Raw genomic sequence first — 52,284 nt, 5'->3', positions numbered from 1 at the left:
ATACCTCAAAGACTAGAATCACCATGGAGGGGCGTTAGCAATTCTGTGTCCGGGCCACAACTTTGTTACTCGTCCGTTAGCAATTCCGTGTCCGGGCCATAACTTGGTAACTAATAAAGCGATTTTCAAATAACTTTATACAAATCATCACTACATTAAAAGGACCTCGAGCCGAATCTTCTTCGGGCGTATAATGCTCCGTTTCGCGGTGCTCTTGTTTTGTTTTACTTGTAAATATAGTTTTAAGTTTGTATTTTAGGCAAAGCCTTTTATTCTGCTCAATACAAACTTAAATATTGTAAGAGTTATGGCCCTTTGTAATTTTTAAACAAATACATTTTATTTCATGTTTTTGTAAGCCCATTATTTAGGGACTTTTAATATTTTCACCAGCAGCATTATAAAGTCAGACCAAAAGTGTCCAGTTAGTGTCCAAACAATAACTAAGTTAGAATCCTTTCTCAAATCAGGTGAGCGATATAGGGCCATCTCTGTGTTTGTCTGACAAAAAAACAATAATCAATCTTTGAGTTAAATTGACAAAATATTGTTGTAGAATGTTTTGTGAAGACATACTATTGGATTACTTTTGTGTCAATAGGATTAAGGTTTCTGCACATAAAAATTATTTAGAATAGCATTTGGGTCAGTCGGTTCACGTTCAATATTACTGATAGTATAAGTGGAAGCAGTGACTTAAAATTAATTACCAAACAGTTTCTGCTCAATTGCTTTGATTTAACATACGAGTTATGAAACTTGGAATACTAGTTCTTGGTGGCATAAATGAAAGACCTTTTTTGTCACATTGACTTGTAATCAAGCACTAACTTCCTCTAAAAAAAAATTCAGGTGATGGTTGGGCACACACAAGAAGACATAGATCACATGTGTCCAGGCATATGAGTAGACAGGAGTTTCACACTCTGCCAAACTTACTTAATCAGAGGAGCAGAAAGCTTCTCAAGATCCCGCACTGCACACTCAGATATAGTCTTTGACTACAACAAGGGGATGAAAGTACAGAGAGGTCCAATTGAAATCAATTCTGTGCTGCGTCATTTCTTCATTCTGGAAGTCGATGGACATGATTTATCATGGCATCAGGTGTGCAGTTTGTCGACTATCAGCAGTCTTGTTCATTAGTTGTGCAACTTGAGCTGGTAGCTTTATTGCTTGAAGCCACAGCATAAGAGGGGGAAGGTGCAGGCTCATCAAAAAGTCTCAAAAGTTGAAACTAGGAAAAGAAGTTTGTCAAGAGTGTGAATATTTGCTTTGAAAACCATCGTTACGATGATTTGGTTTCCTTTGAAACTTGATACATACTATGTGTATGTTGAATGAATTGAGATGCTTAAATAAAGAACCGCTATTCAAATATCAGGAAACTGCATTTTTCATACTAAAGGGTAAATGATGTCGCCATTTCCTGTATGTATTTAAATGAGATATGTTTCCACAATTAATATTTTTAGGGAATTTTTCTCATCCTAATGAATGAGATTAAATTGTACAGCGTTATATGAGCTTAATATGTGTTTTCTGTTTCTTTAAAATTGGTGAAAAATTGTCAGAAGATAATTAGACCAGTATCCATTACTGCAATCATACAATCAAATATACAGGGCATATAATATAATTAAACCCTGTTTAGGGGCACGAGGCAAACAGAGTAACTTTCAAACGTTAAAGCTGCACTCTCACATTTTGGACGTTTTGACAACTTTTCTCATTTTATGTCTTGGATTGGAACCATCCAATTTTTGCGAAAAATTAAATGGCAGATTTTTCTATTTAAGTTAAAACATTGATGTTTTATGCACTTTTCTTAAACCGTTAGTAACATTAATTTTTGAACGGAAATATGAAATCTGTGATCTGATCTTTTGTCAGCAATCTTTTATCATTGGTTTGCAGATAATTACGCAAAAAATTGCTCATTCAAAAACAAAAAAAGTTGTGAAAACGGTATATCTGTGGGAGTGCAATGTTTAATTTCTTGATTTTACTACTGTATTAGAAATTACAGGGGTTGGGGCATATTTTTAGTGTTTTTATTGCTTTTTATTTTCATACAGTCATACTTTATTTCTCAGGGCATAACTTACAAATAGACAAAACTGGAAAATGGTCGTTTCAAAAGGCCAAAGATAATGCAAGTTGAACAATCATATTGTTCATGGCTTGTATTTTTGGTATATTTTGTTGCATATGCTATAGAAAAGTTGAAAGTAAAAAATAAATTCATAGTTGAAATGATGGCTTTCAGTGGTATTGTCAGATGAGAAACGGCACTTTTAAGAAATAGGTATAATGGTACTTTATTTATTTTGATCAATTTTAGATATTGTATGAAAATTATTATCTTATTTAGTACATGATACCTTTTAAACAGTTATTGACAATATAACAATGTGTATATGAAGCTTTAGATCAACACTTAAAGCTGCACTCTTACAGATTGTCAGTTAAGACACAAAATTGTCTCAAAATCTGCTGATTTGGTTATCATTCCTTTAATTCAGTCATATTAGATAATTCACAATAGAACCCATCAGAAATGTAAAAGTGCCGAAAATTTCATTTACATTAAATTGTTCGTAATGCTTTTAGCCATAAAACATCATTTTTTTTTAACATAAATATGATAAACTGCTATCTAATCTTTTTTCAGCAGTCTTATATCACTTAAAATTGGGTCTAGACTTTTATGCAAAAAAATTGTCCATTTATAGACAAACAATAAAAGAGTACCGGTAGTCAAAACGATCAATCGGTGAGATTGCAGCTTTAAATACACCATTTAAGACCGCTGTAAAATTCCAATGGTTTGCCTAAATCTTTAAAGCTAGCATACTGTTTAATTAACAACCATACTTATTGTTTAAAAGTGTCATGATATCTTTGTACAATGTTTTTATATAATTCATTAAAGAAGTCAAAACAAATTTGTTTATCTTGTAAATTGTTTTCTATTATTTAAATGACCCAGACAAAAATGGGAACGTCAGTGCTAGTTCTTTTACTATTAACATCCCATGAAGTTTCTATTGGTGTAGCAGCAAGGAGGTGTTATATTAAGGATGCATCATTTAAACCAAATTATACATTCATATGCACAACATACAGGCGTGTAGCCGCCTATACGTGAATACGCGGCTGAATCCACATGATTCTGACAAAAAAATCAACCAAAGTTGCAGTATGCGAACTTGACTACATGAATCTAAAACTGGTTATTTTCCAGTACTAAATAATGCACATCGGAACGCCCAGAATGCACTAGATTGCACCATGGTTTTCAAAATTTTCAAGTTTGCCCCGAACCCCCAGCAAATTTATGAATCCTCATGAATAGAGGGGTAGCTACGCCCCTGACATAATTGAAAACACAGTGTGGCTAAACAACTTTTGTATGTTTATCCTACGCAGTGATCTCCCATGGAAATGCAATCGTCAAAGAATCTGAAGGGGATGTTTATATGGACTACATTTGAAATGCACCAAGTGTTTAAAAAAGTTGATTTCAGTCACGAAGAGAATCAACCATACCCCACACTTGTTGGAGTAAGATGAAATGTCCACTTTCCGCGAGAAAGAAAGTACATTGAAAATGTTCATTTGATTCAAGTGACTATTTTTTATAAATATGTTACAATACATAAAATACGTTATTTTTTTTATAATTGTTTACCCATGTTGAATTTTATTTGGCAAATTTATAAGAGACTTATATACAAGGGCATAGCCAGAAGTTCGTGGAAAAGCTTGATAAAATGAAAACAATATGCAGCATATCTTTTAAACTTTCATACAATAATAATCAGGTAATTTGAAATTAAGAATGCGAGATTCATCGTAAAGCATGTTATAACGACAACGTAGTGATCACTATGGAAACAGGTGGTCGCGCATTCCTCCGCAGTTGCTAAAATAACCCATGACAATATCTTGTTTTGTTGACCACTCACATTGAAACCAATAAAACGGCGCGAAGGTTTGCACATTGGACGTGACGTTAATAACGTGTGATGAAGTGAAGTTTTAAGTCAGTGCGTTTGTTTGTTTATTTCAAAGGAAACATTTTAGCTTGAACGGAATAGTTAAATTTTGTTTAAAATGACGCCAGAAGACAGATTGATAAAACGGGCAGTGATACAGTTCTGTGTAAACCTAGGGAAAACTCCATCGCAAACACTTAAACTGATGAATGAAGCATCGAGTGAAACTCAAGTGAAGCGAATGCTCGTTTACAAGTGGCACAAGCGGTTCAGTGAGGGGCGGGAAAGCATTTGTGACGACGTGAGGTCTGGGCGACCGGTTTCACAAACTACAGTGTGTGACGTCGAGGCCGTGAAAAACATCGTTGACGCTGATCGTCGAGTCACTGTTTATGAAATATGCAAGATGTTGGACATGAGTTATGGGTCGGTACGGAGGATAATGAAAGACAGTTTGAAAATGAGTCGAGTGAGTGCGCGTTGGGTTCCACGGCTGCTGACAGAAGATGAGATGAGCAAAAGAGTACGGGAATCACGCCGATCCTTAGCTCGGTACTAAAAGGAAGGAAACCGTTTTCTTGAGAAGATAGTCACTTGCGATGAAACCTGACTGTTTTATTTCGACCCTGAGACAAAACAGCAAAGCAGTCAATGGAAGACTACCAGTTCCCCGCCTCCGAAGAAGGCACGACCATCCTGCTCGATAGGAAAGTATATGTTCATTTTCTTCTTTGATGTGCACGGTGTTATCCTACTCCATGCAGTTCCGCAGAGCCAATCTGTGACGGGTGCTTCCTACTAAAAGGTAAAGTGATATATAACAAAATTCATTTTTATCAATATTTAGGACTTGATAAAATCTGCATAAAACAATGTTTTAAAAAGTTTATGATTAAAAATATGGGATTGAATAAGTGTTAGTTTTAATTATATTTGATGAAGTACGCAAAACGCGACAAATGTTATAAGCCTCAGTTATGTTCTCCATTTAAGGTTTTGAGGCGTGACTTGTAGAGGGCGATGGCATTTAAGAGACCACTGGCGTTGCATGATGGGTGGATTCTTCACCAGGAAAATGCATCAGCGCATAGATCGGAGGAGGCACAGACTACCGCGACAATCCAGCTTGAAGCGGAGATCCTTCCCCACCCCCCTTATTCGCCAGACCTACCACCATGCGATTTTGCCTTATTTCCGAAACTGAAATGTGAACTAAAGGTAAACGCTTCAATGACTTTCAGGCATTACAGAGTGAAGCTCAGGACACGCCTGTATTTTTACAAGTCAGAGTGGTTCAGTGACATTTAGCGGCAGTGGCTAGCGAGACTTCGACGTTGTATTGCGGCGAACGGCTCTTACTTTGATAAGTTATGACGTTGACGTCAGATTCTGACGTTTGAACTGCGCGGGCTATACTGATCTCATGTTAATGAAAAAGCTGTAGTTTCCTTTATATTTTATGTATCAGTTTGAAGTTTACTATGTCATTTACAGCTGAAATAGATTTTATAGCGAAATGACGTTCGTTGAAAAATATTGAAATGTGTTGATTGTATTAAGGAATTCCACGAACTTCTGGCTATACCCTCGTATTAAGAAACTCGGAAAGTATGTGAATGGTTTGGACCGGCTTCCTCAGCCGCTAAAGAGGATATGATTATGACATACTTTTTTAATCTTTCGAACATGAGTTTTTGAGTGAATATAAGCGAAGCGTTAAGGGTTTTAAAAATGCATCTTTTACTTGGATTTTATAGATTGTTATTACGAAATAAAGTATGGCGTATCAAACGAAGTGTTAAAGCTAAGCTATTGATGGCTGAAACCCTTCAATAAATGTTGATATGTGCTAACATATAGTCTTTGAAGTCCAATATTTGGAAATGCGTTACTAACCCGATTCAACAAAAGGTTGTTGCACAATCAGTTGATTGACATAATCACGTGATAAACCAAAAACTTCCATTAAGGTTAAAATATTCATCACCTTAGTATGAGTCCCTGTGGGCGAGTGGATAAGCGATCCGTTTTTTATTCTATGTGTTATCTGCACCCCTATGTGCTTGCTCCCAACTTGAACAAGATTAATTTTTAATACTTCAATCGTTTTTTAAAAATGCAAATGAAGTAAGAAAATCAACCTGGTTACTATTATTTCTGCAATTTCAGTACCAATGAGTAAAATAAATATACATGTAAGTGTTTTCAGATGCATTACGAGAAAAAATATGTTTGGTGCCAAAACATGAGAGAGTCTCTTTAACGGAAAAGTTTTGGCAGTTACTCAGTCAGTCAGATGGTGATAAATATAATGCATAGCATCATCGCTCTGGAGTACGAGAACGTTGTATACAGAGTATTTTTTTACTGAACATACGTTTGTTTATGTTGATGACATAAAAGGTTTAAACTGTTTAAAGGAACAATAACATTATGAAACAACAAATCTGATTACAGATATCAGTGGCAGATCCTGGAATTGACTTAAGAAGGGGTACGTGAAACTCATGGGCTTAATCTTTCCACATCCGTCCCTCCCTCAGAACAGAAATTGAATGGCTTAAAATGTTGGACCGGGGTGGGGGTTAGACTCCCCCAATTTATAGTCCGAAATAGTGCATTTTTATCTTAATATTGTATTTTTCCCGATATTGACTGAGAACATATTATAAACGGACGATTCAAAGGGGTGGGGGACGGCGCGCCCGCTGGGACCGAATCCCCCCACCCCCAACCCGCCCCCTGAATCTGCAATTGAGTACATGCATTAAAACCGTCTCCGTAGCCTATTGGTTAAGGCGTTCTATACCCTTCATTAAATTGACTTAATACTTCACACAATTGTTCAGGACCATAAGCCAATGAGGTTACATAACTCCATATCCTTAATACAAGTTATGGCCCCTGATTGACTTAGGTTAAACTTTTAGGCAAGTAAAATTTAAGGGGAAGTTGGAATTTAATAAAAAAAAACTTCCATGGGTCACAATGAACCCAATGAACAATGTTCTTTAATCATGAGCTATATAACTGTTCAAGCGTTAACAGACACATTCGTGTGCAGACGAAACTTTTATTGTTTTTACAAGCACAGAACTTGTATTTAGCATTTACAGTTTCTATATAATTCAACTGAAAGTTCTATTTAACCATAAGATATCAAATATTAAGTCACCATTCACTAGCGGATTGAGAAGGGGTGCAGTTGGCGTGCGCTCCCTCTAAAATCGTCCAAGTTTACTTTTTGTGTCAATATATGAGAAGAAAATAATAAAATATACACATAATGCATCATTTCCGACTACAAATTGTTAAAAATTACTTGATTGAGTAACCCTCAATCCTCCTGCAAACGCCCCTAAGTAACGCCCCCTTCTAATGAGAATTCCTGGATCCGCCCCTGGTCATTATATATTTTGTTTATCAAACGGTACAGAGACCAAGTGACTGAATCTGACTTGCATTTAATGAATGAGATGGTCTGTAAAAGATTTCCGATGAATATCCTATGAAATTTGCAGTCCTCCCGTTTCGACTGGTCATTGTTTGTGGATTTATTATACACAATTATAAAAAATACTATTACCAAGTTGTCTCTTAAGGTTACGGGAATCTATACTGTCAAAAGTTAAATATATATAATTTGTCCCCCAATGCCATAAAATATGGATGGTCCCCTTAATGCCTCAAAAATAATATTATATATACACTGGTCTCCATAAACCCTTCTACATATATACCTGTCCCCTTAAAACCTGCAACATACTTACAAATTATTAAGGAGACCGCAAATTACGTATATTTTTTGTTAATTAATTTAAGAAGCCTAAATTTTGTACTCGTAATAAATGATCATTTCAATACTAAATTATCAACAAAAAAGCAAAATAAAGTATAAAACAAAAAATATACAAATTGTCTCCTTAATGCCGTAAAAAATATACGGTCACCTTAATGCCCTAAGTAGATATATATATCTATACGTGCTTTGTTCTATTTTCGAATTCAAATAATTAAATAAAGGGGTTTTTAAACCTGATGTTGGAATTGCTTCCATGTTATTTATGTACGAGTTCAGTGTGTTGTCTATTCAGAATGAGAAAAAAAATCATTATTTTTGCGTATCATTTTCAGATTTATGATTAATCAATTTCGACTTGAAACGAGTGTATGTCAAACTATGTTTGAAACCATTAATTAAGTATTAAGATTGCATGAGAACATAGCGTTTGGTCTGTATCTGACCTACAATCTGCTTGTTATCTTGCTTCCATCCATAGATAACAGTAGTTTTGTCGGATATGTGTTTCTCTACCCCCCCCCCCCCAACCCGATATTTATTTTCAAACGGGCCAGATTCCTGAATATAACCAAACCAAAATTGATTAAGACCAGGATCAATCAAGCAAATATTATGTTTCGGTCTACAGTGATTTTTATTTCACCGGTAGCGGTTTCGAATCCATCTAACGTTTAGGATTGTGTCGAAACCAAATTTTGTAACGTTAGTTAATATAAATAAATGAGCAAACACGTTGGCGTTACTTTAGATAATTGATATAAATACATGATCAAACAAGTTTGTTTGTTTTTATTGGATCTACGTCGTATGTTAATAATATTTAAAAAAAAAAAGAGCGTTTAAGTCGATAATGATAACTGTACCATGTTTGAGATTATTGTCATTGTTTTTTTTACAACACATTAACTCCCATATCGGAACGGTAGCAAGTGGAATGGCAAAACCGTTCTATAACTTCTGTGCTGATGAATTACAACGCTCGCTATTTATTGAACGTTGTCCTTGACAATATGGAACAAATCAGTTACGTCACCCGCAACTATCGGGTTTGAAACTAAACTCGCTCTAAATTTCTATCTTTCGTCAATCCATAGCACAAGATCGCACAAACCAATTGAATACTTTAACCACCTCTGATAAGCAACCTCTCTCATGTGACGTGGGATATATCGTTTCCGTTTGCGTCATGTTAGTTGTATTACAACCTCATGCAACATTTGAGAGACAAATATTTCATAAATCTTCATTGAAAGTGTGGAAGTGGTTGTAATCGCTAAAATAAGACCAAATGTGTTGCTCATTTTATGTGAAGAAGTTGGTCAGTGTTGGAGTATTTAATTAAGGAAGAGTTGGTTAAATATAATTGTGCTGAACATTGGTCGTTTTTTATTTCGAATTTAGAAATGTTTCAAGTGTCACTTAAAGTTCAATTAGCTACTGTTGTTCAGGAATCTTATGTTCCATTTGTAAAAATTATCAAACTAAATGATTTCTATAAATGTCAAGAGATAGAAAAAAACGAAACACTTATATCTTAGTGTATCCAAAAAGCATCGTCATTTTTAAAATTAAGTCTTATCTTATTAAAATATTGAGTCATGGACAGTGATAAAACGTTTCATCTGACAGTATATAACAGTCCGTCTAGCGTAAATATCTTCTGATCATAACCATGCCATTTTAACGCACACACACAATAACGCACACACACTTTAACGCACACACACGATAACGCACATGCACGGTAAGGCACACACACGGTAACGCACACACGCGCTAACGCAAACACACGCTAACAAACAGACACGTTAACGCACACACACGATAACGCACACATACGGTAAAACACACACGCATGGTAAGGCACACACACGGTAAAGCACACACACGCTAACGCACGCACAAGCTAACAAACACACACGGTAAAGCACACACACGGTAAGGCACACACACGGTAAGGCGCACACACGGTAAGGCACACACACGGTAAAGTACACACACGTTAACGCACACACACGTTAACGCACACACACGATAACGCACACACACGGTAAAACACACACACGGTAAGGCACACACACGGTAAAACACACACACGGTAAGGCGCACACACGGTAAGGCACACACACGGTAAAGTACACACACGGTAAAGCACACACACGGTAAAGCACACACACGGTAAAGCACACACACGGTAAGGCACACACACGGTAAGGCACACACACGGTAAGGCACACATACGCTAACGCACGCACACGCTAACGCACACACACGGTAAAGCACACACACGGTAAGGCGCACACACGGTAAGGCACACACACGGTAAAGTACACACACGGTAAAGCACACACACGGTAAGGCGCACACACGGTAAGGCACACACACGGTAAAGTACACACACGGTAAAGCACACACACGGTAAAGCACACACACGGTGAAGCACACACACGGTAAGGCACACACACGGTAAGGCACACACACGGTAAGGCACACACACGGTAACGCACACATACGGTAAGACATACACGCTAACGAACACACGCTAACGCACACACACGCGAACAAACACACCCGGTAAAGCACACACACGATAAGGCACACACACGTTAAAGCACACACACGCTAACGCACACATACGGTAAGGCACACACACGGTAAGGCACACATACGGTAAGGCACAGACACGCTAAGGCGCACACACGTTAAGGAACACAAACGCTAACGCAGACACACGCTAACGCACACACACGGTAAGGCACACATACGGTAACGCACACACACGGTAAGGCACACACACGGTAAGGCACACATACGGTAAGGCACACACACGGTAAGGCACACATACGGTAAGGCACACACACGCTAACGCACACACACGGTAAGGCACACATACGGTAAGGCACACACACGGTAAGGCACACACACGGTAAGGCACACACACGGTAAGGCACACACACGGTAAGGCACACACACGGTAAGGCACACACACGGTAAGGCACACACACGGTAAGGCACACACACGGTAAGGCACACATACGGTAAGGCACACACACGCTAAGGCACACGCACGTTAAGGAACACACACGCTAACGCACACACACGGTAACACACACACGGTAAGGCACACACACGGTATAACACACACGGTAAGGCACACACACGGTAACACACACACGGTAAGGCACACACACGGTAAGGCACACACACGGTAAGGCACACACACGGTAAGGCACAGACACGCTAAGGCGCACACACGTTAAGGAACACAAACGCTAACGCACACACACGGTAAAGCACACACACGGTAAGGCACAGACACGCTAAGGCGCACACACGTTAAGGAACACAAACGCTAACGCACACACACGGTAAGGCACACACACGCTATCGCACACACACGGTAAGGCACACACACACGGTAACGCACACACACACGCTAACGCACACACACGGTAAGGCACACACACGGTAACGCACACACACGGTAAGGCACACACACACGGTAACGCACACACACGGTAAGGCACACACACGCTATCGCACACACACGGTAAGGCACACACACACGGTAACGCACACACACGGTAAGGCACACACACACGCTATCGCACACACACGGTAAGGCACACACACGGTAAGGCACACACACGGTAAAGCACACACACACGCTAACGCACACACACGGTAAGGCACACACACACGCTATCGCACACACACGGTAAGGCACACACACGGTAAGGCACACACACGGTAAGGCACACACACGGTAAGGCACACACACGGTAAAGCACACACACGCTAACGCACACACACGGTAAGGCACACACACGCTAACGCGCACACACGGTAAGGCACACACACGGTAAGGCACACATACGGTAAGGCATACATACGGTAAGACACCCACACGCTAACGCAAACACACGGTAAAGCACGCACACGGTAAGGCACACCCACGGTAAAGCACACACACGGTAAGGCACACACACGGTAAAGCACACTCACGGTAAGGCACACACACGGTAAGGCACACACACGCTAACGCGCACACACGGTAAGGCACACACACGCTAACGCGCACACACGGTAAGGCACACACACGGTAAGGCACACACACGGTAAGGCACACACACGCTAACGCGCACACACGGTAAGGCACACACACGCTAACGCACACACACGGTAAGGCACACACACGCTAACGCACACAAACGGTAAGGCACACACACGGTAAGGCACACACACGCTAACGCACACACACGGTAAAGCACACACACGGTAAGGCACACACACGGTAAGGCACACACACGCTAACGCACACACACGGTAAGGCACACACACGGTAAGGCACACACACGGTAAGGCACACACACGCTAACGCACACACACGGTAAGGCACACACACGCTAACACGCACACACGGTAAGGCACACACACGGTAAGGCACACACACGGTAAAGCACACACACGGTAAGGCACACACACGGTAAAGCACACACACGGTAGCGCACACAAACGGTAAAGCACACTCACGGTAAAGCACACACACGGTAAGACACCCACACGCTAACGCGCACACACGCTAACGCACACACACGGTAAGGCACACACACGGTAAGGCACACACACGGTAAGGCACACACACGGTAAGGCACACACACGCTAACGCGCACACACGGTAAGGCACACACACGGTAAGGCACACACACGGTAAAGCTCACACACGCTAACGCACACACACGGTAAGGCACACACACGCTAACGCGCACACACGGTAAGACACCCACACGCTAACGCAAGCACACGGTAAAGCACACACACGGTAAGGCACACACACGGTAAAGCACACACACGGTAGCGCACACAAACGGTAAAGCACACTCACGGTAAAGCGCACACACGGTAAAGCACACACACGGTAAAGCATACACAAGGAAAAGCACACACACAGAAAGGCACACACACAGTAAGGCACACACACATGATCAAGTACACACACGGTAAGACACACACACGGTAAGGCACACACACGGTAAAGCACACACACGGTAAGGCACACACACGGTAAAGCACACGCACGCTAACGCACATACACGGTAAGGCACACACACGGTTAAGCACACACAGGCTAACGCAAACACACGCTAAAACACACACGTTAAGGCACACAAAGGTTAAAGCACTTACACACTAACTCACACATACGGTAAGGCACACACACGGTAAGGCACACTTACGGTAAGGCACACATACGCTAAGGCGCACACACGTTAAGGAACACACACGGTAACGCACACACACGGTTAAGCACACACACGCTAACGCACACACACGGTAAGGCACACACACGGTAAGGCACACATACGGTAAGGCACATACACGCTAACGCGCACACACGGTAAGGCACACACACGGTAAGGCACACGCACTTATATCCTAGTGTATCAAAAAAGCATCGTCATTTTTAAAATTAAGTCTTATCTTATTAAAATATTGAGTCATGGACAGTGATAAAACGTTTCATCTGACAGTATATAACAGTCCGTCTAGCGTGAATATCTTCTGATCATAACCATGACATTGGCTACATCAGGACTGCATACACGCTAACGTACACATACGCTAACGCACACACACGCTAACGCACAAACACGTTAACGCACATGCACGGTAAGGCACACACACGGTAAAGCACAAACGCGCTAACGCAAACACACGCTAACAAACTCACGTTAACGCACACACACTTTAACGCACACACACGAAAACACATACGCACGGTAAGGCACACACACGGTAAAGCACACACACGCTAACGCAAACACGTGCTAACAAACAGACACGTTAACGCACACACACGATAACGCACACATACGGTAAAACACACACACGGTAAGATACACACACGGTAAAGCACACACACGCTAACGCACGCACAAGCTAACGCACATACACGGTAAAGCACACACACGGTAAGGCACACACACGGTAAGGCGCACACACACGGTAAAGTACACACACGTTAACGCACACATACGCGTTTATATATACTTGTGAGTTATATAGAGCTACACCGACGTACCGAGGTCTGCCCTTTCTGTTGAAGATAGAGCAACCATCTTTCAAATTAATATCGTAAATGGGGCATATATTGTAAATTGCTGTCGAGAATTCAAATAACATCAATAGTTTGTTCTTCAACTTTTCAACATCATTTAGAGGCATCTCCATATATGGTATGACATGTGTCTGTCATCTCCTCGTTTGCATATTACACACAACTGCCTCATAATGTTGATGATTAGTGAATACTTGTTTTAACTCATAACGTTGATGATCAGTGAATACGTGTTTACTCACCGAGGTAAAATATCGTTGTGTTAAATCATACATTAATTCTCGAGTTTACTAGCACTCATCATGAAGTTTTAACCCCTAGGAGGATTTTACCTCAAGTGTTCTTCCTCCAGAGCAAACCCCAATCTATCCCACTTGGGCCTTTTGTTTCCTTCTTCTTCTTATTATTATTATTTATTTAGCATTCGTAAGCTCCGCCCATTCCTTATCATACAGATTTTACTTCATGTCATCTAACCATAACATTTTGCGTTCGTATACTTTGTGTGTGACATTAACGACTTTGAACAAGTATTATGCTGCATTTGACACATTATTGTACACGGCTTTTTTCTTCCCGCTTCATTATTTTCAGAATTGTTTGATGACTCTAAAAATATTTGCACCTATCCGTGTTTTGCCCCGGAGGGTGGGTAGAGCGCACACCATGAAATTTAAACAGACTGCGTTGTTTTGTTTCCTGTCACGGAAACTTGTCAAAATTCAATCATGGTGTATGATTTGTTCCAGTTACTGTCGTATGAGGCGGTGTAACCGCGCCAGTCAGAATCCGCTTTCTTTAGCTCTTAAAGGCCTAGTTTAAGGAATCTTTGGCATGATAATCCCATGCTGTGCATCTCCTGCTTATCACACTGGTTCCACAGTAGGGGCCAATATCATGTGCATTGGTTTATTGGCTCAGGGCCATTTAGGGTCAATTTCTATAATAAAACAATGAAAACTGCGCAACAGGATACTCAGATTGGAGATCTGATAAGCCAATTAGGGATTAAGATTAAGATGAATTAACAGAAGTTGGGTACTTGGGGGGGGGCACTTATAGAAGGCTTAAACTAGGCCTTTAAGGTTGTTCGGTTAACGCACTCTCGGGTTTGGTTCCCAGCCTGGGCGCATGTTGGTTTAGTTTGTGGTCACCAAGCTGGACTAGTGGTATTTCTCTTGGCACTCAGGTTTCCCGCACAACACAACACCACACTATCGCGTAACAACTTGAGTGATTAATCGTAACAACTTTGTTTCACAATCGTTGCAAAAAAAATAAGTAAATAAACTAAACTAATACTTCAAACCTGGGAACAATGCCGTGATATCGTTGATTATTGCTCTTATATCAAACGCATTTTGAGACTTAAAAGGTGCATAGCAAACATTTCTACATTAATGTATCTTAATACTGACTTGAAAGTACAGATACAAGTTCAGTAGTCGAAAGTTAAAACATAATGACATAGGGTTAAAGCCAGAAACACAGAAAAACAACACAAACATGCACAAACGACACACCAACATATATAATGTATAATACTAGGGAACTGTTTATCAAGGATTGTTGGGTTAAAACTTTGGAACGTCAGCAAAATGTAATTTTACTGGGGTTTAATTAGTTTGCGTACGCACAACCTCGTAACCAAATTGTAAAAACAAGCGGCACCATTAATGTCATTTGGAATAGTACATGATAGACGCCAGGAGTCTAAAATCGTTTTCTCTTTTGTATCGGCGGACTATCAGACTACTTTGACATCGAGACTTCGATTTAACCAACTGTTCACCTGTCCGGAGACCGGATAGACATGTAACACGTGTTCCAGTGGTGTTTCTTTCATCAACTTAATCACAATTAACAAAAAAGACGAGCTTTGTACTTAACCCTTGATCGGCCTTTGCCTTATTCTAACCAAACCCAGCCGACGGAAATAAAATTAAAACTAAAAATGATACCTGCATAGTTTTGCCTAAGTTTATGTTTCTTCCTTTATTTATACCTATGTGTAACCATGGAGCTTATTTTCATCTTATTATTCACATTGCGTATAATTTGTTGGCTGTCAAATCTAAAAGCGATGATGCAAAAGAAATATGATATAATTGTCAAGGGAAATAACTGAGTAAGAGAATTTGACATATTTGTCATTCGGAAACTCGGACTTGTAGGTTGGCTGCTAATAAGCGGTGCTAGAGTAAATATATATACTTCATAAAAACGTCTAAATTTATTTTGGTTTTGAAATGTGTCCTCTTGTTAATGTAAATCTTCATTATTTCACACGTAACGTTTCAAACTGACCACAATATTAAACGGTTACCCGAACTGTGTTGGCCACTGGCTTATAGTATAACTTTTTGGCTACCATTTAGAGCACAAAGAGCCAATTCCCAGCAGCGGGTTCCCTGTCCCCCTTAAAGCCACTTCAGGGTTTCATCAAGATAATGACGTAGTATTTTGTTCCTCAAGTCCATTATATAGATCGCTCAATACATTGTATACATTCCATTCTGTAGGTGGAACTCCGTGAAGGAACTTTTTGTTCACCATCAGTGTAAAACAAAGCATCCTTTTAAGGCAAATTTATTTCACGTTTAAGTACATGTATTTTATACATTTCATTAAAAAATATAAGCAAAAGAATTGGGGGTCATCATTTTGCTTCAGAGCAAAAATAATCTAAAAACAAACAAACAAGAAGCGCCGTGGAGCGAGCCCTCACCTTTTTTCGAAGATTAAAACGAGTAAAATTAAATATTTTAATAATTAATAATGCCAGGGGATTGCCCCTTGATCTACACTTGAATATTGCAGAGACTGAGTCGAGTTGCCATGATTATGGAATTTTAAATAAATCATTGACATTTTATATACAAGTCATTTTTGGTTACATGCAGAGGGAAATAAAATAGTGAACGAGGTTAACAAGCACATATGTGAATACATTGTGCAATGAACAATGTTAATCTCTCACATTCATCACATACATTTGCCATCTTTACATGTCAAGAATATGTCACAAAATACAAGTGAGAAACTACAAAGTAACATGAACTGCAAACAAATGACTGACACCATGAAATTACACATTAACTGTGAATGTGTATAATTAAAATACACTTCTCCATAAAATTCAAATGAGAAATTACTGTTTGAATAAAACAATCGGCAACTCTAAAAATCTATTTGTGACAAAAATTATTATGACATAATGTCACCACTACTGAGAACATTGTATCAGTGTTGTACATGACATACCCATTTTGTTATATTGTTGTTCGAGCGTATGTCAACACATATCTTCTATTTTTCATTTACAATGCAGTAGACCTTGGTACCAGTTTTAGTTGTGACAAAATATAAATTCATTGTGGTCATTGTGTCAAAACTGTTTGAAAATAAAGTTAATTTATTGAAATTATTACCGTATTGTATAGAAACAATCGACAAATTCTTATCCTGGTAAACTTTCTGCAAATCAACTGAAATTATATTTATTAACCTAGATGATAAACAGTGCAAGCGAAAATAAAGTGCTTGGACAAGCCTTTTCAGCCATTTTGAAGTTTCCAAGGCCTTTTACTCTGACACGCAAAAATGAACTCTGAGCAACTTTTGATAAAAAGGCTGGGTCATGTAACACTCGAAATGTGCTTATGATCCCATTGGCTGTTAAAAATATGCTCTTCAAAACCTCCGGAAATCTAAAAATGATTGAATCTAATTTTTAACAATGTAGAATAGTAACGATGACTTCATCATGATGAAATAATAGATACATACTAAGAATAAAGCCTTAAGCCAGAGAAAAAATATTTTAGATTCTCATCCCAGCCCGCCCGTCAAATAAAAAAATAAACATGCCATTCAGCCCCATTTTTCTTCTTCAAAATACGGATGAGTATCAAAACATATTTTCCTCTGGCCTTTTGCTGCAATCCACTGTAAGATATAAATTAACCTCATATGCAGTGAACCATTGGCTTACAGAGACATGCTTGGACACCTTGACACTATGTACAAGATGTACTAGCACTTTGAACACTTATTATTGTTTCAGTGTGCAATCTGTCGTTATCCAACTGTGTAATGTGTTTTTTATTTAATTCCACTTCAGAGAATTCAAACACTTGTGGCTTTTGATTGAATTAATACAGTCTATCATCTTCAGTTCCCGTCTCATAGTAATGTTGAACACTTCGACATTTTCTTAGGAGTTGGCCTTGCTCCTCTGTTAAACGCTGAAAGTTCCTGGCTGAAATGCAAGAGAGGATTTAAGCTGGACAAAAGATAAAGGTTAAATAACATGAATAAATCACCAAGCCAGGAATATCGTTACACTTTAAATCATATATATAACTACCAATGTTATGAGCAACAGAAGAGTTCGAAGATATGTGCAAACTGGTTTGAGGAAATTGGAACTAGAGCTTGAAACTCTAAATGATCATGTGAATGTTGGTCTCACCATTCCACAAGTGGATTAAAAAATCACAAAATCGGCAAAAATGTATAACATTTCATGATTGCAACATCATTTGTGAGATATAAAATATTTGCCTCATGTACACAACTTTAAGTTGTATACAAGCATTCAGAGGTAGAATTTTAACAAACAGCAACACACCAATTTTAGAAAGCTTTTTGCATACTTTAGGAGGTAAAAAAACTCATAGAGACTTGTCTTTAGAAAGCCTTTAAAACAAATATGATTGCATTTGAGCTGTGTTGTCTAAACAATGGTCAATCTCAGGATTAATACAATTATGGAAAACAAGTATCAAATTTGTCCAAGATTTTGTCAAGGAAAACATTATGACCAGATTTATCAAGACAGTGCCAAAATGGTCTATTGAGTATAACAGGGCTTTTTTAAGTGACCTAACAAGTTAGTTTTTCGACAAAAGATGATCCAGTGCACACTGAGGTGCTTCATTTCAACACCCACATTTCATCAGTAACTGGAAGCATACTTTGTCTATATAACAGACAGCAACATTGCTGCAAATCTATTGGATCATAAATAAAACTCTTATTTTTAAGCGAACACTTTTAATGAGAAACAAGATAAGTCTACATCTGCAAGCAACATACAAACATGAATTTACCTTCAGGCAGCCCTTCAGCATGTTCAGAGATGACAGTGGATGGGGCAACTGTACCATTGTTCCCTGTAGCATCTGAAACACACAGTTAAGTTGAATGTTAACTGCTACAATATTATGAAAGCTTACTGGTATTCAGGTACAAAATTAACACATGCAATTATTAACTTACTGGATACATAAATTATAAATGTTACAAAAATTATTAGATCTAAATGTATTAATCAAGAAGTGTTGTCATTTTGGGCAACAATAAATCAAGGTGAACAAACATCTGCGGTTAAACTTCAACACACACAATTCATTACTCACTTTTAGCATACATCATGAGGTACTATAGTCAATGCATGTCTAGGTGCAACAGGAAAAAGTATGTACCTATTTACAGATAAAATGCTCAATTAAGCCTGCAGTTTACCAAGATAAGCATGGTCCACTTCTGATCTTCTGTTGATGCACCAAGAGCATCTTGAGATGTTTCTGAGATCTCTGTTGTTTCTGCAACTGTATAATCGTCTTAACAGCATCTGAAATGCATTGAAAGTGTTTCAAACTGCAACATTCTCGGTTCAGTCTATATTATATACCTGTGTTATAGAGGGTTGGGTTGAAGTCATGGGCAAACAGAACTGTAATAGCATTAAATAGTCATTCTAAAAAACTGGCGCCAGTTTTCTAGTAATTTTGGAAATCTCTCTCTATATATAAATATTGTTGAATAATGAAAACCATATTTCCAAACAACATTATGATGCAGAATACCATAAAAAGTTAAATTACAAGTGCAGAGCTCCTGATAATTCTGTAGGGTTAATGGTACTGTTTGCTGACCATTTTGGACCAAGCATATTGTTCACTTGTGGTTGAAATTAGCACAAGCCTACAAGCGCCGCACTCGTAAAATACGTTCCGGGCTGGCTTAGATCCTGGGTTTTATACAGCAGGGCTTGTTTAAAATTGTATTGCCAAGCAGAAGTATAAGAATTCTGGTTTCCTCATTCAAAAGACAAGGTTTTAATGCAAAAAGTTATTTTACTCTACTGGTGTTTGGGTGTAAAAGATATTAAAATACAAGGAATAATAATGTGCATACTTTGTGTTGTTTGTTCTTTATTTCTTTATTTTAACTTGTATTTAGGAGGGAAAATTCAAGAATGTATTTATGGCATTATACAATTAAAAAAAATCAACTTTGTCAACTCCTGGTTGTGAAAGAAATGGGAAATATGAATTTTGTTGCTCCCGCTCCTTGCTTCAACTTTTCTTGGTCACAATCGAACAAATAAACAAATATTTGGTGTGGCCTAAAGTTCATACATTACCCATAAAAGTACAGTGCATTTATTCCTGAAATTGTTTGAGCTCATAAATGCCTTACTTTTGCTTCTTCCTTCCTGCTTGAATGCAATATGTCTCTCGCAGAGAATATATCCTCCAAATATTTTCCGCAGATGCCTCTCACTCTGATCAACCATAATACTGTAGCTGCTCCTGGGTCAAATCTTGAACATTGCTGCAAAAAAACATGTACAAAAATAGAAAAACATGTCCTGCAAACAATTGCTTAAGATTACTAAGTATGCTTACGGTACATAACATTGTTTTATATACCGGATAGGTAAAGTTTAGCACAAGTCACCTATAGCTGATGTAGAAGTGTTTCACAACTCAATGGAAAGGTGTCTGTTGTAGCCCTTTCCATTGGCGAAGCAGTCACCAATGTTTTTATTGTTTATAGTAGTACATGAAAGAAACTAACATTATTCATAATATGTGCACTGAACACATCCTTAATCAATAAAATGAAATGACAAAACAAGATTCCTTGAGAGCAAGGTTAATTATCTAGTCTATGTGCAGGTATCTCACACAAACAGTTGTGGGTTCATTCTGTAACAGGGATACATGTAATGATGTATGTCTTTCTGACAAGCTTTTAAAACAGACACATTCAGGTTTGACCGGTGAAGGAAACAAGACCTTTCCGGTTACCTTATACATTTAATCTCGATCTTGAATTCCATTATTTTTTCTCCATGGTCATTTCACTTTTACAGAATCAACTTCATCATTCTCTTCAGATATTGCCTGGTTTTCATTCCCTTTGTTCATTATGAAATGATTATCAATGTTTCAACCAAGAAAATATGCTAATATTTTAACAAGAGGGCCATGATTGCCCAAAGAGTTGTGACTTTATTTGAAGATTTTTCACTCCCCCGCTGACCAGGCACCATGGTGATATTTTCTTTGAAAAACAGACATGCTAAAACTGATAGGATTGTATGTACACCAACATATGTCAGATGTCCTAAAATCAATTTTAAGTTACATACAAACATTCTGAGGTACAAGTTGAACACACAACAAGTGAGCAATACACAAATCTTGAGAAGCTTTTAGCATACTTTGTGAGGTAATCAAACCGCAGTATAACTGATGGTATTTTAAAATTTATAACATTTTGTAAGGAACACACACACACACACAAACAAACACACACATTCCGAGGTATATCTTAATAAGCATTGTGTCTACTTTATGAGGTACCTTTTGACAGAAAAAGTCTTTAAGTTATGAATGATGTTCGAATTTAACTTCTCGGAGCAACTCGCAAAATGACAAATCAACTTGCAATTTTATTATTTGCTTTATTCCTTATAATATTGTCTAATTAAAGTAGAAATTAACACCTAAGACATATTATGAATATTAAAAAGTATCAATCTTGAGTGATTCGACTACTAGAACTTGTTGATGGCTTATTCTATTTGGGGGGTATGGAAAGACTCGTCTGATGCTGGCAGCTTTTTGATAACAAAGCTGTCCAATAATTTGACATTGGTCACTTTGTATATTTACTCTCGCATTGTTCACTTTGTATATTTACTCTCGCCATCGGGTAATTTAATACCCATTCGACAAGCACGCTACAGATTTCATTAAGTCTATAAGTATTAAAAACAATAAAATAATAAATTTAAAATAAAAAAGCAACAGTAAATGGAGCTTGGATACATGGACCATGAAATATATCGATCAACGAAGTCTATTCATTTTGACAGTTGGGCGGAAATGTATTCAAAGGATGATGGGGTTTACATATAGTGCGCAAAATCGCTAAATTTAGCCAATGATTGAGCTAGGTGGTTACGTCATTCGTATTTACTTTGTATTATGCACGCCTCGGAGCATCCCGGAAAGATTCGAGATAAAACTCGGCCTTTTCCGTATTTGTTCTATTTTTGAAAACTTACTAGAGCGTGACTCAGTACTGTCTTCTTTATACCGGTAGTGTAAACATGTCACTTATAGGCTGTTTACACTCGACTTCATAGCGGAATTAAGTTCATGTTTATTCTACTTGCCTTTTAACATTTTGTGGTCTAGAAAAAGCCACTCGCAGAATTTTGCGAGCTTGAATAAAAGTCACTCGCAATTTCCAAATGTCGCTCGCATTTTGCGAGTATGCGAGTCTAAATTCGAACCCTGCATCAACAGACTGTGATCACCAGCGACAAATAATTACTCAAAGAAAGTTGGTTTCGTATTCAATTTACCTTGAGGTGGCCCTTCAGCATGTTCAGAGACAACTGTGGATGGTAAACTATCCCTCTGATTTCTACAGCATCTGAAACACAAATTTAAATTGAATGTAAACTGTTACAAACTCATTAAAGCTTAAAACTTCACAAAAATATACTGGTATTCAGGTATAAACAAGAGCTGTCACAGTATGTGACGAATGCCCCCGAATGTGACATTGACCTACGAACAAGGTCAGTACATGAAAAGTTGATCTTGCCTTTACGTGTCAAATACATATGGCAAGTTATTTTAAATTGCCTCTGAACATAAAAAAATACCACCCATACTTGACAACCTACACTGTTATGTCCTTATATTCAGAATTCCCTTGTGAATAAACACTTGTGTATCTTTCACCTTAGAGGTAGGGACACGGGTCTTGCACACGACACGTCGTCTTCGTATGTGGAACACATGTAGCAAGTGATTTTAAAATCTGTCCATACAAGGGAAAGTAACAGCCCTGACACGACAACCTATACTCTATGTCCTTATATGCAGCACTCCATTGTGAATAAACACTAAGTGTGACCTTGACCTTTAAGGTAGGGACACGGGTCTTGCACGCGACACGTCGTCTTGGTATGTGGAACACATGTGGCAAGTGATTTTAAAATCTGTCCATACAAGAGAAAGTTACAGCCCGAACACGACAACCTATACTCTATGTCCTTATATGCAGCACTCCATCGTGAATAAACACTAAGTGTGACCTTGACCTTTGAGGTAGGGACACGAGTCTTGCACGCCACACGTCGTCTTGGTATGTGGAACACATGTGGCAAGTTATTTTAAAATCTGTCCATACAAGGGAAAGTTACGGAGACGGACGGACAGACAGACTGACGGTGCAATTTAATATGCCTACCTGGGGGGGGGGGGATGAAAATAACACATGCAATTATAAACTAACTAGATGCTTACATCAGTGTATGATCACTAAATAACAAACATACAATATCTGGATGTATAAATCAACAACTGTTTGTTGTTCTGAGAAATAATGTCCCTGAGGTGACACCAAATAAGTGAAAAAATAACCCAGACTCTATGAATCTAATAATTTAAGAATAAGTTTTACTAAATAAAGCTTAAAAAACATTCTGAGGTTTAACTTCAACACACACATTTCATTACAAACTTTTAGTATACATCATGAGGTACTTTAAAGACTGTGCTGGTCTAGGTGCAACAGAAAAAAGAATGTACCTGTTTCAGTCATAAGCTCAATTAATGTCAGGATGGCTCAGAGGTAGAGTGTCCTCCTCACAACCAAGAGGTGAGCACTAGGTTTGATTCCCGCTCAGAAAATGTTCTAGTTTCCACTCATATGTACACTGTCTTAGTACTGAATTTGACTAAGAAAACCGACTGGAGTGTGTTTAAAATAAGCTGTTAGCTTTACACAATCAGGCTTAAATAAAGTAGTATAAACTAATGAGCACTCAAGTTTACCATGATAAGCATGTTCCAAGACTTCTGCTGATTCACCGAGGGCATCTTCAGATGTTTCTGTGACCTCTGTAGTATCTGCAGCTGTATGACCATCTTTAACAGCATCTGAAATGTATCAAAATTCTATACCACGCGCACATCTGCCATGTCACAATGCTGTGAGATAGTAAAGTATTTGTCTTATGTTCACAAACATAGGTTTCAGGAGATGTAAGTTTAGTTTTTAAGTTACCATACAAGCACTCAGAGCTACAATTTTGACAAACAGTAACACACCATTAGTTTAAAGCTGTTGGCATATTCTGTGAGGTAATAAAACATAGAAATATGTCTTTTGAAAACTTTCAAATGAAGTATGATTGAATTACATCTGTATGGTTTAAACATCTGCCAATCTGATGATCAATTCAATTATGTTAAACAAGTATAAGAGTTGTCCAAGAATTTGTACAGGGAAGCAATCTCACCATGTTTAAGAAAGGTAAAAAAAATGGTTAAGACGGTATAAATAGGCTATTTCTTATGTGACCTAACAATTAAGTTTTCCGACACAAGATGACCCAATTCACACAGAGGTTCTTCATTTCAACACACACATTTCACCAATATGTTTACGCATACTTTGTCCAAATACATGTTAAAGAGTATAATAAGCCTGATTTTAATAGATGACAAGATATCTAACATTTGTAAGCAACACACACACACACACACACACACACACACACACACACATATTCCATGTTCATCTTTACAAGCATTATGTCTACTTTATGAGGTACCTCATCACAGAAAAATAGTCTTAAGTAATTAACATCAACAGATTGTGGTCACCAGTGAGAAATAACTATGTAAAGAAACTTGGTTTTTGTATTCAATTTACCTTGAGGCGGCCCTTCAGCATGTTCAGAGACAACTGTGGATGGGGCAACTGTCCAACTGTTCCCTACAGCATCTGAAACACACAGTTGAGTTGATTGTATTCTGTTACAAACTCATTAAAGCTAAAAGCTTCACACATATATACTGGTATTCAGGTACAAAAATAACACAAGCAATTATTAACTAACTAGATGCTTACATCGCCAAATTACGAACATACAAGATCTAGATGTATAAATCAACATGTGTTTGTCATTCCGAGAAACAATGTCCCCCAAGGTGACACCCAATTAGTGATTAAATAACCCAGACTGAATAAATCTGTTGATTGAGAACAAGCATAAGTTTTACTGAATTAAGCTTAACAAACTTTCTGAGGTTTGACTCCAACACACACACAATTCATTACAAACTTTAGGCATACATCATGAGGTACTTTAAAGTCGATGCTTGTCTAGATGCAACAGAAACATGTATGTACCTGTTTCAGATCATAAACACAATTAATGTAAGGATGGCTCAGAGTTATAGTGTCCGCCTCGCAGCCAAGAGGTGCTAGGTTTGATCCCCAGTGAGGAAAATGTTCTAGTTTCCTCTCATATTTACACTCAGTACTGGTGAGTTTGACCAAGAAAACCGACTGGAGTGTGTTTAAAATAAGCTGTTAGCTTTTACACAATCAGGCTTAAATCAATTAGTATGAACTAAATAGCACTCAAGTTTACCATGATAAGCATGTTCCAAGACTTCTGCTGATTCACCGAGGGCATCTTCAGATGTTTCTGTGACCTCTGTAGTATCTGCAGCTGTATGACCATCTTTAACAGCATCTGAAATGTATCAAAATTCTATACCATGCGCACATCTGCCATGTCACAATGCCATGAGAAGTATTTGTCTTATGTTCAAAGACAGGGTTTCAGGAGTTGCAAGGTCATTTCAAAATTTTAAAAAGTTATATACAGTCATTTATCACACAGCAACACTCCATTATTTAAAAACTTTTGGCATACTTTGTGAGGTAATAAAACATAGACAAGTGTGACCTGGATCTTTTACAAAGGGAAACAGGTCTTAAAGGCTGTCTTTATGTGGTTTACAGATGTGCAAAGTTATTTTAAAATCTGTCCAAACATCAAAAGGTTACAGCCTGGATATGACCACCTATACTCAATGTATGTATATTGAACAATCTATAATGATCAAACACAAAGTGTGACTTTGACCCTGGAGGTAAGAACACAAACCTTGCACGTAACACATGCCTAAAGTATACTAAACATGTGTGCCAAATAATTTCAAAATTTCCATACATGTGGAAGATACAGTTCGGACATGAACAGATATACTCTATGTCATTAAACGCAGCATTCCATAGAAATCAAACCATAAGTGTGACCTTTGAGGAAGGGACACGGGTCCTGCAAGTGGAATGTCATCTTTGTATGCAAAACAGCAAATTACTTTGAGAACTGTCTATACATGAAGAGGATACAGTCCGGGTTATATAGTGTAATTTTGACCTTGGAGGTAAGGACATTGGCCTTGCACACAACATGACGTCTTTGTATGCATAACACATTTGCAAAAGTATTTTAAAATCAGTCCATAGATGACTTCATAACAGTCCAGACACAACTGGGAGGGACAAAGGACACACGGATGATTTTAATTAGCCCAATTGGGATTTATAATCATTTATGAGATATCATAAAAGTATCTGTCTTCAGCACACAACCATGTATATCAAGCGCCATAAAATCATTTTACAATTTTAAATTATGACAAACCTTCTGAGGTACAATTCTAACACACTTAGGATAAATGAGCTGGAGGTAATTTTACATAATGATGAACTGCAGTATAGATGATTGTGTGGTCTTGACAAAGGCCAATCACATAATGAATTAATTATGGAAAAAACTAGGGATGCAAACGAATATTCGAATATTCGATCAAAAGAATGGTATTCGAATATTAAAATCGGTATTCGAATATTCGTTTATTTTTTACTTTTTTTCTAAATTTTGTTCCATCTTGAACATTTATTTAACATTTATATTTAAAGATTAAAACGCTCTAATTTACCCTCGTTTCGTCAATACACCCACGCATGTCACCAATTATCGAGGCGCGAGCATCTAGACAATACACAATGGCGCGTCAAGTGTCAATTAAGGCCCATCATCATGGCGAAATAAACAAATAATTTTACGTGTGCCGTCCCCTGCCAATTAGCGGCAATGAAATAAATAAAGTTGAAAGGGGATTGGAACCTATTTTAAACGATGCCAATTAAGGGTTCGTCATGTCAGCAATAACACAAAATATTTCTTTTGTATGTCAATTAAACTGAGCAATGTAGCTAAAATCGCACTGAATATAATGCGCATAAAATTTGATGTCCATCATTCCTTGTGAATAAGCTCTCTCGAACTGTTCGGAAATAAATATAACAAATACACGTAAACAAAATAATCGACAAAATGCCTGCTTCATCTGAAGTTTGGAATTATTTCACACGGTCTGTAGACAAGAAAACAGTGTCGTGCAAGTTGTGCAGTGTTAGTCTTACGTACTTGGGAACTACCACAAATCTATGGAATCATGTGAAAGGAAAACATCCTAGTGCAAAAACAAGTAACAAACGAAAGACGGGTACAAAATAATAACAAGTCGACGGAAACCAGACCGTTTGCAACGGTGAAGAGGCCATGACCTTGACTTTTGATATATCGACGTAGTTTTTGTAATGAAACAATATGACATACTAGTATAATTCTAGATAACATATGCAAAGTTATTTTGAAATTGCACAATAAAGCCACTACACGTATTACAGACGACGTCATACAATCCGACATCAATAAAATTATTCGGCAAATGTCATACTGGAAGTCATTATTTGGAACGCAAATGATCGATGCAATATAGAAGTTTTTAGACAATCTTGCCTGTGATCGAATATTCGATCAAAAGAATTACCGAATATTCGAATATCAATTTTGCCATTCGTTTGCATCCCTAGAAAAAACTATTCATTTCAACAGTTTTAAGATTCCCACAAACGTTCTGATGAACAACTTTTAAACACAAAATTCTAACAAACAAAAAAAACAAGACACAGACTGAAAAAGTAAAAAAACTATTGAGATTTTTTTTATTACTTTGTGGATTTTACGGCAATAGTAGGACAGGGCTTTCCGTAATCTTGTTCAAATGGAGAACAAAATTATGAATATTCAAATGGTGGGGCGGAAAATTAAGTCATATAACTTTTAGATGAAGTTGGAAAATAAAATAATGTAAGGCAAATACAGTGTACATGAAATGAGTCAGAGAACATGACATTGCCAGGCTTTTATATATCATATGTCATGTGTAAATTCGAACTACGACAGAAAAAAATTGTCTCTCTGTATTTAATAATACAAAAAGAATTGTTTGCTTTAATTTTTTTAAGGCAATATGATTTTTTTTTTATTAAACATTAAATCCCATGTACACGCTTCTTAGAAACAGTAAGTACCAATTGTTTTAATAATCAATATTTTTGAACGCTAAAAGACTTTTCATGTACACTGAATATGTAGTTCTCACTTTTGCATATTCAAAAAAACCATGCAAATAACAAAAACAATTAACAAGGAACATCTCGATATTACTGAATTGTTCAAAAACCACAGGCTTGACATCATTTTTCTGCAAAATATGGTATACAAGTTTGTAAATGCAGAGACATTGATGTCAACATTATGATTCAACTTACTATCATAAAGTTGCCGATAGTTGTCCGGATTCAAGTTAAGTCCATTTGAATGAAATAGCTTTGATTGTGTGCACCTTGCTAATAAAACAATCTCATTTACAAGGAATTCAATTATTGATTAAGTCATGTCTGTATCTACACCATAGGCTATGTAATAAATTATAACATACATTTCAATCAAGACAAAATAGTAGTATATCCGTAAGTTTTTATAGGTTTTAAAGGGAATAATTCATAAAAACAAGCAATGAAAGAAATAATTCAACACTTAACGAAACTAGAGGTTGAGGTTGTATGATGGTCTATTATTAAAATTTGTGATGTCATAAAGCTCACACCAAATTGGGGTATCAATAGGGGAAATCAATAATACAAATTTTACCCAAGTGAGAAGCAATACCCGTCAGACTTTATTTAACATCCAACAGAGTTTGAGTACAATGCATTCAGTATTTTGACTTCAATTAAAAAGAAGAGAAAATTAAAACATTTTATTTCTTACCTTTCGCTTTCTCCAAGGTACATCAGCAACACCATAATCGTACCTCAATTCAGTGTCTTTGCTGATCATTTCAGTTGCATACAGACAGAGTCTTGGTTGATGTCTGTCATCAACAACTTTAACCATTTTGCAATTAGGCTTTGTGTATCGGTCCAAGTCGTTGACCATGCATGCCAGACACGTGTCTTTTGAGGCATCGATGCTATTAAAACAATTGAAACATAACATTACTACAAAGAAAGGAAATGTATTATGACAAATGTCCCTATGTGTTTAATGTCCCTATGTGTTTAATGTCCCTATGTGTTTAATGTCCCTATGTGTTTAATGTTCCTATGTGTTTTTTTCACCACTTTGGGTGTCATTAGATTTTTTTTTATTTTGTGAACAACAATGCTTCAGTTTAAAATATTGAAACCAAGAAAACTATTGACTTTGATAATGTATTTTTGTTTGGAGAATGCACCCGACATTGCTTAATATTGTTTTCTTAATATAAACCACACATATTTTCCAGTCATGGGGAAAATGTATGTTTTTTGCACTGGGAATAGCGCTGAATTTTAACCCAAAATTACCGCCCAGACACGACAAGATATTATGTCAATGCATAGTTTTACAAAACAAAACTTAACTGTAACCATGTAATCTGAGAGAGAGTTTTGGTACGACCACAAGGCCATCACACTATCCAGACTTTATCAATGGACAAAAAGAAAAGCTAAAAAAGTAGTGTATAAAAGAAAATAAATAGCAATTTATTACTACAAAAATTATAGCTTACACAAAAACTATATATACATACCAGTATTCCTTGTTGTTATGTCTGAAATGGTATTTGAACATTTCATCACCATCAGACTGCTGTTTACATAGTTCTCCTCTGTACTCGAGAATAAACTGCCCCTTCAAGAGCTCTTGCCTAGCAAACACTCCATTACCTGGAACCAGTAAATAGTGTTTTAGCCAGGAATTAAAAAGGGCAGGGTGGGCCCAAAACATGGTGCTTTCTTAAATGGGAAAACAATGCATTGTATTGATATCAAAGTACATGCATGTTCATGCACACATTGTAGTAATATCCCGACCGATTGCTCTTAATTCTTCTTTCTTGTTCATTTTCACTTCAGACACTTTCTTTACCATCTCGGGTTGTTATCACCAGGGCTCTCACAAGGCTGAATTTTTGGGGAGAAGTCACTTCTCCCACCAGTCAAATTAGGGAGAAGTGGGGGGACTTTAAGGAGAAGAGATACTTATCGTAAAATATGAGATAAATATTGTGCCATGCCACCAAATTTTAAATTCACATTTACTTTGATTGCTTTTTCTAGATGGAATGTTAAAAAAGTGTTCTTTTTTGGCCTATCAAAAGTGTACTTGTCTAGAGTCTCCTTTTTGCAATGTATAGTTTACCTCCAAAAAAAAAATTGACAGCAAAAAAAATTGACAGCAAAAAAAAACAAATAAAGGGCAATATTTATATACCACAAATATGCTGCTAATGTATCACGACAAAATCATACCTATGTATTGATCGATATACTGCATATAGCACAAATTCAGCTCAATTTCAGCCGTGTTTGTCTGAAGGTAGTTTTGGTGGCTTTTTTTCTGCAAGGGCGTTGATTCTGGCCAAAAACATCTGCAATTGCAATAAAATGAGGCTGGAACAATGACAACATATCAACAACAGTCTGATGTAAACAGCCACTATTCAATCCACTTACTTCTCGCGCCAGTTAATGACATGACCATCTGGGTTTACACAAATGACATGCTTAATCAATGCTGTGTATCAAAGTGTTTCATCTAGGCTTTTTAGCATAGCTCCCAATACTGCCCTGTGTGATTGGTGCTTTATGAGCAGACAATGTGTTTGCATAATTAGACCCAAGCTTATCTCATTATCAAATAAGTAAGTCATAATGAATCAATGTAGTCTAAATAATTTCGTGAATCTACTTTCCCCATAAACATATTAACTAGATGTTGTCAAAACAGCATGCATTTAAAAAAAAAACGGGCAAAAGTTACTAATGAATGTTTTCTGAAGTCAGTCTGTGAAATAGCATTTTTAACCAAAGGCCACTTGGACAAAATCCATATATCATAAGGCCTGAAAGTTCCAAAAGAAATGAGGAGTACATGGATGTGTACTGAGTCCTATCTCGATCTGCTATTACTGTGGCAGTCATTGAAATTAGACTTTCGGATGAACAAGCCCGAATTCTTATACTATTGCATGGAATCATGTTTTTGAACAAGCCCTGCTATATAAAATTCAGAATTTGAGCAAGCCTGGAAGACATTTTACCAGTGCAGGGCTTGCGGGCTTGTGCTAATTTCGACCACTGCTGTGGAAAATATGAAAAAGAAACACATGCTCTCATTGTACACTTAGTATGTAACCTTCGTTAAATAAAGTTGTTATTATTATTATTCTTCCGATATTTCGACATCTTCTGAAATGGATGGGTCTTTTTACAATCAATAATAGGATCGTTTTTTTTGAAAATAAACAATTGTGTTACAGCCATTTAAATTTCAAAGATTAACAGAAAGACAAATTTGAAAACATGGTTTGGCAGCCTTTTAACATCTTACTTTTTCTTTCACATTACGATAAAGATCGGTGAAAGCTTATAGTTTCCATTTAACTGTATTAGTATTATGCAATAATATAATAATATACTTATATTCTATATTTCACACCTGAATTCATCCTTTTTAAAAGGAAAGGCAATAAATTTAATCAGATCAGATAGATATGCAATAGAACTTTAATAAATCGTACTCCAACAATGACTGTAAAAATGACTTCTGACTTAAACAACATGCACATGTTGCCGCACATTTAAGACCATGATTTAGGAAATAAATTGATATTAATTTTTGTTTTACTCAAATCTGGGGCATTTATTCTGTTGATGTTCGTGTTGTCAATGTATATATATACAAATCATACTGTATCGATTGTGGCTGCACATGCAGATTCTTGCCTAGTCTAAAATAATAGACATGTTATATGGGATTCTTCCGATCCATAACTTGTATACGGGTTTGTGCAAAAACAGGGGGGGTTTGAAAAATATTGAAATTGTATTTAGAGAAGCATTTTAGGTTTGAAATAGATAATAAAGGTTTATATTCATATTTTACTGTGCAAGTGCAAAGATATTTTGCACAAAACAAGCATTAGATGCATTAAAACAAAGGATTTACCTTTCCAACAAAACGAAACTTGACCGACACAGACAACAATTGTACCAAGCTTAAAACTTGACCATCTTCGGCAAGCTTCGAGAAAGACCTCTTATATACAATCGTTACAACTCGGCCATGGCTGAAGTGTTCCAATTGTTGTTAAACTGTGAACCGCAGCCTTGCAGGTGTCATTCATGTATTGTATATTGTTATGTTTTGACAGTATGAAATGAAGAAACCTGCATCAAACTCATAATAATTTGTTGGATATTTGGTTTTTTTGTGTACGGAACTATTATTTAAGTAACATTATCTGGTAATATTTCTTGTTTTTAAGATATTTTATAGATGCAATCGGAATAACTACCCACATTCGATACAAAATAACTTGTGCGTGAATGATTTGCCATATCAAAAATCGTAAAATATATCTGTCAATGTATAATTATAGTGGTCAATATAAGCACAAGCCCTGAAGCCCTGCACTGGTAAAATGTCTTTCGGGCTTGCTCAAATTCTGAATTTTAAATAGCAGTGCTTGTTAAAAAAATTGATGCCAAGCAAAACTATAAGAATTCAAAAGTATAATTTTCACGACTGCTAATTCTTGCATACTGGTAAACCACAAAATGTCAGTTCTTGAGTTCTAACTGCATGATCAGGCACCTCGCATCTGTTGCATGTTTTCGATATTGAGAGAGCCAGTTTTCACACACTATTATCTCCTTTAACCACCACATAAGCACGTACTAAACACCGTTAAAAACCTTACTATAAAGTGTATATACTGGGCGAGTACCTAAATCGGAACAGTACCTAAATATGGAACACCCATTATAAAAGTGTTTTTCCGATCGGGATCAGGTTATTTACGATTTTAATCAATAAAGACGCTTGCTTCAGATACATGTTCCAAAGGACACATTTATCCGGTCAGTATTTCAAAAACTGCGATCATTTAAAGTTTTTCATGTTCAAATGTCAATACATGGCACGCGGGGGAAAGACTTCATGCTTGCCATAATCACAGCATACTGGTACAGCCTGTATTTTACTGAAATCATCAAATTTTACTGACAAAAATGACAAAAAAAGACAAGCTGTAAATAACATAAATTATTAATTTACTTAAACAAAATAATGAGCAATAATTTTAAAAGAATAAATGAAAATGAATAACAAATTAAAACTGTTCCATATTTAGGTACTCCGAGGACGAAAATGGCAGTCCTTGATTGTGCGGTTAATAAAGTACTTTTCATGCAGATTGGCAGTATCTTGAAAAATGCCATTTATATCAACCAATTCAATTGGTCTTGAATCCTAGTATGCTGATGAAAGTTTTTGTACTTGTACACGAACTTGTAGTGCAAGTCTAACTAAAAATATTTCACAAATATTGCCGAAAGTGTTCCGATTTAGGTACTCACCCAGTATATGATATATCATTATACAGTACAGGTATGTGCCATGTGTAGTCATTCTAAAATGACTAATGCCATGTGCTGTGGTACGAAACAGTCTTAAAACAATGGTACAGAACGATGTTGAAGTGTTCTCCGACATCCATTACTTTCCATAAAAAGGTATTACAATAGAATTGATACGTACACACTTCAAAATCCAACCAATTTGCAAAAATCCTACAGCAGAAAAACTGTCCGCCATCATTAGAATCGATAATACACAACTTACCTCGGCAAGCCGCCATGTTGTTCCCACACCACGTGAGGTGTCGATGGTAGTGCGCATGCCCAATGCGCGAATTTAACAGGTGCCCGCGGGGACGGACAAGGCATGCGCAGCGAAACGGAGAGCCAATGCGCATGCCCGACTTTAAACTTTTTCCACGCCCTGTTTTCGTATGTCAATGTGTGCAAGCACACTCAAACACACGACACACTATACAACGTTATTTAGAGGTAATCTTCATATTTAACCAGGAGAGTCTGGTGAACATTATAACGCTGTTCAGAGGTTTAAACTTCCGAGGTAACGGGACAATTAACCTCGGAAGTAAATTGTGCCTCGGAAGGTTGCTGTGTACTCATATGATTAACCTCCAAAGGATATAAGCGCAAACGCACACACACGATAACGCACACACACGGTAAAACACACACACGGTAAGGCACACACACGGTAAAGCACACAAACGCTAACGCACGCAGACGCTAACGCACACACACGGTAAAGCACACACACGGTAAGGCACACACACGGTAAGGCGCACACACGGTAAGGCCACACAGGGTTAAGTACACACACGGTAAAGCACACACACGGTAAAGCACACATACGGTAAAGCACACACACGGTAAGGCACAAACAAGGTAAAGCACACACACGGTAAGGCACACACACGGTAAGGCACACATACGGTAAGACACACACACGGTAAAGCACACACACGGTAGCGCACACAAACGGTAAAGCACACTCACGGTAAAGCGCACACACGGTAAAGCACACACAAGGTCAAGCACACACACAGTAAGGCACACACACGGTAAGGCACACACACGGTAAGGCACACATACGGTAAAAAACACACACGCTAACGCAAACACACGGTAAGGCACACACACGGTAACACACACACACGGTAGCGCACACAAACGGTAAAGCACACTCACGGTAAAGCGCACACACGGTAAAGCACACACAAGGTCAAGCACACACACAGTAAGGCACACACACAGTAAGGCACACACACACGATCAAGAACACACACGGTAAGACACACACACGGTAAGGCACACACACGGTAAAGCACACACACGGTAGCGCACACAAACGGTAAAGCACACTCACGGTAAAGCGCACACACGGTAAAGCACACAGAAGGTCAAGCACACACACAGTAAGGCACACACACAGTAAGGCACACACACACGATCAAGAACACACACGGTAAGACACACACACGGTAAGGCACACACACGGTAAAGCACACACACGGTAAAGCACACGCACGCTAACGCACATACACGGTAAGGCACACACACAGTTAAGCACACACAGGCTAACGTAAACACACGCTAAAACACACACACGTTAAGGCACACAAAGGTTAAAGCACTCATACACTAACTCACACATACGGTAAGGCACACACACGGTAAGGCACACTTACGGTAAGGCACACATACGCTAAGGCGCACACACGTTAAGGAACACACACGGTAACGCACACACACGGTAAAGCACACACACGCTAACGCACACACACGGTAAGGCACACACCCGTTAAGGCACACACACGGTAAGGCACATACACGCTAACGCGCACACACGGTAAGGCACACACACGGTAAGGCACACACACGGTAAGGCACACACACGCTAACGCACACACACGATAAGGCACACACCCGTTAAGGCACACACACGGTAAGGCACACACACGCTAACGCGCACACACGGTAAGGCACACACACGCTAACGCGCACACACGGTAAGGCACACACACGGTAAGGCGCACATACGGTAAGGCACATACACGCTAACGCGCACACACGGTAAGGCACACACACGGTAAGGCACACACACGGTAAGGCACACACACGCTAACGCGCACACACGGTAAGGCACACACACGGTAAGGCACACATACGGTAAGGCACATACACGGTAAGGCACACACACGGTAAGGCACACACACGGTAAGGCACACACACGCTAACGCGCACACACGGTAAGGCACACACACGGTAAGGCACACACACGGTAAGGCACATACACGCTAACGCGCACACACGGTAAGGCACACACACGGTAAGGCACACATACGGTAAGGCACATACACGCTAACGCGCACACACGGTAAGGCACACACACGGTAAGGCACACACACGGTAAGGCACACACACGGTAAGGCACACACACGGTAACGCGCACACACGGTAAGGCACACACACGGTAAGGCACACACACGGTAAGGCACATACACGCTAACGCGCACACACGGTAAGGCACACACACGGTAAGGCACACACACGGTAAGGCACACACACGGTAAGGCACACACACGGTAACGCGCACACACGGTAAGGCACACACACGGTAAGGCACACACACGGTAAGGCACATACACGCTAACGCGCACACACGGTAAGGCACACATACGGTAAGGCACATACACGCTAACGCGCACACACGGTAAGGCACACACACGGTAAGGCACATACACGCTAACGCGCACACACGCTAACGCGCACACACGGTAAGGCACACACACGGTAAGGCACACATACGGTAAGGCACACGCATGGTAAGGCACACACACGGTAAGGCACATATACGGTAAGGCACATACACGCTAACGCGCACACACGGTAAGGCACACATACGGTAAGGCACATACACGGTAAGGCACATACACGGTAAGGCACATATACGGTAAGGCACATACACGCTAACGCGCACACACGGTAAGGCACACATACGGTAAGGCACATATACGGTAAGGCACATACACGGTAAGGCACATATACGGTAAGGCACACACACGGTAAGGCACATATACGGTAAGGCACATACACGCTAACGCGCACACACGGTAAGGCACATACACGGTAAGGCACACACACGGTAAGGCACACATACGGTAAGGCACACGCATGGTAAGGCACACACACGGTAAGGCACACATACGGTAAGGCACATACACGCTAACGCGCACACACGGTAAGGCACACATACGGTAAGGCACACACACGGTAAGGCACATACACGCTAACGCGCACACACGGTAAGGCACACACACGGTAAGGCACACACACGGTAAGGCACACACACGGTAAGGCACACATACGGTAAGGCACATACACGCTAACGCGCACACACGGTAAGGCACACACACGGTAAGGCACACACACGGTAAGGCACATACACGCTAACGCGCACACACGGTAACGCGCACACACGGTAAGGCACACGCACGGTAAGGCACACGCATGGTAAGGCTCACACACGCTAACGCGAACACACAGTAAAATACACACGCGCTAACGCATACACACGGTAACGCACACACACGGTAAAGCACACACACGCTTACGCACACAGACGGTAAGACACACACCCGGTAAGGCACACAAACGCTAACGCACACACACAGTAAGGCACAAACACAGTAAGGCACAAACACAGTAAAGTGAACACACGGTAAAGCACACACATGGTAAAGCACACACACGGTAAGGCACATCAACGGTTAGGCATACACACTGTAAGGCACACACGCGCTATCGCACACACACGGTAAGGCACACACACGTTACCGCACTCATACGGTAAGGCACACACACGTTTACACACACATACGGTAAAGCACACACACAGTAAGGCACACACACGGTAAGGCACACACACGGTAAGGCACACATACGGTAAAGCACACACGGTAAAACACACTCACGGTAAGTCACACACACACAGTACGGTACACACACAGTAAGGCACACACACGATCAAGCACACACACGGTAAGGCACATACACGGTAAGGCATACACACTGTAAGGCACACACGCGCTACCGCACACACACGGTAAGGCACACACAAGTTAACGCACTCACACGGTAAGGCACACACACGTTTACACACACATACGGTAAAGCCCACACACAGTAAGGCACACACATGGTAAGGCACACACACAGTAAGGCACACATACGGTAGAGCACATACTGTAAAGCACACTCACGGTTAGTCACACACACACACAGTAAGGCACACACACAGTAAGGCACACACACGGTAAGGCACACACACTGTAAGGCTCACACACGGTAAGGCACACGCATGATAAAGCATACACACGTTAACACACTCACACGTTAACGCACACACACGGTAAGGCACACACACGGTAACGCACACACACGGTAAGGCACACACACGGTAACGCACACACACGGTAAGGCATACATACGCTATCGCGCACACACGGTAAGGCACACACACGGTAAGGCATACATACGGTAAGGCACACACACGGTAAGGCACACACACGGTAACGCACACACACGGTAAGGCATACATACGCTATCGCGCACACACGGTAAGGCGCACACAAGGTTAGCCCCACACAAGGTAAGGCACACACTCGCTATCGCACACACACTGTAAGGCACACACACGATAAGGCACACACACGCTAACATACACACACGGTAAGGCACACACACATTAACGCACGCACACGGTAAGGCACATACATGTTACGTACACACACGGTAAGGCACACACACGGTAAGGCACACACACTATAACGCACACACACGGTAATGCACATACATGTTAACGTACACACACGCTAACGCACACACATGGTAAGGCACACACACGTTTACGCACACACACGGTAAGGCACACACACGATAACGCACACACACGGTAAGGCACACACACCATAACGCACACACACGGTAATGCACATACATGTTAACGTACACACACGCTAACGCACACACATGGTAAGGCACACACACGTTTACGCACACACACGGTAAGGCACACACACGATAACGCACACACACGGTAAGGCACACACACCATAACGCACACACACGGTAATGCACATACATGTTAACGTACACACACGCTAACGCACACACACGGTAAGGCACACACACGATAACGCACACACACGGTAAGGCACACACACGGTAAGGCACACACACGGTAAGACATACACACGGTAAGGCACACCCACGATAACGCACACACACGGTAAGGCACACCCACGATAACGCACACACACGGTAAGGCACACCCACGATAACGCACACACACGGTAAGGCACACCCACGATAACGCACACACATGGTAAGGCACACCCACGATAACGCACACACACGGTAAGGCACACACATGGTAAGGCACACCCACGATAACGCACACACACGGTAAGGCACACCCACGATAACGCACACACATGGTAAGGCACACACACGATAACGCACACACATGGTAAGGCACACACATGGTAAGGCACACCCACGATAACGCACACACACGGTAAGGCACACCCACGATAACGCACACACACGGTAAGGCACACCCACGATAACGCACACACACGGTAAGGCACACCCACGATAACGCACACACACGGTAAGGCACACACACGGTAAGGCACACACACGATAAAGTACACACACGGTAAGGCACACACACGGTAAGGCACACACACGGTAAGGCACACCCACGATAACGCACACACACGGTAAGGCACACACACGATAAAGTACACACACGGTAAGGCACACCCACGATAATGCACACACACGGTAAGGCACACCCACGATAACGCACACACACGGTAAGGCACACACACGGTAAGGCACACACACGGTAAGGCACACACACACGGTAAGGCACACCCACGTTTACGCACACACACGGTAAGGCACACCCACGATAACGCACACACACGGTAAGGCACACACACACGTGAAAGCACACACACGGTAATGCACACATACGTTAACGCACTAACACGCTAACGCACAGGCACGGTAAGGCACACACACGATAACGCACACACACGGTAAGGCAAACACACGCTAATGCATTCACACGCATAAAACAATTCATTTTCAATACCGTTACTAACGCGTTTTTAGGCAAATTTATGTTGAGCATTTTAAACATGAACAGTTCCCTTCGACAAGGGAACTTTTGACGTATGACGACGGAAAGATACCGAACGATCTTACACAATGGTATAATGTTTCAATGCATTCAGATATGACAATGAATTATACTTTAAATGGTTTCGAGCTGATTTATTCAAAGAAACCAGTATTCCCATCCATTTAAACGTGATCTGGAGTTTATAATACATTGCCCATTGGATTACTAGCAAACGAATCAAGGGTTACTAAAACATAACCATACATATAACGGCTATGCATAATAGTTGTATGTTTTAAATGTAATGTGTTTTTATATCATGCATATCACTCGATCATTGAGACGGTGTAAGAACGTAATTACCTACATTATTTTGCTTTCCATTTACTTTCAACAGTTGAGTAACCTTGAATCACAACAGGTGGAAAACCGTCACAAAATCACATTATATAAAAATGAATAAACTAGCCCTCTAATTGTTTTAAACCTCATTATTACAAATTGATGACTGCTAACCCTAAATTGATATTGTTAAAATGGATATTGTTTGCTCGAAACAAAGAATATTAGTAATATTTGTTCAAACATACTTTTTGCATATAAATATATCCTGAAGTCATCAGACATCCAAAATATGGGTAAAATACCTTTCATCGTAACTATATTTATCGGGAGGGGAACAAATTAAACGCGAGTTTGTTTTTTAAAAACGAAGCTCGTCTGCTCAAAACTTCAAGGTCAAAGCTTCATATATCTAGTTATCCGCTCTATGCTGCTAAGACCTGACAGGGGACCAAACAAACTAAGCCAATACTCAGTGTATGAATTGTTTATTTCCCTTTTATTTCGGTTTCTGAAGCGAATAGGCGTCCTGATACTTTAAAATAATATCGCTCTTATAGGTCAATGTTCATTTTTAGATGAAAATATCTTTATTTTCCCCACCTTTAAAAAGCAAATCGTCGGAATTGTAAAATGAGCGAACCCAAATGTAAAGAATTACTTTTATCCTTGCAAGCATATTGCAACAGTTGTGAAGCCAAATTTCCAGACTATGAACAATGTCATGTAAAGAAGGTCTAGTAAGTAACATTTAATATAAGAACCATAATAAGGTTTTTGAGTGTATGCTATGTTGTTCCATATCACAATATGGACTGATGCTAGGTGTTAATGATACTGGACAGGTTTGATGGCAAACCGATAGAGAGTCCATTCATGAATCTTAGTTTAAGAAACGGTCTCAGAAATGCAAATTAAAATTGTTACAAATTTTTATCAATATTATTTTATTTTCAGGAATGTGTTTTTTTGTTTCATTTGATTAATATTCTAAACATTTTATTTTTGCCATTTTGATTTATATATATGAAAAACTACAGAAACAAGCCCAGTAGTCGGAAATTTAAACATAAACCCCGTTTAATGACACAGAGTAAACGCCAAAGACAAAGACACAAAAACAAACAATCACAGACCAGAAACATGGAACAATTGAAAAAGGCTCCATAGACAACACTATACATTTATTCTATATAAAAAATAGGGGTGCTTATCAAGGATTGTTAGGGATAGCCTTGGAACGGTCAGTAATTTGTAAAATTACTGCGGGGTATACCCTGGTGTTTTTTTATGTATACCCTTCCCTTTGACATTGTCTCAACCTCTAAACTAAAATTATATTATATACATTGTCGTTTCATTGAAGTTTTATACTAATTTTGTGTTTTTTATAAACAGCAAACCATCAACAAATGTTTTGGCATTTACTCTGTGTTTGAGTAAACAGTGAAGAATATAACGTGTTCAAAATATACCAGAATTATGCTTTAAGTAATGGTTAAAGATTGGTAGAAAGTACCTTTTTAGAATAAAATGGGTCGATGTGACCCAGTTGCATTTATATAACCATAGTTTATGTGTTAAAACATACTAACAACCTTAAGTTTTAAGTGGTCTACCAATAAAGTGAACACTTTCCATTTTCAAGGCTAGCCCCTGTTTACATTGTAAGTGGTCATCATTGAATAGTGCAAACTTCCACTTAACTCGGCCCTTCACTGTTTATATATACCGCTTCACCTGATTAAAATCAATCATGGCTGGCTGCTGATTTACTGAATGAAATTTATTGGAAAAACATTGGACGAAATGAAACCACTAAATATATTGACGTTTAGTTGAAAATAACCATAATATAACTAAATGTTTTGTACTATATCCTTTCGAATACCGCTACCGTACATCGACGCGCTACCGTAGCCGCCTAATGCAGACCAATTTTTCAAGGGTGCTGGTTACCGCTACTGTTTTACTGTAGGAATACTGTAGACGACTGAAACGTACCGAAAAAGTAGGTACGTCCAGTTCCACAGCCGCAAAATGCACATTTTCCACAAATATGTGGTACGTTTTTCATTGAAATAAGAAGGATTGTGAATTTTAAAAACAGCATTAATACGCTATGGTACTTTGTTTTAGAAACAGTTACTACACTACGGAATTTCTTTCAAATATAATAACCATGCAAAAATAAGCAACGGTATTTCTTTAAAAATCGTCATTCAACATTATTCGCCTCTGGCATTTGTAAATTTGCTTTAATAAAACCTCATTCTTATGCTTTTCCTCTTGTATCAGAAGTACGCTGTGGTATCACTGTTAAATTTAAGAAATGAACAAAACTGCGCAGTGGTATTACTGTGATATTTGTTTTACGGACTGTGTGTTAACTTCGATAAGGTAGACATTTCATGTTTGAATTAAACTAAATCAGTCACTTAAGTGCACTTTGGTAGCGTTCTTGAATCTAGAAGTATGCAAAACTACGCAGCGGTATTTCCTGTATAAACATAATACGTAATCAACATAACACAACCCATTTCAAAGGCGACGTTGCATTTGAAGGTCATTTAACGCTAGTTACGCTTCCTTTTAAAACTGTTGACATATATGCTATAACTTTCTTATAAATCCAACCGGACATCTATTACGTGATCGCTTTAAAGTTGTCATGGAAACCATAGTGACTGCAAATATATCAACAGAACATCCATTACAAAATAGCTGTCACAGTTGCCATGAAAACCACTGCAATAGACAATAAACCAACCGGACAAATATCACAAGGTCGCATCAAGGTTGGAACCACAGTGACCCCTGTTATGAATGTTGTATGGGAAAGGAGCATTACTTAATACAACATGCACCAATACATATCTGTCTATGAAACAATGATCAAAGGTCACGGTCACCATTCAAGAATCGTTGGTGCTCCGTGTGTCATGGGGTATCTCAGGAATTACCAGGCGTACTTAAGTCGAAAGATAGAAGAAGGGTTGACTCAAACTGTTGTAGAGAACTGAAGGAAAACATCACAAGATGATCATGTTGTATTTGCCGACAAGTTTAAAACATCAGTTCCTCTGGCGTTTGGAAAAAATCTATACTTTCGTGTCACGCATTAAACACCGGAAGGACATATTGGTCAATCGCAAAATCAGTCCACGAAAAGAGCTGGCAAAGTTAGGATGCTCAGCAGAGGGGAACACATGGCATGAAATATTGCGGACCGGAAGCTTATGTCCACTGCATGGGAATAATCAAAACATGTGTGCAACCCGATGACATGTTTCAATCCTATAATAAATAGCCGACAGAACAAGGTTTTGGCGGGAAGAACATGGGTGTTGTAGACAGTGAACATTTACAGTGTACCAACACAAAGTGCTTATTTGTGGACCTAATGTGTGTGGTTTGCCGTGGACATCTCGCTTGTGATTCATCATGTATAAAGCTTCAACCCTCCGGCTACCTATAAGCTGTTTGAGAGAATGGTAATACTTTTTACAGTATATTACAAACATGCTGTAGAATGTTAAATAGTAACCATAATCAGGTTTAATAACATATTGATCGTTGCATGTACCACCAAAATGAAACATGAACAGCATCTTTTAAAATCAATCAGCTGTTTAGTGTTTTATGTTTCTGTTTTTAGGTTGCAGAAAAACTTATCGGCGGGATTAGCACACGTATAAGGAAATCCAAACAAACAAGCGACATATTTTAACTTGACCTCTTTGGCAATGTGCAGTGCAGAGTCAGCTTGCATGAGTATAATTCTAATGTTTATAAAATAAAACTCAAATGAAATGTTATTTTATTTAAGGGAATGTTTTATTTCGTATCGTGGCATTACCTCTAGGAAAGGCCGAATGGAGGTCAAGTCCAACAAGACTATGGCTCCAGATACACAGAGCAACGGAAAACAACAACTCATGTATCCTAAACATTTTCAATAATATGTTTTTATTATAATTGCAGTTTGAAATGACCCTTAAATCGAAACAATGAATGGCCTCTGAAGTTCATGAAAATGCATACATTAAATTATTTCTTCTGTTTAATGGCACATCTTGAATTTCAGAGTCTAGTACAAGAAAGCGCCGTTTAGATCAATCATGTATTAAGATAAATTTTCAATATAGTATTGATGAAATAATCATAACAAAATGTTGTTCAGGTGTCAACATTTTGTTCCTGAAGGGACGAATAATGTTTGTTTTAATGTTTTTTTTATAGAATTAAGCATTTCATGCTTAAAATGAGGACATATTTTTCGAAATTACACATATACAGTGCAATTGTCGCTAACAACGTGTCTTTATAACAAATATTCATCAATATGTGATTTCTTTTTACAGACCGATGATATTGCATTGCACCAGAAACTCCACTAGACTCTGTTGCCGTTTCGTTAATCGCATGCTGTGATTATACTGGTGTTGTTTCCCGTGACAAATCTTGCGATATTTTTAGCAATAAAATAGTTACAGCCAAATTCTTTGATTTATGTTTTGGTCTATGTTTTCTATTATATAATTATGTACATGTGTTCTTTGTTGAGTTCCTATGATGTATATAATTGATCTATACATTTTATAACCTTGATGTATGAATGAATTGTGAATCCGTATTTGGATTTTAGTCCTATAAGTATACATTTATATAGGAAATGAATGAACATGTGTGTAAAATATCATGATAGAGAATTGTTATTTTAATTCCTTTCTGTTTTATTTTATGAAAAACATATTGTTTTGTAATCGCTCTATGCATGTATAAATACTAAAATAAACAAAAATATGTATAATATAATCAATACTACAGGGACAAGCCCATTAGTTGAACAGTAAAAAATAGGCCCTGTTAAGGTGTACACGTCAAGGACCCAAACAACAATGAACTAGAGACACAAACATTGTTACACCACTTCTTAAATCATAACTTTCACTTTTTGTTTTATTACTGAATTTTACATAGAATGACACGTGCCTGGAAAACTGTGATAATGTGATGCGTGCATTAAAATTAAGCACGGCTAAAATAGCGTATTTATACATACATGGTTTAGCCACACATGGCATTCCAGAGAGTGTTTATGTGGATTTTTTCAATTTACTCCGATTCAAGCTTGCATAATATGATTGAAATTATAAAAAACATTTCGCAACGTTGCCTTACAAACATCTTTTTAAGCATTATACTTTTGAAATATTTTGGAAAACCTTTTTCTACTACTGTAGTACAAAATTGCTGTTTGAGAAATATCAAATAATAGCCGTAGTGTATTTATGAGGAAAACAACAGACATAAATATCGAGTTACTACAAAAGTTAAAACTGCCATAGTGTATCTATGCATGCACACGTGGTATAATTCCAAGATTGATCATAACATTAAACGTCTCCGGCAATTTTGAAATACATATACCTGAAATGTTTGTACTAGAACTACCAGAGTGTATTAATGCATAATATTATCCTTATTATGTACTTAACAAATTGTTCAAAGAAGTAATTCCTATCTACAAAACTCGCCTATAGTAGTTTTATAAACATTAAAAAGTAGCCAATACCGAAGATGAAAAATACCACAACCTACATATCACAGGATTACCATTGCGCTGTTTTGCATGTGTGTTTACCTACTGATGATTGTCTTCAATCAAATTACTACAACACACGTCTACGGTTATTCCTACATTTGTTCAAAATTCATCATATCCGTAGTGTATTAATGAGAGTTTTGTATTTTTCCGAAGTCAACCAGAGCGTAGTTATGCCGAAATGTCATATATATTAATAAGTGAATATTTTAATTGCCGTTACATAATAAAACCAATAAAATGCATTTTATTGTATTAATGTGTCTATCAAAGGGTTTAAGTAAAAGGAAAAATGTACATTTTCACTAGAACATTACCTAATTAGGGATAATGTATATGCCACTAATTCGTGAAATGCAAACTTGATTTATAAGGGTGTTATGTTATATAATTTTATGTACTTAATAGTGTTTGTAATTAATTTCTTTAATTGTGTTATAAATTTATACTGTTTCGAAATTGATAAACATTTTACCTAATTGCTAACGCATTTTAATCGGGAGATTTAAGTCTCTGCTTTTAGCAAAACATGTACAAGATTATAAAAATAAGCGGTATTCCCACGCTGTACGATAGCGGTAATCAGAAGCCGAAAATTTGAGTACGGTTTACACTGCTGTGGTAGTTCGCCGGTGTATGATAGAGGTAATGGGGACACCCGAATTTTGGGTCTGCATTAGGCGGCTATGGTAGCGGAAAGGATATTATTTCATTTGTTGTATATTTTGATTTGTTTTGTGTTTGTATATATATGTTAGTTTTAAATCCTGTATGATATTGTGTAAGTGTTTGTTGTATATAAGACATCATACATTGTTGTTACATAAGTCAGCTGGAATTAAAATGCTTTATATATTTCAGAGCACAGTCAATGCCAACAAGAGAGAAGATGCCGTGATGAAGAATCGAAAGAACAAGAGCTGTCACAGAATGTGACGATTGCCCCCGAATGTGACATTGACCTATGAACAAGGTCAGTACATGAAAAGTTGATCTTTCCTTTAAGTGTCAAATACATATGTCAAGTTATTTTAACATAAAAACATAACATATCATAATAATATATTCAGCATTCCATTGTAAATAAACATCTAAGTGTGACCTTGACCTTAGAGGTAGGGACACGGGTCTTGCACGCGACACGTCCTCTTGAAATGTCGAACACACGTGGCAAGTCATTTTATCATATGTCACTACAAGAAAAAGTTACAGCCTGGAAACGACAACCTATACACTATGTCCATGTACCCAGCATTTTATTGTGAATAAACACCTAAGTGTGACCTTGACCTTAGAGGGTGGGACACGGGTCTTGCACGCGACACGTCGTTTTGGTATGTGGACCACAGGTGGCAAGTTATTTTAAAATCTGTCCATACAAGAGAAAGTTACAGCTCGGACACGAAAACCTATACTCTATGTTCTTACATGCAACTTTCAATTGTGAATAAGCACCAAGTTTGACCTTGACCTTAGAGAAAGGGACACAGGTCTTGCATGCATTACGTCGTCTTGATATGTCACACATGTGGCATGTTATTTTAAAATATGTCCATACAAAAGAAAGTTACAGCCCGGACACAACAACCTATACTCTATGTCCTTATATGCAGCATGCCATTGTGAATAAACACCTGAGTTTGACCTTGACCTTAGAGGTATTGGCACCGGTCTTGCCTGCGACACGTCGTTTTGGTATGTCGAACAAATGTGGCAAGTTATTTTAAAATATGTCTATACAGCAGAAAGTTACAGCCCGGACACGACAACCTATACTCTATGTCCTTATATGCCGCATTCCATTGAGAATAACACTAAGTGTGACCTTGACCTTAGAGGTAGGGACACGGGTCTTGCACGCGACACATCTTCTGGTATGTCAAACACATGTGGCAAATATGTCCATACAAGATAAAGTTACAGCCCGGACACGAGTTATTGAGCTGGTCACACGGACGGACGGACGGTGTTATTTTAATATGCCCACCTTCGGGGACATAAAAAGATTGACAATAAAAGGCATTGATGATAATGAATATAGCACACATGGAGGGACTAAACTAGTAAGTATTGACAGGATGTTTACTTGCTGGAACAATAGTTTGAACTTTTTTCTGCTGATAATCATCGTACATACATATATTAAAGGAAATGCAATATACATATACATATTAAATAAGAAAAATAAAGTAGCTTTAGCTTATCTAATTTTAAGTTTCTATTCATAGTTATAAAACGCCTTGACAATTGAAAACATATTTTATTGAAATAATCTTATTTTATCTGACTTGAATAATTGCATACATACCAAAGTCAAAGAAATGTAGATGACTTTTGTGAAAGTTGAGAATATAAAAATGGACTTGTAACATTAAAACAGGAGTTTCAAATGGACATAATAACAAATGTAATTATCCGAACGGGATGAAAGAGGTATTCAGTGATAATTCATGACCGTGCAAACCATAATATGTAATTGTATCCTCATGACAATGCATAGGCATTTGTAATTTGTATTTCAGATACTACAAGGGATAAAGCATAATTCACAAACTAGTGTTATTTGTAAAGAGAGAATGTGCAAAATGAATAATAATATAAATTTATATGCAAATAATAGCAATCTTAAATACACCAGGTGAAGTCCATGTAAGTTATTTCAAATGTTTTAATTTTCCAACCCTGCAAGTTAAAGGGACTGTCTCACAGATTTGCACCAAAAAGTTCTTTCTGTAACCTATCTCAGGACAATTATCAAATAGAATGTGTTACGCTTGACCTCAAAATTGCAAAAAAGTACCAAAATGTTAAAAATAAGATGTGTCGGAGACCGGGTTCGAACACACGTCGCCAAATTTGAGATCCAATGTCTTCCCTACTGCGCTATCAAGGATAACAATGTAGGGGTGACATAATTAAGCTATAAACCTACCTCGGTAATATCACGTGATAACACCGTCTAGCCAATCACGAATAAGGAATGAATTCTACCCGGTAGAAATACCCAGTAAAAAAAATTGGAAATATACGAAATAACTGCTAAACTTAAATACATTATAAACTATGTAATACTTCAATAAGTAAGTTTCAATGCATTGTACACATCGATGCCAAGTTTATGTCATTATTTGACAATTCTTTTTTTCGCTATTTTTTCATCTGTGAGTAAGCCCCTTTAAGTGCCTTACTGAAAAAATATTCATAATAATGAAAAATGGGAAAGAGCCTTTTTTACAGTTAATTTATTCCGAATTACAAAAGCTCTCCTATTTCGAGTATAAAACATTAAATGTCATTTTGTAGAATGTTTATGTCTAGTGGCGTGATTAGTGTTAAGCATGAATAGTAAGTAATCTTCAAATGCAAAAGAAATATTGAAGTAACCCTTTTTCTACCCATCATTTTCAGTCTTGTTAATAAGTGATTAAATATTGAGATTTGGCGTGTATTTTTTAGAAAAACACACCTTTAATTAAATTATTGTTGTTTGCTATTTCAATACTGTTGTATGAAACTAATAATAGCATGCAATTATGTTCCTTACGAATTGTTTACTATTGAACTATTGGTTCTTAAAATTTAATTGAAGTGGTATTCATTATATCATTAAGGATGTAAAACTTAAGTCAATTGTTGAAGAAAATATGTGCCCTCTATATCAGACTCATAACATATATGATTCGTCTTTCGATATGCCATTGAATAATGTTTACGTTAAAAACTTTGATCTTTCTTAATAAAAACTATGTTTTAAACATGCTCTCTCACAAATTGACAGTGTTGACCTATTTTTGTCTAAGAATCAGATTATTTTGGCATCAGTGCCTTCAATTCAGTCACAAAAAGAAAATCACAAAAGAGCAGATCTCATTTGTTAGATAAACTGCCGACATATTTTTTTTGTAAAGCGTTAGTTACGCTTTAAGACATAAAACATATTTTTTCAAACGTAACTATGAAAACTGTGATCTGCTCTTTTGACAACATTCTAAGTTATATCAATGGTTTCCAGACATTTATGCAAAAAAGTCTCATTCCAAGACAATAAAAATAATCAAAACAATCAATCTGTGAGAGTGCTTCTTTAAATATGGCTATGTTATAAATTTATCTTTTTGACAAAAAAATTGATTAAACTGATCTAAAGACATTGGAATAGTGTGTGGTAACCAAAAATCTTATGATTCGGAATTTTCAACAATATTTAGTTATAACTGAAGTGTAATATAATGTCTTATTGTTTTGTTAATCATAAGGTTACATTTACTAATGCACTGTATGCATTGAAAAGAAAGAACGACATTTTTATCAGTAAAATTGCTTAAGTTGCCCTATCTATTTCATTGAGGAAGTAATTTGATATGCTTACCCTCTGTAGTAAACTACCCATTTATTAAAAGGAATGTAAGGGGGGATTCCCCTCGATGAGAACAGCCAATGAAACAAAAGCTCATTCAATTTGAATAATTAATATCCGATGCTATGCCAGGATGTAAAATTAAATTTCAATGTTTAAATACCTTTTCAGTGATTCATAGAGGTGATCATTTTGCTATGTATTGTGGGGTTTTAACTGTCTTTGTCAAATGTACAATACATATCTATCACAGGTTGTGCTATACTTTGAGCCTTTTACTTCGTTTAAAGATGCACTCTTACTCCCAAAATGAGGGTTTTACCTCAATTAATACAATTGTTTCAATATACCAAAATTGATGAATAAATGTTGAAAACAATGGTGTATATGAAGGATACCAAGTTATTTGAAAGAAAATGTGCATAAAACACGGTATTTCCACCTAATGAGACGATATTAAATCACCGTAAATCTTTTAGCAGTCACCAATCATTTAATATTTTTGCGTTTTCAGCTATTAAATACACGGTTAAAGTCGTATTATCAGTAATCAGTAAAAAGCTTATTTAGTACGTAGTTAAAGGTTTATCAGTCGAAATTTATGTTTGTTATACATGTGAATTTATTTATTTGAATAACAGTGTCAGTTTAAGTGAAATGTTCCTATTTATTGTGTTCATTAATCAATTTTATAAATGACAATTCCTCTTTAAAATATAAATATCGTGATGGTGGCCATCTTGGATTTAGGCGACCATCTTGTATGAAATTTAGATGGCCCCTGAGCGTTCTTTACCATAACATGCATATGTCAGTGTGTGCTTACCACGTGATAAATTAGGTCATAATGCTACGTCGGAAAGCAATATTTTGCTTTGAATGGAGACTTTATACAAAAATAACTTTTACATTTCTTCATCATTTAAAACAAGAGAAATTGCAGTCTATGCCGCTTACAGAGCCCCTCATTATACAAGAGTTTGATTGAGAGTTCAATTTGACAAACACTTTCGCAAAACCGCTGGTTGATGGAGCACTGTCAAAACAGTGTTCTTTTGGAAACAGGTTTATCGCAGTGCATGGAGAAACTAATCACCTAATTAAACTACGGTACTAAAACTGAGGCGAGGCACTTAAAGCGGCATAGACTGCCTTTTGTTCCATTTAAAATGGTGTAGAAAAAGAAAAGTTGTCTTTTTTTAGTCTTCATTTAAAGCAAGATGTTGCCTTTCGGCGTAGCATATATGCGATATTTATCACGTGTTATACACACATGGTATGTTTTATCAGGCAAAGTTACATAATTTCGACCAAAAGTGCAGAATTTGGTAAAATTTTGTCACAATATGACTGGACTATTATGTGGTCTGAATGTCCACATGCGATAACGCAAACATGCAAACCAGGTACATGTATGTAAACATGTGTACAATTAGTTTGGGGCCATGAGTATGATCCTATGCACATCATTTAAAATATTGTTAATATGAAAACACAACTGGTAATCGACTTGTAAATTGCTAGCAATACCAGTGACTTGTTCATTCGACTTCCCTTGAATTTCAATTATCTCGGAACTCATCCAAATGGGCTAAAGATGGATATTGAGCGGCTCAAAAAGGAAACACGTGTCTGAGAGGGTTATGATGTCTAACGGTAACGAGAACTGTTAAAATATGGCAACAAACTGTCTCATAAGTTCTACAATATCTAATGTGTGTAATTCCACTATCATATCAAAAAATATACGCGGAATACTAGATACGTTTCTTATATATATGTTTGAGGTCTTAATTGCTTTAATCTTGAGTAGTCCCATTTCTCAGAAGTAGCATTTTCGATTTGTGTATGCTGATAATGCTCATTTAGTGCGATAAAGGTCCTCATCACAGATAAGC

General features: G+C 38.0%; 1 protein-coding gene across 4 annotated transcripts; it reads right to left on the bottom strand.

Moving 5' to 3' along the window:
* Positions 1 to 17,366: 17,366 nt before the first annotated feature.
* On the bottom strand, positions 17,367 to 32,663 carry LOC128218725 (histone-lysine N-methyltransferase set-1-like). 4 transcript variants are annotated; one of them, XR_008258435.1, is made up of 10 exons: positions 32,454 to 32,663; positions 30,755 to 30,873; positions 30,034 to 30,169; positions 29,229 to 29,430; positions 25,683 to 25,787; positions 24,959 to 25,030; positions 20,411 to 20,545; positions 19,451 to 19,619; positions 19,036 to 19,107; positions 17,367 to 18,182 (listed from the first exon to the last, which is right to left on the bottom strand). XR_008258435.1 is itself a non-coding variant. In XM_052926412.1 (10 exons), exons 6-10 carry the CDS (start codon positions 24,977 to 24,979, stop codon positions 18,076 to 18,078), a joined length of 444 nt encoding a protein of 147 aa, XP_052782372.1. In that variant the 5' UTR covers positions 24,980 to 25,030; positions 25,683 to 25,787; positions 29,229 to 29,430; positions 30,034 to 30,169; positions 30,755 to 30,873; positions 32,454 to 32,663; the 3' UTR covers positions 17,367 to 18,075. The 4 variants fall into 4 exon arrangements, 2 of the variants coding, with proteins under 2 accessions (XP_052782372.1, XP_052782371.1); XR_008258436.1 differs by having other exon boundaries at positions 19,411 to 19,559; XM_052926412.1 differs by having other exon boundaries at positions 19,451 to 19,559.
* Positions 32,664 to 52,284: the final 19,621 nt, after the last annotated feature.

The sequence above is a fragment of the Mya arenaria genome, chromosome 15 (assembly GCF_026914265.1).
Source record: "Mya arenaria isolate MELC-2E11 chromosome 15, ASM2691426v1".
Lineage (NCBI taxonomy): Eukaryota > Metazoa > Mollusca > Bivalvia > Myida > Myidae > Mya > Mya arenaria.
The sequence above is the reverse complement of the archived record's forward strand: the minus strand, read 5'-3'. Positions and strand labels throughout refer to the sequence as shown.

What these genes read in the sequence shown, in the direction of transcription:
- LOC128218725 (XM_052926411.1), bottom strand. Translation starts at nt 30,779, where the DNA reads ATGCAGTATATCGATCAATACATAG. An exon ending in GTATATCGATCAATACATAG is followed by an intron (nt 30,170 to 30,754) that starts GTATGATTTTGT and finishes TACTGGTTCCAG; the next exon opens with GTAATGGAGTGTTTGCTAGG. An exon ending in TACCTTGGAGAAAGCGAAAG is followed by an intron (nt 25,788 to 29,228) that starts GTAAGAAATAAA and finishes GATACATTTCAG; the next exon opens with ATGCTGTTAAAGATGGTCAT.